General features: G+C 40.8%; 3 protein-coding genes across 5 annotated transcripts; 1 reads left to right on the top strand and 2 right to left on the bottom strand.

Annotated features, from left to right (window-relative positions):
- The first annotated feature begins 35750 nt into the window (after positions 1-35750).
- Positions 35751-36623, top strand: LOC109755948 (probable calcium-binding protein CML32). Its single transcript, XM_020314825.3, has one exon. It carries the CDS (start codon positions 35751-35753, stop codon positions 36339-36341), a length of 591 nt encoding a protein of 196 aa, XP_020170414.1. The 3' UTR covers positions 36342-36623.
- An 11171-nt stretch (positions 36624-47794) lies between these two features.
- LOC109755944 (uncharacterized) lies at positions 47795-51745 on the bottom strand. 3 transcript variants are annotated; one of them, XR_012188984.1, is made up of 7 exons: positions 51258-51702; positions 50745-50915; positions 50378-50542; positions 50138-50302; positions 49714-49848; positions 48374-48701; positions 47795-48266 (listed from the first exon to the last, which is right to left on the bottom strand). XR_012188984.1 is itself a non-coding variant. In XM_020314821.4 (7 exons), the coding sequence occupies exons 1-7, from the start codon at positions 51492-51494 to the stop codon at positions 48037-48039; spliced, it is 1164 nt and encodes a 387-aa protein (XP_020170410.1). In that variant the 5' UTR covers positions 51495-51745; the 3' UTR covers positions 47795-48036. The 3 variants fall into 3 exon arrangements, 2 of the variants coding, with proteins under 2 accessions (XP_020170410.1, XP_020170411.1); XM_020314821.4 differs by having other exon boundaries at positions 47795-48229; positions 48604-48701; positions 51258-51745; XM_020314822.4 differs by having other exon boundaries at positions 47795-48229; positions 48604-48701; positions 50745-50905; positions 51258-51696.
- Positions 51746-55396: 3651 nt separating this feature from the next.
- LOC109755949 (uncharacterized) lies at positions 55397-60871 on the bottom strand. The gene is made up of 7 exons (XM_020314826.4): positions 60510-60871; positions 60371-60427; positions 59958-60050; positions 58971-59049; positions 57395-57519; positions 56294-56437; positions 55397-55905 (listed from the first exon to the last, which is right to left on the bottom strand). The coding sequence occupies exons 1-7, from the start codon at positions 60633-60635 to the stop codon at positions 55669-55671; spliced, it is 861 nt and encodes a 286-aa protein (XP_020170415.1). The 5' UTR covers positions 60636-60871; the 3' UTR covers positions 55397-55668.
- Positions 60872-72089: the final 11218 nt, after the last annotated feature.

Here is a 72089-nt window from a genome sequence, read left to right as displayed (position 1 = left end):
TATGACTATTTACGGAATACATGCCTACATTATATCGATGAACTGGAGCTAGTGCCGTATCGCCCTAGGTTATAACTGTTTCATGATGAATATCATCCAAGAAGTCACCGATCCAATGCCTACAAATTTAACTTATATTGTTTCTGCTGCGTTACTACTGCTATCATCACTGTTACACTTGCTACAAAATTACTCCTATCACTGTTACTGTTACTATTGTTGCTGTCACTACTATCAAAACTATCAAACTACTTTGCTACTGATCACTTTGCTGCAGATAATTAATCTCCAGGTGTGGTTGAATTGACAACTCAGCTGCTAATACCTTCAAATATTCTTTGGCTCCCCTTATGTCGAATCTATAAATTTGGGTTAAATACTTACCCTCAAAAACTGTTGTGATCCCCTATACTTGTGGGTTATCAAGACCTTTTTCTGGCGCCGTTGCTGGGGAGCATAGCTATATTTGTTGAGTCACTTGGGATTATTATCATATTATCACTATGAATAATCTGAAGGATCCAAAGACTAAGATATTTCCCTCAAGCACGATGGGAGGTAAGAAACTGCCATCCAGTTCTGCTTTAGATTCACCTTCTGTTATGAGTAAATTTGCAACATCACCACATGTTATCTCTGATATGTCGCAAATTATTGATGATGCTACTTCTACTATGAATGATGCTTATGATGATGCTAGTACCTTGCTTGATAATGATGATGTGCCACTTGGTGATTTTCTTGATAAACAAATTGCTAGAGTTATACAACATGATGTTGTTGAATCTGATGATGAGCTTGAAACTGAAACTCCTGAAACACCTGCTAGAACTAGCCTTCCTAGATATGAATTGCCTAAGGTACCGGAAGGTTATGTTATGAGTGAAGAAGCAACTAGAGATATTCTTGCTTGCAATGATAGAGATGATCTAGAGAAATTACTATGCAAGTATAAAGAAAAATCTCTGAATGCTAGAATGAAATGTGATCCTAAGTTTGCTACTTCACATATCTATATTGCTGATAAGGATTATGTATTCTCTGTTGACCCAGAGTTAATTACTCTGGTTGAATCTGATCCTTTCCATGGTTATGAAACTGAAACTGTTGTGGTACATCTTACTAAGTTGAATGATATAGTCACCCTTTTCACTCATGATGAGAAAACTCGCTATTACGTTATTCTAAAATTATTCCCTTTCTCATTAAAGGGTGATGCTAAAACTTGGTACAATACTCTTGCTCCTGGTTGTGTGCGTAGTCCCCAGGATATGATTTATTACTTCTCTCAAAAATATTTTCCTGCTCATATGAAATAAGCTGCCTTACAGGAAATATTTAACTTTGTGCAAACCAAAGAAGAGAGTCTCCCACAAGCTTGGGGGAGGCTTTGCCAGTTACTTAATGCTTTTCCTGATCATCCTCTTAAGAAAAAATGAAATACTTGATACCTTCTATAATGGACTAACCGATGCTTCTAGGGACTTCCTAGATAGTTGTGCTGGTTGTGTTTTCAGGGAACGAACTATTGCTCAAGCTGAAGAATTATTGAACAACATATTGAAAAATTATGATGATTGGACTATTCCTGAACCACCGCCTAAACCCACTCCGAAGAAGAGGGGTATAATATATCTCAGTCCTGAAGATATGCAAGAGGCAAAGAAATCTACGAAGGAAAAGGTATTAAAGCTGAGGATGTTAAAATTTTACCTCCTATTGAAGAAATACATGGGCTTAATACACCACCACTGCCTAAGGTGGTAGAGGTAAATTCTCTTATGAAGTTCAATGAAAATGATAATCCTCAAAATATGCATCCTAGTCAATTCTTTTATGAGTTTGAAAACTACATTAGAAAACAAGATCGCTTCAATGCAAATGTTCTGAAACAGTTGAAATATAATTCTGATATGATTGCTCGCTTGAGTGACTTGCTATTTAGAATTTCAAATGATGTTAGAGGTGTGGGAAAACATGCTTCTATGTTTCAAACTCAGTTAGAACAAGTTGCTAAATCACAAAGAGAATTACTTGATGAAATGAATCATAATATGCATGACTTTGATGTTAGAGTTGCAACTAGAGGAGGTAAAATGACTCAGGAACCACTTTATCCCGAGGGACACCCAAAAAGAATTGAACAAGATTCATAAAGAGCTAACACTAGTGCACCTAGTCCTTCTAAAAAGAAAAAGAAGAAGAAAAATGATAGGACTTTGCACACTTCTAGTGAACCTGAAATAGAAAAACCTCATGATAATGAAAATGAAACTTCTATCTCTGATGTTGAAACTCAACCTGGTAATGAACACTCACCTACTGATAATGAAAAAGATAATGATGAGGTTCATGAAGACTCTCAACCCAATGAAAAAGAACCAGATAATGATGTTGAGATAGAACCACCAGTTGATCTTGATAACCCTCAACCTAAAAATAAAAGATATGATAAAAGAGACTTTCTGGCTAGAAAACACGGTAAAGAAAGAGAACTGTGGGTTCAAAAACCTATGCATTTTCCACCCAAGTCAACTAAAAAGAAATATGATGAAGAATTTGAACGCTTTGTTGAGATGCTGAGGCCAGTCTTTTTGCGTACTCGCTTGACTGATATCTTGAAAATGCCTCCTTATGCAAAGTATATGAAAGACATCATCACTAATAAGAGAAAAATACCGGAAGCTGAAATCTCCACTATGCTTGCTAATTATACTTTTAAAGATGGAGTGCCTAGAAAACTTGGAGATGCGGGAGTACCAACTATACCTTGCCCCATCAAAAAGAATTATGTGAAAACTGCTTTGTGTGATTTAGGAGCTGGTGTTAGTGTTATGCCTTTCTCTTTATATAAAAGACTTGAATTGAATAAACTCACACCTACTGAAATATCTTTGCAAATGGCTGACAAGTCAACTGCCATACCTATCGGTATCTGCGAGGATGTGCCCGTTGTTGTTGCTAATGTTACTATTTTGACTGACTTTGTTATACTTGAGATGCCCGAGGATGACAACATGTCGATTATCCTTGCTAGACCCTTCTTGAATACTGCAGGGGCTGTTGTTGATTGCAATAAAAGCAAGGTCACTTTTCATATCAATGGTAATGAGCATACGGTGCACTTTCCAAAGAAACAATTCCAAGTGAATGGTATTAATGTTATTGAAAAATCGCCGACAATCACTATTGAAAGTTTTCAAATACCTCTACCTACTGTCAAAAAGAAGTATGAAACACTTGTTGTTGGGGAAATGTATATCCCCATTGAGGTAACTTAGTGATTTACGAAAGTTCTTTGGTTTCATGCTAATCGAAAGTGGTTGTTAATAAGACTTGATCAACCTTATTAATGCATCATTTTTGAACGGTATGAAGTTGATGAATTTATTAAGCACTACTTTATGTCCCTACTCTTTATTTTCTGTTTTTATTAGTTAAATAAAATAAAATGCCATGTTTTGTCTGTTTTCTGAATTTCCAGTGCAATAAAAAATGACCCAAAAATAAAAGTTCTCACACTGCCCTGAAAATTTTATATGAATTTTTCCTGAATATTTAAGAATTTTTGATGCAAAAAATACCAGAGGGAGGTTCACCAGGTGGGCACAACCCACCTGGGCACGCCATCACCCCCTGGCGCGCCCTGGGGGTTGTGGTCCCCACGTGGCCCCCCTCACTTATCTCTTCGTCCCACTTTGTCACCTACCTCCAGAAAAAATTCACCCTTGCTCTCTCTCCCGAGTTCTTGCTCATTTTGCTGCCATTTTCAATCTCTTTACTCGAAGCTCCATTTCCGAAACTGTTTCGGGGGATTGCTGCTTGGTATGTGACTCCATCATTTGTCCAATTAGTTTTTGCTCTAGTGGTTTATACTTTGAATAAATAGCTACTCTTGGTGCTGCTGTAGATGTGCTTGCATGTTCAATTCTTAGTGTTCTAAGTAGTTTGAATGCTTGCTATGGCCTCGTTGCTATTAGTTTTGTGAAGTCTTGTTGGAAAAAAATTATGTACTAAAAATTCAGATTTTTGTTCATAGGAAAAATTGTACTCAGACATGATGAGCTTATTTGGAAGGAGTTCCTTGAGGAGACGATCCTCGGGGGCATCTTCTAGTGACAGTTCCGCTCATCGGTCCTATGTTGAACCAAGTGAAAGTTCCATGCGAGATGCCACCACCAAAACATGCTTATGGCCTTCTGATGAATATATGGTGCAGGTGGGCATCAAGGAGGAATTTGAGCAACATGTTCACAATGTCGGTCTCGGTCCCGACCTCTCAGATAAGTGTGAACAACGCCATCTTCTCACTGAATCATTTGTCAAAGGATTTAAATATTTTCCACGTGAGTCTAGGGTGTCGTTTATGCTTTATGATGAACCATTTACTATCTCACTAGAGAATTTTGCTCACCACTGCAAACTTCCATTCTGTGGTTAGCTCGAGGAGCCAGCAAAAGCTGAGTATGAGAACTTTCTGACTATTCTTTGTTACGGTGGAGGTAGGGGAGTGAGACAAGGAAGAATAAAGAGCGTTCACTTTCCTGCAATTCAGTATCTTGCATTATTTAACAGGAAATGTATAGTAGGCAAGCAAGATTGCAGCATACTTTGTTCGCCAGACTTGAGCCCATTCACACCGCTCTCACTGGTGAAAGGAATTATAACCTTGGAACAATTGTTGCACATAGACTTCAGCACAATGCCAAAAGTGGCTGGTTCTATGGTGGAATTTATGCAACACGTTTAGCACGAGGACCGGGTGTTTCACCTTTGCCCTTTGACCCTATCCTACCCACTCGTAATTTAGATTTTGATGTCTTAAAGGAGCATAAGATTCTCAAGGGAAGGGCTGATAACTTCACTTATAATTTGTTGTTTAACCAGTCACATGTTGTGTACACATATTTTCCTGCACCTGCTCTCTTTGATTGTCACAGCAAGGGAAGATATTTTGTTCTTGAGAGCAAGGTCCGAGCTCACAACGCAGCAGTGGTGGCAGTGCAGCAAGCCGAGGCATCCGCACCAAGAGCCTCCATGAGCTACCACGCCGACTACTATCCAGGCTACTGATCGACTGCCAACTTAGGCCAAAAGCCTAAGCTTGGGGGAGTACGGTTTCTCACCGACATGATATTCATGTTCACATATCATTCTAGTTGTCGGTGTTATCACTTTTCATTGTATCATCCATGCTTAGATTTATTTTCTTGCTTTCTTCTTGTGTGTTTGAAAAACCTTAGAGAAACCAAAAAAAATTAGTTGTAGTAATTTACTTTCTATGCATGCTTTGTAGTAGTATTAAAAAGAAAATGTAAAAAGACTTCCTTGTTCTTCTTTTGCTTGTTGGGATCTTTCCCGTGTACATAGTTTTTCTCGCTTTTGCTTTTTATTTGCTTGTTGAAGAAAACTAAAAACTCCAAAAATATTTCAGTGTGTTTCTCTGAATTTCTTTTCTTTTTATTTGAGTTGTACCGAGGAGAAGAACACGATGAAAATGTTGAGTGGCTCTCATATGAATAATTGCTGAACTAATAAAGAGCCCATTTTACCTTGTCTTATCCTATTGAATAAAATGTTTGCAGATTCCAGCTTAGTCCATGGCACTCTTGCACTATTATTATTTTCATATCATTCGGTCGTGCAAGTGAAAGGCAATAATGACGACATCCGATGAGTTGGTCGTGGCAAAGAGAAACTGGTATGAACTCGACTTGTTCTGTCTGTGTAAATATGTTTAACCTAGTATCCATGCTTCAGCCCATTATGATTAAACATGTTTGCAATGACAATTAGAGATTATAGTTTCTCATGCCATGCATAAGTAGCTGGGAGGTGATAATGATTTATCTTGGATATCAACATAGTGTTATAATGATTGTGATGTAGTATGATGATATGGTATCCTCCTCTGAATGTTCGAGTGGCTTGACTTGGTACATGTTCATGCATGTAGTTGAATCAAGACCAACATAGCCTCTATAATGTTTATGTTCATGGTGTTCATATCCTATGCATGCTAGTGTCCAATGTTACTTATGCATAATGCCTGGTCATGATTTGCTCTAGCTAGCCGCTTCCCAATCTTAATTGCTAGCCTTCGCCTGTACTAAGTGGGAATTCTGCTTGTACATCAAAACCTTGAACCCAAAGTTATTCCAGACGAGTCCACCATACCTACCTATATGCGGTATTACCCTTCCGTCCTAAGTAAATTTGAATGTGCCACCTCTAAAAACTTCTAAAAAATTATCCGTTTTGTGTGCCTGGATAGTTCATGGAACGACAGGAGGTGGTCGATATCTTCCGTGCTAAGCAAGTTATCCTCAGGTCGAGTGTTTATTCACTCGCCATCGCACGAGGAAATGGGCGGTAATAGGGATTCCCAATCCTGAACTCAAAAATGCAAATAATTAAACAAAACTCCCCCAGGACTGATGTTGGTATGGACGGCACCCGTTGTTTCGGACAAGCCGTGGAGTGTGATTGATGGTGGAGGGGAGTAAACTTTTACTTTTATCGCTTGGGAACCGCCACTAGCGTTCTTAGCAAGGAAGATGTTGATAACCTCTACAAGTCAATGCTTCCCTCTGCGAAGGGGCTTTCTATTTACTTTTATGTTGTGTCACCATCTTCTAAACACAAGCGCCAGAAACTGAGTAGAGCACAGCTGTCATGATTTATGCATTGTGTGTAGCTAATGTTGGGTGCATCATGACTGGATCTTTTCTACCATGAATTACAATGTTTAGTCGCTTCTTGAACTTTGGAGGTGCTCTGCATTTATGTTTTGTGGTCTCAGAAAGGGCTAGCGAGATACCATTATTGTCATATTATATCATGGTTGTTTTGACAACGTGTTGCTGTTTGAGATATTTTAGTATTGCTCGCTAGCTGATTATGTCATTGATATGAGTCATTATAATTTTTAAGAGTTATTGTTGACATGGTTAGTTATAATGTTGGCTGAAAAGTTGGGTGCTGTTTAAGCTTATTATGCAAACAAGAGCAAGAGAGTTCGTAAAAGTTTTTCTTTCTCACTTTCAGTGTATCAACTGAATTGCTTGAGGACAAGCAAAGGTTTAAGCTTGGGGAGTTGATACGTCTCCAATGTATCTACTTTTTCTCACGCTTTTCCTCTTGTTCTGGACTCTAATTTGCATGATTTGAATGAAACTAACCCCGGACTAACGCTGTTTTCAGCAGAACTACCATGGTGTTGTTTTTGTGCAAAAATAAAAGTTCTCGGAATGGAACAAAACTTTGCAAGGATTTTTTATGGGACAAATAAGGATTTTTGGATCCAACAACCACTAGAGAGGGGCCCCTGGTTGGGTACAACCCACCAGGGCGCCCCCCCCCCCTCTCCTGGCGCGCCCAGGTGGGTTGTGCCAACCTGGTGGCCTCGCTGATGACCCCCATGATACTATAAATTCACATATTTCTAGAAAAAATTCAGGGAGAAAGAATTATTGCGATCCATGAGACAGAGCCACCGCCAAGCCCTGTTCTTCCTTGGCAGGGCAGATCTGGAGTCCGTTTGGGGCTCCGGAGAGGGGGATCTTCGTTCTTCGTCATCACCAACCCTTCTCCATCGCCAATTCCATGATGCTCCCCACCGGGAGTGAGTAATTCCTTCGTAGGCTCGTTAGTCGGTGAGGAGTTGGATGATATTCATCATGTAATCGAGTTAGTTTTGTTAGGGCTTGATCCCTAGTATCCACTATGTTCTTAGATTGATGTTGCTATGACTTTGCTATGCTTAATGCTTGTCACTTTGGGCCCGGGTGCCATGAACTCAGATCTGAACCGTTTATGAGTTCATTATTATATCCATGTCTTAGATCCGATCTTGCAAGTTATAGTCACCTACTACGTGTTATGATCCGGCAACCCCGGAGTGACAATAACCGGGCCCACTTCCGATGATGACCGTAGTTTGAGGAGTTCATGTATTCACTATGTGTTAATGCTTTGTTCCGGTTCTCTATTAAAAGGAGGCCTTAATATCCCTTAGTTTCCAATATGGACCCCGCTGCCATGGGATGGTAGGACAAAAGATGTCATGCAAGTTCTTTTAATAAAGCACGTATGACTATTTACGGAATACATGCCTACATTATATCGATGAACTGGAGCTAGTGCCATATCGCCCTAGGTTATAACTGTCTCATGATGAATATCATCCAAAAAGTCACTGATCCAATGCCTATGAATTTATCTTATATTGTTTCTGTTGCGTTACTACTGCTATCATCACTGTTACACTTGCTACAAAATTACTACTATCACTGTTACTGTTACTATTGCTGCTGTCACTACTATCAAAACTATCAAACTACTTTGCTACTGATCACTTTGCTGCGGATAATTAATCTCCAGGTGTGGTTGAATTGAAAACTCAGCTGCTAATACCTTCAAATATTCTTTGGCTCCCCTTGTGTCGGATCTATAAATTTGGGTTAAATACTTACCCTCGAAAACTATTGCGATCCCCTATACTTGTGGGTTATCAGCATATTGAATGTCTTGTTGATCATACACATATATGTTTTGATATGAAGCACCCTGATAATGAACGACATTTGTGTCATAGTGTCGCATCCCTTGTGAAGGTGTTTCATCGATTCTTCGTTTAGCTACTTAAAAATGTCCAACCCAGAAGATGCATCTTCTTTATTTCCAGTTGTTCTGCCCATGTCATCCACTAGAGCTCCTAGCATATCAAACACAAATTCTTGGTATAGCTTAAAATCATCAGAGTCGTCGTCAGATTCATAACCATCATCATTGGCAGTGCAATTGGTTCCACCAATGCCCCCTGATTCCCCATGATAGATCCACCTCGTACAGGTCTTGAGCATACCAGTGACATTTATGTGACATCTGACAACATCAATAGTCTCGCGGATCCCATTATGGAAATTTTCGCATGGGCAAAAACATATCTCTGGCCCCGTTATTGTGAGCAAGCGTGGATTCCATAAACTGATTCATGCCAACCATATATGGTGGCATCAGCACTGTTCCACTAATCCAACTATGGTCCATTGCCTGTACAACATGAAAAGTAAATAGAATGCACCTGCTATTTGCTATGGTGTTTTTCAGTAAGATCTCACCTGAAATCGCCCCAGTTTCACACTACCGCGGTCACACATGACTTCACCTTTCAACTGTGGTGCGTGGTCTCGTTGTACCATTGCAGCCGAGTTCACCTCGCCGTAGCATCATAGCCGTGTTCCCCTTGCCATGCCGGCCTCTCGACTCGCCAGGGGTGTGGTATGAGTTGAGGGACCTAAGCCGACAATCCAATTTCCCTTTGTTAGGAGGGAATTGGACTATCCCAATTCCAAGTTCCCGCTATTATCATATTATGTGATGTGTTCCCACTAAATGAGTTAGCAGAAAACAATTACTTATTTTCTTTATTTCCATTTACAAAAAATGACCCACCAACATTAACTGTGACACTGAGACTCGTCACACAAAATGGACATGCCTAATTATGGCCAATTACGTCGCCAAAAATTAGCCGGAACGTTGCCAAAGTTGCCAAGGGCGTTGCCCGAGGGGAGGGGACCTCGTGATGATGGACCATCACAAAAAATTATCTTTGGCGACATTTCATGTTTCGTTGCCAAGGTTTTTGTCACTGAATAGAGAAAAAATTGTAGTGCCATAGGAATTTTATCAAATTAGATGTCATCCTGAAGAACATACTAGAGTACATTTGCATGTGTGATTTTTGTCAATTCACAACTATGCACATGGGGAGGAGGTTAAATACGTTAATGTACAAATTTTACTTCAGTTATTAGAATGTTAGGCTTTGTCAAATATGAAATGTGAGACTAACAATGCTAAGGTGATATATACAACATATGTGATGCTTGCAGAGTCAACCGACCAAAGCAAATCGCAAGTAAATGAGCTAGGGTTATGGATAACCGAAAGCACACAAATACGAAGATGTATCTGATGTTCACTCCCTTGGAGGGGTGTTGATCACCATTTTAGAGGTGGGAATTCTACAAAGGAAAACCTACACCAGAAAAGTTCACATTCTTCTCCTTGAGATACCACCACAAAGGCGATTCCCAACCACTAGTGGTAGACCTTGAGGCGGAATCCAAACTTTTACAAACTTTTGGGAAAATCACAACATAATTTATCACCAAGTGCTCTGACCACCTAGGAGTATCCAACCTCTAAGAGTAACAAAAGCTAAGGCAAAGCTTAGAACTTGCTCAAATCATGAAACTAGTTGGTTGAAAGAGAGAGGAGTAGTAGCCCATGCTTGGGGTAAAATTTTGTCTTGCATCCCTCTAAGGTCAGCCACCTACGAGAGTGGTAGGTGGCTTATATAGTGAAGCTAGGAAAAGAGTTGTTTTGCTACAGAAAATGAAGTCTAGGATACTGTGGATCCCAAGTTCGATGCATGCTAAGACAACAACAGAGGAGGAACTAGTTGTACCCAGGTCAAGGGGCCAAAGGCTCCAGTGAAAAATGCCTAGGGACTCTGCTCGAGAGCACCCAAACAAAGACTTGATGGAAATCCCGAACACTCTGCCTCAGACCCAAGAGCACTAAGATGAAGATCCGAAGGAAAACCCAGACACTATGGTTCACACCCAAAACCACTCAGATAACCATCCAGATACTCATGTTGGGCATCACCCCCTTGTCGAAGCGCAGGTGGCCACATGGGTGCTTGTAGACACCTACGTGCCACTAGAAGCTAGATCATGGATGTCTAGTAAGAGTATGACTTCTAGCCCGTCATCAACCCAGGCTAGTGGGATAGTCGGTAACAGGGGAGGCCAAACACTCCAAGTAAGGAAAGTTGGAGACTCCTTTCCTTATATACATCATACTTTGCAGTATACAACATAGGTAGCATTGCGGCCTTCTAGTTTATGGACTTAGGAGGAATACATAGGAGTGGAGTGTGTGATTTGAGATTTTTCTTCGCTTCCCGATGTTCCCCTCTTAATAATGGTGTATCCCTAATACTCAAGAAAACAAAGAAAAGCTAAATAAAAGCATCCACGAAGAGCATCTTGAGCACTTGAATTTTCAATGGTCGTCGATCAACCTTACTAGTAGTCATGGGAAAAAACCTAAGTAAACACTTAGTAGCCAATATTAGTGCCACTAATTTGTCATCATCAATACTAAAACAACAATTAGAGGACACTTTGCACTTTTAATCTCTTTGGCAATTGATGACAACAAATTTAGTACTCGCGAAAGATATAACAATTTAGATCAACAAGCACGGGCTCACTACAAACTTTGCTCTATTTTGCGACGGTTCAACTGTGTCACATATAACCCTTTTTCGTCACAGAAAATACAGTGGCGACGTTTTCTGACCGTCACCCCCACCGTCACCGAAGCGCCGTGATAAAAAATAAAATCTCGACAGTACCACTTCCTTTGTCACGCAAGATCGTATCTTAGGTGACGGACACAAAACCGTTGACTAAACAATCTTATGCGGCGGCCAAAAAATGACACTAGAACTGCCACCGTATATACTAACAACCGACCCAACATGTTTGACCAGTCAATGAATCTGACGTATGGGCCCATAATATGCTGACGTGGCACCTTAAAGCTAGGCCCGGCTAAGGTTTTATCACTGATGGTGCCCGTCAGTGATAAGCAGGTTTGACCGGTCAAAGATACTGACATGTGGGCCCATGGGATGCTGATGTGGCTGATTACATGTGGGTCCAGAAGCTGGTGACGACGCGCATTTCCGTCACTATTACTGTCGTAGTTTATTCATTGTTACAACTGCCAACCAAATTTAAATTTGAATTTGAATTTTAAAATTTGTAAAATATCAAATATGAGAATGACTTTCATTAAAACTGAACACAGACATGCTTAACACAATTTAGATAATGTTCAGCCAACTAAGAAAGTATCATACATTATATAAAAGGAAACCTATAGTTTACCACACATTACAAAATATAATAAGGGACGACCATAAGTTTTCGGACGAAGAAGACCACCATCAGGGTAGCAACATGGTGTTATCAAAGCCCCCCAAAATAGGCTGAGACATGCTTTTGTCAGAGCCACCCTACATCCTTAAGAGAAAACCTAAAGTCCCTTCTAGTTGTGATTTCTTCTGTTCCATAGAAGAAGTTTTCTCCTCATGTGCCTTCTTGAGAGCTGCAATTTCATCTAGCTGCTTTGCTTTCATCTCTTCGATTTCTTGTTGTTGCGCTGCCATTCTTGCATTCAACTATTCTTGATACCTATAAGATGTTGATCTCGCAGCTACCTCCAGAGTTACATGCCTCTCTTCAAGCTCTCTAATGTGTTCAAGAGAGGTTGACTTCTGCCTGGAGGCAGATGACTCTCCCATGCTTGCGAGGAACGTGCTATGCTTGGAAATGCCCTTGAGAACCTCTGCAACATTCTTCACATTTGTTTTTTGTCTTTTCACCTACTGCTGGAGTTGCGTGTTGCTTGTCCTTCATTTTCTTCTGCAATATGGTTGAAGCGTTGTTGGTACGGTCTTACAAACATAATATTTTGGCTGGCACATTACATGCGAAATCAAGAAATTGCAGAATGTTTACGATTGCTATTGCTGCAGTCTCACTCATCACCCATCCTTCTTTCTAGTGTGGGTTGCTTAAAATTAAACAAGTGTAGGTCTGTGGTTTTGCTCATTACACTAGTACATCAAACATGATATGGTGAACTTTATTGCCATAGGTTATTTACTTATGAAAAAATATGATAATTTGCAAGTATGAAGCTGGGGTGCTTACAAAACTGTGATAAGCTGCAATGTAACTTATAGAGCCAGTTTTATGGGGGACCTTGATAGCACTTTGGTTTTCTTTATTCTCGGCACATATCTCCTATGGATTGAAGCATAAATTTAGTTTTGACCACATGGTATAGTAAAAGTAGAATCTATCAGATTAAGCACGAATTACCTGGTAGTGCTCATCTTTCCACTGTTTTACAAGATCTATCCGGTCTTTATCTGTAATAGTCATTGGCTCCAACTACAACGCTTGCTTGTCAGTAATATTTTTAACCTTATTGTAAAAGTTTGCCTTGAGTCGGTGCCTGTCTGACCATCTGAATGGTACCATCAGTCACTGCTCTGGCCAATTTAGCGTTGTCTGGAAACTCAAACATTTCCTACAGACATCATACACACATGCATGTTAGAATATTTAGAGTGGGAAGATAAAAAGATGCGGTATGGCACAATTGCAAAACAAATTCATTTCATGGCCGACCTTCAGTGTGTCATAAATTCATGAAGCATATGTTGGTTCCCCGGTACATTGTACTCCTTCCACTTTGTTTTTATGGGCATATTATGTCTGACTTGATAGCCAACCTCAGAACTAAATTTTGCTGCTTGCATAGGGTCAATAGGCATGTTTGCTCCCTCCATGAAGTTGTAGCGACCCGACCTCAAACGGTCAAGTTTCTGTGCTTCAGTGTCATCCCTGGATCGGTAATGCTGACACACACAGTACTCGAAGGATTTATAACAGAGTAGCAATCACACACTTATTACATCGAATGTCTCAAAAGAGAACTTATTACGATAAATATGGCTTAAGGCCATCTAACACGATAACAGCGAAAGGCTTGGAAGATAAAGTGAGTCCATCAACTCCAACGGCATAGCTGAGTGCACGACAACGACCTATCGCACCTTTACTCGTCGTCTGAAAAGTATGCAACATAATACGTTGCAGCCCGAAAACGGGTCAGCACATGGAATATGCTGGCAATATAACACAGTAGAACAATGAACAGATAATGCTATCACTATATGCATATTTGGCTGGTGGAGGCTCTACGGTTATATGATTTTTGCGAAAAGCCATTTTTCCCTACAACAAAGGAATAAATTTTATTTAACTATCATGGTAGTTGAAACATCATTGAGAAGGTTCCTCCAACTCAATCCCCAATTAAAGGTAATTATCAACCCAACAAATTAAATTAGAGTGATGAGATGCAATAGGATAATCCAAGTACTAGATACTCAAGATGTCCATAACCGGGGACACGGCTAACCATGATTAGTTTGTACACTCTGCAGAGGTTTGCGCACTTTTTGCCATAAGACTCGATCTCCTCCGTTGGATTTCTCGCACTACATGGTGTTTGAGAAACGGATGACCGAGACACAGTCTTTCAGAAGCATTAACTCTTTACCCTGGATGGACAGTTACACCTACTTTCCCTCTACATCTGCTAGCCCACCACTGAAAGAGGTCATGCAACATACTCAACTATGCCAGAGCCCATAATGGCTTGTGGCTGCACACGGAAGTTTCTAGCATGAATGATCTTATGATCCCTTTGAGCCTGGGTGGCGGACCGTAGGATGATCACATAGGTACTCCGGGATATCCTAGGACAACACTGGATTCTCCAGGTGCCCAAACAAGCAATCCACCCAGAAGTGTATTAAAGTTGCCACCTTAAGTTGAACCATTAATTAACAATCTCACATCTGTCATGGATACACTCAAACCCAATCCACGTCTAAGAGCATAGCATAGCAATATAAGCATAACGTAGAAGTAACTCCCAAGGGTTTGAAAATAAACAGGTAATAGGTTCTACCTCAGGAACTACTTCCCGAACCCACAAGTTAAGAGATCCTACCCATGCAATGTGTGGGGGTTGTAGCTAATGCATAAAAACTGGGTAATGAAGGGGTATGATCAATGTGTTACTTGCCTTGCTGACGATCCGCAAAACCTAGTGACTCGTAGTAGCACGCTTCGCACTCCGGGAATTCTATCGCAAACAAACAATAACATACATAAGCAATCAAGCAAAGATGCACGGGTAAAACTCAAATAAGAAGATCTAACCAGAAAGTTCAACTTAAGAACTCCAGTTTGCAAAAAGAATCAAATCAAACGGTGCAACGAAACTCAAACGGTGAAAGAAACAAGATCCGATTACTAATCTGGACTAAAGTCAAATTTTACAATTTCAAAATCCTGTTCAAGTTGGTTAAACAGAAAGAGGGTTTCGAGACGAAGATCTAGGCGCTTGAATCGCCTGATTCCGATAAACGAGCGAAAAGATATACTAGAACGAAAATCGGATCAGAAATCGCGATCGAAAATAATCGCGAAAAACCCGAGAAAAAGAAAAATCTGACGAACAGGCTAACGAACGAACGTTCGCTGTCTGTTACTAACGGGTGAACGGTGTTCGTTTAAACGAACGAACGGACAAACGTCCGCAAAATAAATAAACCGACAGAAAAACCGATCTAAGAAATAAACCGGAAGAATAAAAAACCGGGGTTAACCGTGGATAACCGACCGGTCAACGGCAGTCAATGGTGACGAGATCCAACGCGGCGGCGGCAGCTCCGGCGACGGCGGGCGACAGCGCGGCGACGGGAGACGGCTGCGGCGGCTCGGCGGTGGCTAGGGTTTGGGCGGCGGGCGTGGCTGGCGGTGGCGGTGGGCTGGCAGGGCGTGGCTGCGGTGGGCTGGCGGGTGGGTTGGGGGCAGGGGGCCGGCTTATAAAGCCCCCCGGGCGGAGTCCCGGTCGGGTATGGCCCGGAGTCGGTTTTCTTTTTAAAAAAAATTCCGACGTGCAGAAAAAGAAAGAAAAGAAATACTAAACGGACTCCAAAAATCCCGAAATAAAATTTCCCCATCGTCTGCAAATATGCCGGACAAGGTGAACATTTATTTGGGCCTATAATGCAAATTTGAAAAACGCGTATTTTTCCTAATTCAAATAAAATAGCAATAAAATCCGAATAACATCAAATATTTGATTTTAATATTTTTCCTCCAATATTTCATTTATTTTGGAGAAGTCATATTATCTCCTCTCATATATTTTAATATGAAATATTTTCGGAGAGAAAAATAATAAAACAAATGATCCTCGTTTCGATATTTGATAAAATTCAAATATGAAAACGGTGAAATCCCCAACTCTCTCCGAGGGTCCTTGAGTTGTTTAGAATTTCAAGGATCGCGAAACGAAATGCAATAAAATATGATATGCATGAATGACCTATGTATAACATTCCAAATTGATAATTTGGGATGTTACAAGCCTACCCCCCTTAAGATGAATCTCGCCCTCGAGATTCGGGTTGGCTAGAAAATAGGTGCGGGTGGTCTTTGCGTAGATCATCCTCTCGTTCCCAGGTGGCTTCGTCCTCCGTATGGTGCCTCCACTGGACTTTGCAAAACTTGATAACCTTGCTGCGAGTAACTCGACTGGCAAACTTAAGAATCTTGACAGGTTTCTCCTCATATGTCAAATCACTGTCCAACTGAATCGCTTCCAAGGGCACTGTATCTCTCAAAGGAATATCGGCCATCTCTGCTTGGCACTTCTTCAACTAGGAAACGTGAAACACATCATGTACTCCCGACAGTCCTTCGGGTAACTCCAACTTGTAGGCAACCTCTCCCATGCGTTCCAAAACACGGTACGGTCCCACAAATCTCGGGGCTAACTTTCCTTTAACTCCAAAACGTTTAACTCCTCGAAGACGTGACACTCGCAGATACGCTCTGTCTCCGATTTCATAGACTACCTCCTTGCGTTTCGAATCTGCATAACTCTTCTGTCGGGACTGAGCTACCTTCAGTCTATCTCGAATCAGCTTAACCTTCTCTTTAGATTCCTTAATCAAATCCGGTCCAAACAACTGGCGATCTCCAACTTCATCCCACATCAACGGTGGTCAGCATCTTCTTCCATACAGGGCTTCAAAAGGTGCCATCTTCAAACTGGCCTGGTAGCTGTTGTTCTACAAGAACTCCACGTAGGACAAGTTGTCATCCCAACTAGATCCGTAATCTAGCGCACAAGCTCTCAACATGTCCTCCAGAATCTGACTAACTCTCTCGGTCTGTCCATCTGTCTGCGGGTGAAATGTTGTACTGAACTCTAGCCTGGTTCCCAAAGTCTGGTGCGGCTGGTGCCAAAACTTTGAGGTAAACTGTGTTCCTCTGTCTGATACGATGGTCCTCGGAACTCCATGTAGACATACGATCCTGGTCATGTATATCTTGGCCAACTTCGCACATGTATAGGTGGTTTTCACTGGGATAAAGTGGGCTACTTTGGTCAAGTGATCCACTACTACCCAGATAGAATCATATCCCGATCGGGTCCTGGGCAATCCGGTGATAAAATCTATGCCCAGCTTATCCCACTTCCATTCGGGTATCGGCATAGGCTGCAGTAATCCTGCTGACTTCTAATGTTCTGCCTTCACTCTCTGACATACATCACATATGGCTACATACTCGGCAATATCCTTCTTCATACCAGTCCACCAGAAACGCTCCTTCAAATCCAAATACATCTTAGTGTTTCCGGGCTGTATCGAGTATGGCGAGTCATGAGCTTCCTGAAGTATCAGCTTCCTGATCTCTGTATTATTGGGCACATATATACGGTCCTCAAACCATAAGGTGTCGTGCTCATCCTCACGAAAACCTTTGGCTTTCCCTTCACTCATCTTCTCCTTTATCTTGGCAATCTCCTTGTCATCCTTCTGAGCTTCTCGAATTTTTTCCAACAATGTAGACTGAACTTCCATTGCTGCAACATAACCTCTAGGAACAATCTCCAAACGTAGCTCCCTGAGATCCTCGGCTAACTCCTTTGGCATTCCTCCGCTTATGAGGGTGTTAACATAACTCTTACGGCTCAAAGTGTCTGCTACGACATTGGCCTTGCCGGGATGATAGTGCAGCTTCATGTCATAATCCTTTATGAGCTCCAACCATCTCCTCTGCCTAAGGTTAAGCTCCTTCTGTGTGAAGATGTACTTCAAACTCTTGTGATCTGTGTAAACATCGCAACGGTTTCCAATAAGAAAATGTCTCCAGGTCTTGAGCGCATGCACCACAGCTGCTAACTCCAAATCATGCGTGGAATAATTCAACTCGTGCGGTTTCAATTGTCGTGAGGCATACAAAACAACTCTCCCGTCTTGCATAAGTACTCCTCCAAGTCCTAAGCAAGAGGCGTCGCAATACACTTGGAAATCCTTGCGTATATCCGGCAGAATCAGCACTGGGGCTGTAGTCAAATGTTTCTTCAACTCCTGGAAACTTGCTTCACATTCATCAGTCCAATGGAACTTAGTGTCCTTCTTCAACAATGCCGTCATAGACTTTGCAATCTTAGAGAAATTTTCAATAAATCTCCGATAGTATCCCGCGAGTCCAAGAAAACTGCGGATCTCTCCGCCTGAGGTGGGTGCCAACCACTCAATGACTGACTGAACGTTGGTGGGATCCACTGCTATACCTTCTCCTGATATAACATGTCCAAGAAATCCAACTTCCTTCAACCAAAACTCACATTTGCTGAACTTGGCATATAACTGATGCTCCCTGAGCTTCTCGAGAACTAAACGCAAATGCTCCTTGTGCTCCTCTTCATTCTTCGAGTATACCAAGATATCATCTATAAACACCACGACAAACTTATCCAATAACTCCATGAACACTTTGTTCATCATACTCATAAAATAGGCAGGGGCGTTAGTCAATCCAAATGACATAACCGTATACTCATACAGCCCGTACCTTGTGGTGAAGGCTGTCTTAGGTATATCCTTCTCCCGAATCTTCAACTGGTGGTATCCCGATTGCAGATCAATCTTCGAAAACACTTTAGCTCCTTGCAATTGGTTAAACAAATCATTGATCATCGGCAGTGGATACTTATTCTTGACTGTTTCTTCATTCAAAGCACGATAATCTACAACCATCCTTAAGGATCCATCCTTCTTCTCAACCAAGAGCACTGGGGCTCCCCATGGTGATGAACTTCTTCGAATGTAACCTTTCTCCAATAACTCCTCAATCTGCTTCTTAATCTCCTCCAGATCATTTGCGGGCATCCGGTATGGTCTCTTTGATATAGGCCCGGTGCCTGGCAACGGCTCTATCAAAAACTCGATATCTCGATCTGGTGGCATGCCTGGTAACTCCTCCGGAAATACATCCGGGTAATCCTTTACTACCGGCACTTCCTCCTGAACAACTCCCGTGAGGGAATTTACTTGGGTCCTCCTTGGCGCATGCCTAGATACATACTTGATCCTTTTTCCCTCAGGGGTGGTGAGCAAAATTGACTTACTCGCGCAATCGATGTTTCCTCCATACATTGACAGCCAATCCATTCCTAGTATCACATCCAAACCTTGTGACTCCAAAACTCCAAAATTATCAAGTCTGAGGGGAAAACATGGCTTCCAATGGTCAATGGCATCTGAAAACATCCTTGACTTGCCATATATTCTGCTCCTGGCGAACTTACTAACATAGGTGTCCTAAGTACCTTAGTGGGAAACTTATACTTATCCATGAATCCCCTTGATATGTATGAATGCGATGCACCAGTATTAAAAAGAACAATTGCAGTAAAAGACTTAACCAAAAACTTACCAATAACTGCATCAGGCTGCTCCTCAACTTCCTCCATGTTCACGTGGTTCACTTGTCCCCTATTAAAAGGGTTGGGCTTCTTCCCATCGCTTCCATTGCCATTGCTATTCTTTGCTTCATGGCACTCAGTGGCATAGTGTCCAGTCTTCCCGCACTTGAAACAAGTAATGTGACTTAGGTCCTTCTTGGCGGGTGTGGCTAGGTTAGAGCGGTTCTGATTGCTGCCTACTCCATTCCCGTTTCCATTCTTGGAGCCATTGTGGTTATGAGAACTCCCTCCATTGTGGTTGTGGTTTCCATGGTTATGGACAAGTCCTCCTGAGTTCGGGGTGAAACGAGGCTTCTGCTGAGCTCCAGAATTGTACTTTCCTTGTCCATACTTCCTCTTGCGGCTCTCAATTTGCTGCTGCTTCCCTTCAATCATAAGGGCCTTGTCTACCAACTCCTGGTAGTTGTTGAATGTTGCCACCATCAACTGCATGCTCATCTCATCATTTAGCCCTTCCATAAACTTCTCCTGCTTCGCGGCATCCGTGGCCACATCATCAGGGGCATAACGAGATAGCTTACTAAACTCATCTACATACTGAGCCACAGTATGATTTCCCTGGCGTAAGTTGCGAAACTCACGCTTCTTCATGCTCATAGCTCCAGTTGAGACATGGGCTATGCGGAATGCTTGCTGAAACTGATCCCAAGTAACATTGGCTATGGGAAAAGTGGCTGTGTAATTCTCCCACCATGAGGCTGCGGGTCCATCCAACTGATGTGCGGCAAAACGCACCTTCTCTGCATCCGTGCAACCTGCGGTGGTCAACTCCCTTCCAATCATGCGTAGCCAGTCATCTGCAACTATTGGCTCGGTGCTATTGGAAAACACCGGCGGCTGTAACCTTAGAAAACGGACTAAGTTGTCAACTGGAGGAGGGTTGTTTTTGTTGTTGTGTTGTTGTTGCCTTGGTTCTGGACTAATATCTACATCAAGGCATTCTGCTGCTGGATCAACTGGGTGATTTCCGGTGGGAAAACAAATCCGGTGGCACGTCTCGGAGGCATCTGATGGGTTTAGAGGGAAGAGAGTAGAATAGAAATTAGGTCTAGTGAGAAAACACTACCCATATGTACATGAGACAAACAAAATCATAACACTCAATCAATCAAGCAAGGGCATACAATCGATCTAACTATCGTTACAGTGCTCGGACTATACTATTTACATGGGGAAAATACTACTAATCATATGGTGGTCTACTAGAAATTTTGATCGGTGGAAGACTCCATGATGTCCGCTCCAGCTTCGTCTTCAAAGTCATCATCACAATCGTCGGGGTCGGGGTCGGTGTCGTCGATGATGATGTAGTTCTCCGGGCAGGTGGGATCGTCGTCCTCTCCTCCTGGCGCAGGATCTCCCATGAATACTCCGATCTTCTTTATCAGGTCGTTGTTCTTCTCCAATAGTGTCGCGATTTCCTCCTCATATCCATCGCGTGTAGACTTGAGTTCCTCCTCTAACTCGGTGATCCTTGTCATTGCCTTCTTCAAATCTATCATGCCTGCGCACATCTGGTTCTCCTGGCGTCGAATGTGTTGGTTTAACTCCTGGATGAATGCTGCAATGGACATGTCCTTCCTGGTGCTGACTATCTCCCATTGCTCATCTCGGCGCCCACATATCTGGTAGATAGTGTCCTTGAGATCCTTGTGGTAAACTTCTCCAATGCGTCCCATGGTGATGTGGGCTGCCATGCTCTTGCCTAGACTCCAGGTGGGTGCATCAAAGGAAAACTCTATGGGCTCCGTGACTGGCGTGAATGTCCTTCCTGGAACTTGAACTTGAATCATCCATCATTCCTCTTCTGGTAAAGTGGCGTTGTAGGTCTCGGTGAAGCTTGGTATTCCAATGTTCAGGTATCTAGTGACTTCCTTCAAGTGTCGTCCAAAGGGGGTGTCTTCATCCGGTTGTGCAAACTTGTTCCTCGAGTCCGCCATCCTAAAGAGTAGAAAATGGAGAGGAGTCAGGAATGAGTAGAGAAGAGTGACCTATGGCTTTTCTTAGGGTCGTGTCCTACATTCAGCGTGTGCTCTGATACCGTCTTGTAGCGACCGGACCTCAAACGGTCAAGTCTTTGTGCTTCAGTGTCATCCCTGGATCGGTAATGCTGACACACACAGTACTCGAAGGATTTATAACAGAGTAGCAATCACACACTTATTACATCGAATGTCTCAAAAGAGAACTTATTACAATAAATATGGCTTAAGGCCATCTAACACGATAACAGCGGAAGGCTTGGAAGATAAAGTGAGTCCATCAACTCCAACGGCATAGCTGAGTGCACAACAACGACCTATCGCACCTTTACTCGTCGTCTGAAAAGTCTGCAACATAATACGTTGCAGCCCGAAAACGGGTCAGCACATGGAATATGCTGGCAATATAACACAGTAGAACAATGAACAGATAATGCTACCACTATATGCATATTTGGCTGGTGGAGGCTCTATGGTTATATGATTTTTGCGAAAAGCCAATTTTTCCCTACAACAAAGGAATAAATTTTATTTAACCATCATGGTAGTTGAACCATCATTGAGAAGGTTCCTCCAACTCAATCCCCAATTAAAGTTAATTACCAACCCAACAAATTAAATTAGAGTGATGAGAAGCAATAGGATAATCCAAGTACTAGATACTCAAGATGTCCATAACCGGGGACACGGCTAACCATGATTAGTTTGTACACTCTGCAGAGGTTTGCGCACTTTTCCCCACAATACTCGATCTCCTCCGTTGGATTTCTCGCACTACATGGTGTTTGAGAAACGGATGACCAAGACACAGTCTTTCAGAAGCATTAACTCTTTACCCTGGATGGACAGTTACACCTACTTTCCCTCTACATCTGCTAGCCCACCACTGAAAGAGGTCATGCAACATACTCAACTATGCCAGAGCCCATAATGGCTTGTGGCTGCACACGGAAGTTTCTAGCATGAATGGTCTTATGATCCCTTTGAGCCTGGGTGGAGGACCGTAGGATGATCACACGGGTACTTCGGGATATCCTAGGACAATACTGGATTCTCCAGGTGCCCAAACAAGCAATCCACCCAGATGTGTATTAAAGTTGCCAGCTTAAGTTGAACCATTAATTAACAATCTCGCATTTGTCATGGATACACTCAAACCCAATCCACGTCTACGAGCATAGCATAGCAATATAAGCATAACGTAGAAGTAACTCCCAAGGGTTTGAAAATAAACAGGTAATAGGTTCTACCTCAGCAACTACTTCCCAAACCCACAAGTTAAGAGATCCTACTCATGCAATGTGTGGGGGTTGTAGCTAATGCATAAAAACTGGGTAATAAAGGGGTATGATCAATGTGTTACTTGCTTTGCTGATGATCCGCAAAACCTAGTGACTCGTAGTAGCACGCTTCGCACTCCGGGAATTCTATCGCAAACAAACAATAACATACATAAGCAATCAAGAAAAGATGCACGAGTAAAACTCAAATAAGAAGATCTAACCAGAAAGTTCAACTTAAGAACTCCGGTTTGCAAAAAGAATCAAATCAAACGGAGCAACGAAACTCAAACGGCGAAAGAAACAAGATCCGATTACTAATCTGGACCAAAGTCAAATTTTACAATTTCAAAATCCTGTTCAAGTTGGTTAAACAGAAAGAGGGCTTCGAGACGAAGATCTAGGCGCTTGAATTGCCTGATTCCGATAAACGAGCAAAAAGATATACTAGAACAAAAGTCGGATCAGAAATCGCGATCAAAAATAATCGCGAAAAACCTGAGAAAAAGAAAAATCTGACGAACAGGCTAACGAACGAACGTTCGCTGTCTGCAACTAACGGGTGAACGGTGTTCGTTTAAACGAACGAACGGACGAACGTCCATAAAATAAATAAACCGACGGAAAAACCGATCTAAGAAATAAACCAGAAGGATAAAAAACCGGGGTTAACCGTGGATAACCAATCGGTCAACGGCGGTCAACGGCGACGAGATCCGACGCGGCGGCGGCGGCGGCGGGCGGCGGCGGCTAGGGTTTGGGCGGCGGGCGCGGCTGGCGGCGGCGGTGGGCTGGCGGGTGGGCTGGGGGCAGGGGGCCCGGCTTATAAAGCCCCCCGGGAGGAGTCCCGGTTGGGTACGGCCCGGAGTCGGTTTCCTTTTTATTTTAATATTTCGACGTGCAGAAAAATAAAGAAAAGAAATACTAAACGGACTCAAAAAATCCCGAAATAAATTTTCCCCGTCCGCTATAAATATGCCGGACAAGGTGAACATTTATTTGGGCCTATAATGCAATTTTGAAAACGCGTATTTTTCCTAATTCAAATAAAATAGCAATAAAATCCGAATAACTTCAAATATTTGATTTTAATATTTTTCCTCCAATATTTCATTTATTTTGGAGAAGTCATATTATCTCCTCTCATATATTTTAATATGAAATATTTTCGAAGAGAAAAATAATAAAACAAATGATCCTCGTTTTGATATTTGATAAAATTCAAATATGAAAACGGTGAAATCCCCAACTCTCTCCGAGGGTCCTTGAGTTGCTTAGAATTTCGAGGATCGCGAAACGAAATGCAATAAAATATGATATGCATGAATGACCTATGTATAACATTCTAAATTGAAAATTTGGGATGTTACAGAAGTTAACCTTCATCTTACTTCCTCTCCTTCCAATATATTTTCTAAACCATGCAAATAAGTAAGTCCATGCTCACCTTGACTCTTTTCTCCTTGGAACGGTTTGTCCTTTCTACTAGATGTTGTTGTATGCACATGCATGTATCCTGGTTTCTGCCCCAGGATCAACTGCTTCATGATTTTTCATCTAAATTGTCTATATGGGAGTTGCTACCACGAGAGGCCAGAATTTCTGCTAGCATGAGCCCCAAATCTTGTGTCATGTCCTCGTCATCATGACATTCAGGCATCTGGGAATCATATAGGGCATCATCTATGGCTTGTCTAGATCTTGTGCGTACTGGAGTTGGACGAACAGTAGCATCAGTTGCTTCTCATGTGTTTTTTGAAAGACATGAGTGTAGTTAAACACCAACGTGATGTAGCTACAAGATGTTGTAAAATTAAAATGTGCTAGAAATGTATATTTTGGTACCTCAACTGCTTGGGGAAACTGTGGGGCATCATCACCTCCCTCAGGATTATTGTCACCTTCGCCATCGCCATCTTCCTCTTGTGAACCCTCTGCTTCATATACAGGGTCGTTCGCTAGCTCTTTCTCCTCCTGCAAATCACATTTTTTTCTGCCTGCTTTGCCCTTTTTCTGTTTCTTTCCAGCAACATTAGAAGCACCATATACAAATTTGTATGCAAGTTCAGATATATCCCCTACAACTGGGTTTGAATCCATTCCATTCTCCTTAAATTTTGCCGACAAACGGATATCATTCTCCCTTATGTTTTCTTGCCTCCTTTTCTCGTACTCATCTGTTGTGTCGGGTGTAGCAGCTGCAGAACAAAGACAAAACAATGTGATCTATAAAAGAATCCACAAACATACAGTCTGAATATGCAATCACTACAATAGGGAATACAGATGTGGAATGACGTTCTTCCAAACCTAGAAATACATTTAATCATGTTTTGAATTGACTAGACAAAGTACACTAAATTGTAAACACTTGTACGGTGCCCAAATCATAATAATTCGGAGGAACGCAACATGAATAACAACATGCGAACAAATCTAGAACACGCATGCAGGAAACACCCCGATACAAAATGTATGGTTGAACTCGTGCGGGGTTAACCATGGAGTTCCTGAATACTAGCAGATAAATCGAACATGTCTACATATACATACGCCCGGAAGGATCTTCAATAGATGGGGGGTATTGAGGGAGGGGGCGATTGTTACCTGTCCGTTTATGATTAGTTCTTGTCTTCAGCGTGACATGATCCTTGCAGACCTTGCCGCTATGAAGGTTGCTGCCACATGTTGGTCGACAGTGATGGTGAGGGAAACCAGCATCGTCGGGAGGGTTCGGGATCTGGAGAAGAAGTGCGGGAGGAGGGGGAGGGAAATTATGAGTGAGGTTTATTGATGGCAACAAACGAGGTATTTATTGGCGATGGGGAAAATTTAGCGTGACCCCTTTCAGAATTGTAGGCGGGAAGGTAAAATAGTCAGGAAGCAAAAAACAGAGGGAACCAAAATAATTTCAGTGTACAAACTATTTTTTGTAACAGAGATAGGACAACTTTCAGAAAGAACGTGACCACTTTCAGAAATAACGTGAACACTTTCAGAATTACGATTCGGGCACTTTGTACATGCATATGTTTTATGTTCTGATCTTCTTTGTGCACGCACTTGTGGGTTTGATGAGTCGTATTCTTTTCATGAATAAGCCTCAAATTAATCGGGCATTGTATGGTTGTACTCAGATTTGAATTTGGGCATGTTGATCGATGAATACATACATGCGTGCATTTAATTTGCACAAGCCAACCCTCTTTTTTTTGTCAAGGAGTCACTTGCATTGACCATGTCACTTCAAGAATGGTTGAGTCTAGACATGTACATTGTGTTCTGCATACGACATGCATCTTCTTCTGATGAAGAAGCCTCTAATGAATGGCATCCTTTGGTTGTACTTCAATTTGAATCCGAACATGTTGATCGATGCATACATGCATGTGTGCATTTAATTTGCACAAGTCAACCCTCAAATTTGTTTTGTAGTGAGCACTCAATTGCCTTGACCATGTCACTTCAAGAATGGTTGAGTCTAGACATGTCTTGTGTTATGTGTATGACATGTTCTGTTGGTGAAGAAGCCTCAAGTGGATTGGGCATCCTTTGGTTGTACTTTGATTTGAATCTAGACATGTTGATCGATGCATGCATGTATGTGTGTATTTAATTTGCACAAGCCAACCCTCAAATTTGTTTTGTAGTGAGCAGTCAGTCGCCTTGACCATGTCACTTCAAGAATGGTTGAGTCTAGACATGTCGTGTGTGCTGCGTACGATATATTCTGTTGGTGAAGAAGCCTCAAGTGAATTGGGCATCCTTTGGTTGTACTTTGATTTGAATCCGGACATGTTGGTCGATGCATATACATGCATGTGTGCATTTAATTTGCACAAGCCAACTCTCAAATTTGTTTTGTAGTGAGCAGTCCGTTGCCTTGACCCTGTCACTTCAAGAATGGTTGAGTCTAGACATGTCTTGTATTCTGTGTACGACATGTTTTGTTGGTGAAGAAGCCTCAAGTGAATTGGGCATCCTTTGGCTGTACTTCGATTTGAATCCGGACATGTTGATCAATGCATATATGCATATGTGCATTTAATTTGCACAAGCCAACACTCAATTTTTTTTGTAGTGAGCAGGTAGTTGCCTTGACCATGTCACTTCAAGAATGGTTGAGTCTAGACATGTCTTGTGTTCTGCGTACGACATGTTCTGTTGGTGAGAAGCCTCAAGTGAACTGGGCATCCTTTGGTTGTACTTCGATTTGAATCCGGACATGTTGATCGATGCATACATGCATGTGTGCATTTAATTTGCACACGCCAACCCTCAGTTCTTTTTTGTACTGACCAGTTAGTTGCCTTGACCATGTCACTTGAAGAATGATTGAGTCTAGACATGTCTTTTGGTGAAGAACCTTTAGTGAATTGGGCATTGTTTGGTTGTACTTTGGTTTGAATCCGGACAAGTTGATCAATCCATACATATGACATTGTGCACGTCAATTGAAATAATGGTGTTCATATGTATATATTATACTATAGATTTTACACATTACAAAATTTACACTATTCATACAAAAACTTATGAAAAGTGAACTAGTGAAAATAAATTATGGCCCTATGAATTCAAATCCAGGATCATTTCTGGACTGTAAAGTAATTAGAGGAAAAAAGCTAATTCAATACACACTACTGCAGGATGGTCCAAATGCAACAGTCCAGTCTGAGACCCTTCGACGAAACTGTGTGTGATGCATTAATCACAAATGGTGATGTAATAAAACCGTCAAAAAATATACAAAACATTTGCGATGGCGGAGACATCAAACACGATTCAGATTAGAGTTGCATGTGCGATGCGTGGCATATGGTTCACTCCAATGAACTGTTTGCGATGAGGCAGAACAACAGAAACAGGCAGGCAGATGAAGGTGTGTGCGATATACGGCATACAGTTCGCTTGGATGAACTGTTTGTGATTAGGCAACAAAAACTGTCAGCCAGATTAAAGGTGTGTGCGATATACAGCATATAGTTCACTCGGATGAACTGTTTGCATTGAGCCAAGAGAACAGAAATGGTTCAGCTTAACAAGATGTGTGTGGTACGCGGCAAAGAGGTCTGTAATCAGAAATGTGTGCGAAGACCGATAATAACACAGATGATTGCTGCTAATAAGCCGTGTGTTTTGTGGGCAAACGCGTCCTAGTATACAATTGTCAGCGATTGATGAATTCATCACCGACGGTTTCCCTAGTATGTTCCGTGTGCGATGTGATTGCATACAGAACAACAACATATATACTACATGATTGCATGACCAAATTAAACATCCAATTACATAGGTGGCTAGTACACACTTGACATTTCCACACACCAAAGTAAACTATTACATGTATAATTAACTAGGATAAACGATCATCCGATCATCATCTAGCTCTTCTTGTGACACTTGCCGCCACTGCTCTGCTGGTGGCTCAATCCGACCTCGTCGATTACGGGAAGGAGTCACTCCCTCATGTCAATGATCCACCTATGCATCTCGTAGCATGTGTACACGTTCTTGGCCACGAACCTGAGGTGAGGTTCATCCAGTTGTCGCATTCAGGCCCCGTTCAAGGATACGGGACGTATTCTGTTGGCATCCTGCTTCATCTTTTGGTAGTAGGGGTCGATGATGGCCGAGGCGAGTTCAACCTGGGAGTCCTTCTTCGTGTTGCCTGCTACTTCTTGAGCTTGTGTTGGTTTTTTCCTTTAAGAGGAAAGGGTGATGCAGCAAAGTAGAGATAAGTATTTCCCTCAGTTAAGAACCAAGGTATCAAATCCAGTAGGAGATACAAGCAAGTTCCCAATCTATGCACCTGCACAAACAATTAAACACTTGCACCCAACGCGATAAAGGGGTTGTCAATCCCTTCACGGCCACTTGCAAAGGTGAGATCTGATAGAGATAGATATAAAAGATTACTAAAACGTAAAACAACGTAAAAGTAAATAAAACGCGGCGAGGTATCTTTGGGTTTTTTGGTTTATAGATCTGAAAATATATAATGGAAAATAGACCCGGGGGCCATAGGTTTCACTGGAGGCTTCTTTCTTGAAGGCAAATAATATGGTGGGTGAACAAATTACTGCCGAGCAATTGATACGCAAAGTTATAACGATATCCAAGGCAATGATTATGCATATAGGCATCAGGTCCGTGTCAAGTAGACCGGAATGATTGTGCATCTACTACTATTACTCCACACATCGACCGCTATCCAGCATGCATCTAGAGTATTAAGTTCATAAAGAACGGAGTAACACCTTAAGTAAGATGACATGATGTAGAGGGATAAACTCAAGCAATATGATGAAAACCCCATCTTTCTACCCTTGATGGCAACAATAAAATACATGCCTCGCTACCCTACTTTGTCACTGGGTGAGGACACCGCAAGATTGAACCCAAAACTAAGCACCTCTCCCATTGCAAGAAGAACCAATCTAGTTGGCCAAACCAAACTGATAATTCGAAGAGAAATACAAAGATATCAAATCATGCATATAAGAATCCAGAGAAGATTCAAATAATATTCATAGATAATCTGATCATAAATCCACAATTCATCGGATCTCAACAAACACACCACAAAAGAATATTACATCGGATAGATCTCCAAGAACATCGAGGAGAACATGGTATTGAGAATCAAAGAGGGAAAAGAAGATATCTAGCTACTAGCTATGGACCCGTAGGTCTGTGGTAAACTACTCACGCTTCATCGGAAGGGCAATAGAGTTGATGTACAAGCCCTCCATGATCGAATCCCCCTCCGACAGGATGTTGGAAAGGCCCCAAGATGGGATCTCACGGCTACAAAAGGTTATGGCGGCGGAAAAGTATTTTGGTGGACGCTTCTGTTGGTTTGGGAATATTTCTGAATTTATAGGCCAAAGATTAGGGTTGGAGGACTCCCATGGGGCCCACAAGCCAGCCCCCCCCCAGGGCGCGCCCTGAGATCTTGTGGAGCCCTCGGTACTCTTCTGCCTTCCTCTCCAAGTTCTACGTGTGTCTTCTGGTCCAAGAAAAGTCACCGTAAAGTTTTATTCCGTTTGGACTCCGTTTGATATTCCTTTTCTGTAAAACTCAAAAACAAGGAAAAAACAGAAACTGGCACTGGCTCTGGGTTAATAAGTTAGTCCCAAAAAATAATATATAGAATATTAATGCATATAAAACATCGAAAACAGATAATATAATAGCATGGAACAATCAAAAATTATAGATATGTTGGAGACGTATCAAGCATCCCCAAGCTTAATTCCTGCTCGTCCTCGAGTAGGTAAATGATAAAAACAGAATTTTTGATGTGGAATGCTACCTAACATATTTATCCATGTAATTTTCTTTATTGTGTCATGAATATTCATATCCATAAGATTCAAAACAAAAGTTTAATATTGACATAAAAACAATAATACTTGAAGCATACTAATAAAGCAATCATGTCTTCTCAAAATAACATGGCCAAAGAAAGTTATCCCTATAAAATCATATAGTCTGGCTATGCTCCATCTTCATCACACAAAGTATTAAATCATGCACAACCCCGATGACAAGCCAAGCAATTGTTTCAAACTTTTGATGTTCTCAAACTTTTTCAACTTTCACGCAATACATGAGCGTGAGCCATGGATATAGCACTATGGGTGGAACAGAATATGGTGGTTGTGGAGAAGACAAAAAGAAGGAGATAGTCTCACATCAACTAGGCGTATTAACGGGCTATGGAGATGCCCATCAATAGATATCAATGTGAGTGAGTAGGGATTGCCATGCAACGGATGCACTAGAGCTATAAGTTTATGAAAGCTCAAAAAGTAACTAAGTGGGCGTGCATCCAGCTCGCTTGCTCACGAAGACCTAGGGCAATTTGAGGAAGCCCATCATTGGAATATACAAGCCGAGTTCTATAATGAAAAGTTCCCACTAGTATATGATGACAACATAGGAGACTCTCTATCATGAAGATCATGGTGCTACTTTGAAGCACAAGTGTGGTAAAAGGATAGTAGCATTGCCTCTTCTCTCTTTTCTCTCATTTTTTTACCTTTTTATTTGGGCTTCTTTGGCCTGTTTTATTTTTTTTAAGTCCAGAGACTCATCCCAACTTGTGAGGGAATCATAGCTTCCATCATCCTTTCCTCACATGGGACAATGCTCTAATAATGATGATAATCACACTTTTATTTACTTAAAACTCAAGAATTGCAACTTGATACTTAGAAAAAAAATATGACTATATATGAATGCCTCCAGCGGTGTACCGGGATGTGCAATGATCAAGAGTGGCATGTATAAAACACAAATACTATATCAACTACATGATCATGCAAAGCAATATGACAATGATGGAGCGTGTCATAATAAACGAAACGGTGGAAGTTGCATGGCAATATATCTCGGAATGGCTATGGAAATGCCATAATAGGTAGGTATGGTGGCTGTTTTGAGGAAGGATATATGGTGGGTGTAGTGCACCGGCGAAAGTTACGCGGTACTAGAGAGGCTAGCAATGATGGAAGGGTGAGAGTGCGTATAATCCATGGACTCAACATTAGTCATAAAGAACTCATATACTTATTGCAAAAGTCTATTAGCTATCAAAACAAAGTACTATGCGTGTGCTCCTAGGGGGATAGATTGGTAGGAAAAGACCATCGCTCGTTCCCGACCGCCACTCATAAGGAAGACAATCAATAAATAGATCATGCTCCGACTTCATCACATAAAGGTTCATCATACATTCATGCTATGTGAATCACAAATTTAACACAAGTATTTCTACCAATTCACAATTACTCACTAGCATGACTCTAATATCACCATCTTTATATCTCAAAACAATCATAAGGAATCAAACTTCTCATAGTATTCAATGCTCTTTATATGAAAGTTTTTATTATATCCCTCTTGGATGCCCATCATATTAGGACTAAATTCATAACCTATGCAAATTACCATGCTGTTTAGAGAGAATCTCAAAATAATATAAGTGAAGCAAGATAGTTCAACAATTTCTATAAAATAAAGCCACCGCCGTGCTCTAAAAAGATATAAGTGAAGCACTAGAGCAAAATTGCCTAGCTCAAAAGATATAAGTGAAGCACAAAGAGTATTCTAATAAATCACGATTCATGTGTGTCCCTCTCAAAAGGTGTGTACAACAAGAATGATTGTGATAAACTATAAAGCAAAGACTCATATCATACAAGACGCTCCAAGCAAAACACATAGCATGTGGTGAATAAAAATATAGCCTCAAGTAAATTTACCGATAGACAAAGATGAAAGAGGGAATACCATCCGGGGCATCCCCAAGCTTAGATGCTTGGTTGTCCTTGAATATTACCTTGGGGTGCCTTGGGCATCCCGAAGCTTAGGCTCTTGCCACTCCTTATTCCATAGTCCATCAAATCTTTACCCAAAACTTGAAAACTTCACAACACAAAACTCAACAGAAAACTCATGAGATCCGTTAGTATAAGAAAATAAATCACCACTTTTTGGTACTGTTGTGAACTCATTGTTTATTTATGTTGGTGTAATATCTACTGTATTCCAACTTCTTCATGGTTCATACCCCCCGATACTACCCATAGATTCATTAAAATAAGCAAACAACACATAGAAAATAGAATCTGTCAAAAGTAGATCAGTCTGTAGTAATATGTAAACTTCGTATACTTCTGTAACTCCAAAAATTCTAAAAAATTAGGAAAACAGAGGAAATTCATATATCAATCTTGTGTAAAAAAATTCAGGATTTTATTGCGCTTCTGTGAATTATGAATATTATTTTACTGGGCACGGAAGTTTCTGTTTTTCAGCAAGATCAAATCAACGATATACCAAAGTATCCCAAAGGCTTTACTTGGCACAAACACTAATTAAAAACACCAAAACACAATTACTACAGAGGTAATAATGTGTATTTATTCAAGAACAGTAGCAAAAACAAAAAAAATATAAAAATAAAATTGGGTTGCCTCCCAATAAGCGCTATTGTTTAACGCCCCTAGCTAGGCATAAAACATAGATCTAGGTATTGTCATCTTTCGTATGCAATCCATAAGTAGCTCCCATAATAGATTCATATGGCAACTTAATTTCCTTTCTTGGAAATTGTTCCATGCCCTTCCTTAACGGAAATTTAAATATAATGTTTCCTTCTTTCATATCAATAATTGCACCAATCGTTCTAAGAAAAGGTCTACCAAGAATAATAGGACATGTAGGATTGCAATCTATATCAAGCACAATGAAATCTACAGGCACATAATTCCTATTTTCAACAATAAGAACATCATTGATTCTTCCCATAGGTTTCTTAATAGTGGAATCCGCGAGATGCAAATTTAAAGAACAATTATCAAATTCAACAAAACCTAGCACATCACATAAAGTTTTGGGAATCGTGAAAACGCTAGCACCCAAATCACACAAAGCATGGCACTCCTAATCTTTAATTTTAATCTTAATAGTAGGTTCCCACTCATCATAAAGCTTTCTAGGGATAGAAACTTCCAACTCAAGTTTTTCTTCAAAATATTTCATCATAGCATCAACGATATGTTTAGTAAAAGTTTTATTTTGATTATACGCATGAGGAGAATTCAACATGGATTTCAACAAGGAAATACAATCTATCAAAGAACAATTATCATAATTGAAATCCTTGAAATCCAAAAGAGTGGGTTCATTGCTACTTACAGTTTTGACCTCTCCACTCCCACTTTTATCAATTTTTGCATTGAGATCTATAAACTCCGAATCATTGGGACGCCTTCTAGCTAAAGTAGACTCATCTCCAGTCCCATCTTTATCAAGATTTATATTAGAAAACAAAGATTAAATAGGGGTCACACCAATCACTTTAAGATCTTCATCATTATTTTCACAAGAAATCAAAGAACACACTTTAACAAACCATTCTCGCTTAGCACGCATCCTAACGGTTCTTTCTTTACATTCATCAATAGAAATTCTCATAGCTTTTAGAGACTCATTAATATCATGCTTGGGTGGAATAGATCTAATTTTCAAAGAATCAATCTCAAGAGAAATTCTATCCATGTTCCTAGCCAAATCATCAATCTTAAGCAATTTTTCTTCAACCATAGCATTAAAATTGTTTTGAGAACTAATAGATTCTTTGCTTTAATTTGGATTTCTGCTTGCTGTCTTCAAGTGCTCTTGTAAATAAAATTAATTCTCCAACTCTTATGCTTCCTTCTCTTGCTCTAAAACTTTGCCCAATGATCATGCCATGTGTACAGGACAGAAAAGTATTTTCATCTACAAATAATTTGGCCAAACATTATTTTCTGAATTAGATTTTCCAAAAAACCCCTTACTTTAGGCATGAACTACAAGTACCTAAGTTGGGATGTGAAAAAACTTTGAAAAATAATACTTGAATCCTATCAGCTATAGGACTCCCCAAACCCACAAAAATATTATTTTAAAAGTTATTTTGCTATTTTATTTAAGGGCTTTTTTCCTAAGGCCGGAAATGGTCTTTAATAGGATAAAATTATTTTAATGTTTAAAAAACATTTGAGAAAATTTAGGGAGACTCAATGGAAATATATTTCCATATAAAGAGTTTCAACACATGGTCATGTTCAAAATATTGGACAAATACCTCAAAAATCCTTTCTGGATATTTCAAGCTTTTGAAATATTTACAAAGGAAATTTTCTCAATAAATTCCAAGAAACTTCTGTCATGTCACAACTGCCCTATTTGATGATCTTGCCAAGTTTCATGTGAAGCAAAGCAATAGCTCCATCAAAGCATCTCAAAACCCTTTTTGTTCATTTCCAAGTTTAAATAACTTTGCACTGTCAAGTTTCACCAAATATGCTCCAATTTGGTACACTTGCTCATTTCACCTAGTGATTCATCTAGGCCAAGTGGTTCAAGAAGGAGAACAGTGCAACTTGGTCAAAGCTTGCCAAAACCCCTTCTGACGAAATCTATGGATGAAATAGTTTATGTTGTGAACTTTCCCCAAATGAGCTATAAATTTGTCCACTAGCTCAAATTGACCCCAAACCAATTCCTGTTAATTTTCAAAGCCATTGGATTCCTCTAGCTACCCCAAGTCATCACCAAACACCTTCTGCCACAATTCTGTGATCAATGATTGAAGCATCAAATGAGTTCTCCTTGAGTTCAAATTTTTACGAGAGCTCTCCCTAGTCACCCTCTACCTCTGGTAAAAGTTGCAATGCCACGGCTCAATAATTGGTGGGTGGAACCCATCCATCTCTCCTCTGGACAGTCCCTCTCTCTCTCTCTCTCTCTCTCTCTCTCTCTCTCTCTCTCTCTCTCTCTCTCTCTCTCTCCCTTGCTCGTTCACATGTTAGTCGCGACTTATTTTCCAAATTGAAAGATGTCCGCAAAAATAAAAAAGCAACATTAGTTGTGAGACTAAACAATTAGTACAAACTTAATTGGTCTCAATACTAAAGCTAACTTCCAAAAATATTTTGTCAAAATGTAATACAAATGAGATGTTTTTTTGAAGAGCTCGTTGCGAGGAACCTAAAAGTAAAAAAAAAACTCCTACACCTGGTTTAGTAGTTATTGCATTTTGAATTTACAAAAATGGAATTCAAATGCACGAGTTGCTTCACTACTAACATTTGCGTACCGTACCAAGATTGAAAGTTGTTTGCATGGGACAAGTGTGGGAACCATGCCATGCATGAATGTATAGAATGTTAGGTTGGTGGCATTTTCCTAAAAAGGGTGCGTGCTAGTTTAGTAAATTTAAATGGAAAGCTTTTGCTTGCTGTAAGCAGGTCCGTAGACAAATTAGACAAGAAATATTTTAGGCCACGTGTTGTTTCCATGGCAAAACCACCCAATGCGCTCGACCCATCAAACAAGTTGGTTATGATGACCAACATATATAAGAAAAACGTTGTCGCCAAAAATTGGTAGCAGGAAGCTCTAACATACAATGGATACGAAGCAGAGCGTCGCGGCGGTGGTGAAGCCGTCGTTGGATGGCGGTGCCCCGGCCACGGCGTCGTTCCGTCTCCGCAACGGCAGCCTCAACTCGGTTCGCCTCCGCCGGGTATTCGACCTGTTCGACAAGAACGGCGACGGTCAGATCACGGTCGACGAGCTGGCGCAGGCGCTGGATTCACTGGGGCTCGTCGCCGACCGCGAGGGCCTGGCCTCCACCGTGGGCGCATACGTCCCCGAGGGCGCGGCGGGGCTTCGTTTCCAGGACTTCGAGTGCCTCCACCGTGAGCTGGGTGACGCGCTCTTCGGCGCGCTGGACGACGTGCCTGAGGATGGCGAGGCCGGCGCGGGCGGGGACGAGGAGGAGATGAAGGAAGCGTTCAAGGTGTTCGACGTGGACGGCGACGGCTTCATCTCGGCAACCGAGCTGCAGGAGGTGCTCAAGAAGCTGGGCCTCCCCGAGGGCGGCAGCCTCGCCACCGTGCGCCAGATGATTTGCAACGTCGACCGTAACAGCGACGGCCGCGTCGACTTTGGGGAGTTCAAGTGCATGATGAAGGGGATCACGGTGTGGGGCGCGTGACCATCGAAACCAATCCGATCGCACGCTGCAACAAATCGCGCATCGTCTCGTTCATGGGTGGTGATCAGAATCGGTTTCCGTCGATCAAAAATTGGTTGCTATGTACATGTGCTTATATCTTTTATTCATGCGTCCTTCACTAATTAGTCAGTTTAGTGGTGCTCGCCAGGATAATCATTCCCATCTTCCAATTATGGGCAATTTATATTTCTAATACTAAATTGTACCATGAGATGGGACCAAGGAAAACATTTTCGCCTAAATTGCGACGAAATTTGAGAATACTGATTCTTCGCTTAAGGCCCACAAAGGGAAAATGTAATTATGTGTACATGCATATATAAAACCTTCTCCGAAAATTACCAAAATTCATACTTGTAAGTTTTAGAAAATACACAAGAAAATTAACGCATGTAGTTATAAATGTTTGTAAGAAATTATGATCATTTATGACCCACGAGGAAATCACAAACAAGTCATTTTATGATTTCCCCGGAGGATGCAAATGCTCATATTATTATTTTTCAGTAATTTAAGAGTGAATTTCTATTTGTCCTCTACATGCATGATATTTTTCATAATTTTGCAAGACTTGCGGATCTACAGTTCTACACTAAGTTTCTAAAGTTTGGTCAACATATCAAGACTTTAAAAACCTACTATTAGCTAAAAAGAGCTATTTTCAACAATGTTTGAGTAATTTCAAAAACCTCGTCATCGTAAATACCAGACATCCGTCATAGATACAGATATTTTTTGAACCATGAATGTAAGATAATTACATCTAGAATACCATCATGGTAGATATAGGTTCAGGAGAGAGGAGGATAGGAGATGCGAGGAGAGGGACAATAGGTGTCAGGAGGATTGGCGTAGCAATGAGGAGCAGCGTAGGCGTGAGGAGGAGGCATGGCGCGAGGAGGAGCGCCGCCAACAGGAGGCTAGGGAGGCTGAGAATGAACAGGAAGTTGGCGCTGCTTCGGTAGGAAGAGGAGCTTGATGCACTGGAGCGTGCTTTGACTGAACACCAGCGCAAGGAGGAGGTTAGTGCTAGCCAGGACAGACGGAGACACCGGCCTGAGTTGCGGGCTGCTGCACCTACTACCAGGAGTACTGCCTCTGTAACTAGGTCAGTTTCTGTAGCGGTTGACAAGGGAACTAGAGGGAGTAAAGGGATTGAATCTAGTGTAGCACCAAGCTATAATTATGTCACTTTGGATGCCAATGTTGATTCTCATAAACGTGGCCACGAGGGCTTGCATGTGTCTAATAATGTTGTCATGCTAGTAGTTAAATTGACAAGGACTTGGCTCTGAAAAAATGGAGCTCCAGTCATGACATCCACCCCTTTGCCGTGTGATGGTTGTGGGCTAGGTCATGAGGTTGCAAAATGTCCGAAGAAAAATGTTGGAATTTGCGCAACTGGTATTTAAATTCTACTCAATTCTAGAAGTGATTTATGAAACCATCAATTACATAAAGCATTTGTCAAGATTCTACAAGGTAAAGTCTTTGGAAAGTAAGCTGAGCATGAATTTGATGTGTGGGCCCACTCAGTGGGGAATGGGGATCAAGTGGAGTTCTATGATAAACCCGTTTCTGAAACTTCAATTCATTGTCAGGATCCCCAATGCTCACGCCCTAGAAGGTCTAGACACTTTGGGAACCTGCCAATGAAAACAATAAAGGTATGTGGGGGGGTCATGGAGATCTCAAAGGGGATTGTAGATTTAGAACCAATAGGTTTCCTAGAAGAATCATGGTTTAGGATCAAACGGACTCCCATGAAATTCAGGAACAAGAAAACAGTGTTCAGAGTACTATGGTGGGCAAGCCTTTGGCTCTGTACGCAAACACTCTAAAGACTTTTACATATGTTAGAGTCAAGTTTGGATGCTTAGATGCAGGACTGGTGCCAACTGCTAAGGTTGGGAAAATTGGGTGGAGCCGTATATGAATTTCAATATACTAGAAAAGTGCTTGGAAGTAACTATGCAGTGGCAATGCTCATGACATTAAAAACAGTGATGACGAGTCTACCCAAGGGCAAAAAACAAAAGGAAAAAAATCAATGAGAAAGCTACACATGGAAAATGATGCTAATCTTAAGTCAAGTAGTGAAACTGATGTTGGCAGAACAGGTTTCATGCAAGATGCAAGGACATCAAACAGGCAAAGTTATGGAGGGCTGACAGTGATTGATGAGGGGGTTGTTGGGGAAGAGAAAGCCTCTGAAGAAGAGATCTCCTTTGGGGTTAGAGTGCAACCTTCTTTCAAGGGGGAGTGTGGGCCCATCCAACAGCAGTAAAAAATAATCGGTATTAATTTCTAAAGGATCCATGGGACATAATATTAAGGTGTTGCTGAACTCCAACATGTTCATTTGGATGTGGTTAGAGCTTTGGCACCACCTAGCCTTGCTCTGGGTGGTGTTGTCAATCTTGGTGATGGGCCCTCCTTCCAAAATTAACTTGTGAAGATATGTTGATGACACCCTTGTAATAGCCCGCGCCTCCCCTAAAACTGCTTTAAATCTGAAGGACATCCTTACTGGCGTTGCCTCTGCCACCATCCTAAACCTTAACTTCTTTAAAAAAACACCTTTTGTGCCATGAACACCTTGCTAGGTGTTGCACATGAAATTGCTAACACTCTAGACTGGCTCATTGTAGCCTTCCCTCAAATATACTTGGGACTTCTACTATGTCCCACTGGGCTGCCTGCCGCCCAATGCTTTTCTCCCCATTATAGAATGATGCCAAAAAATTCTCCCTGTCTCGTGCATAGACTTATTTCAAAGGGCGACCATCTAATTTTAAGAGTATTAAAGTGGCTAAGCAGGGGCGTCTCTAGTGCCTTTGTAGTTCTAGCTGCCAGCTCTTCAGTCAGCGACACGTGTCTGGTTTTTTCTCCGGTTAATTCTGGTTTTTTAACACAGTTCACTTTTGGTTTTATACTTCGCTTAGACCACTGAAAAAGTAGTACCCTATAGCACCGCTAATAGCATGCTCTGGCGTTCTGAGCTTTTTCTCCGGTTAACTTTGGTTTTTTTAACACAGTTCACTCCCGGTTTTGTATTTTTTAGAACACTGAAAAAACCTAGAACCGCTAATAGTACGCTCTAGCATTCTCAGCAATGCCTCTCTATATAATTCCATGTACATAAGCGACATGTGTCTGGATTTTTCTCTGGCCCACTCTGAATTTTTTTACACAATCACTCTTAGTTTTGTAGTGTGTTTAGACCACTGAACCGGTTTTGTACTTTTTAGACAACTAAAAAATAGCATGTACTAGCATTCTGAGCAATGCCTCGCTACATAATTCCATGTACATAGTGTGTCCGGTTTTTCCTCTGGCCCACCCCCAGTTTTGTAGTGTGTTCAGACCACCGAAAAAATTACACTATAGCACCGCTAATAGCACGCTCTAACGTTTTTCCTTCAGTTCACAATTGTTTTCGAACATAGTTCACTCCCGGTTTATATTGTGTTTAGACCAAGTTAAAAAAATAGCATGCTCTGGCGTTCTGATCAATACCTTATTAGATAATTCTGTGTACATAATCGATGTGTGTCTGGTTTTTCCTTTGGCTCACCGTGGTTTTTTTACATAGTTCACTCTCGCCTTTGTAGTGTGTTTAGACCACTGAAAAATAGCACACTACAACATCGCTAATAGCACGCTCTAGCGTTCTAAGAAATGCCTTGCTAAATAAATCAATGTACAATTTCTCACTAATTGTGCATTTTAAATATAACACTATTTTACTATATCGCGCTAAATTTTTCATTGGTTTAGACTAGACTAGATGTTTCTCATGGACTCCAGAAACTCCGCAGGTCCCATCCTATCACTTTATCCCCTCGCATCGATCTGGCGCAACCGCGTCTTCTTCTCTTCTTCATCCTCCTAGTTTAGATCCATCCCTCCCTATGCATCAGAAGTGGCGACTCTCCCGCGGCCGTCCAACGACACCCCGCCTCTTCCCATAAAAGCAAAGCACCGCGTGCCCCCGACCTTGCCCACACCACCACACCTACCCTAGCTGGCTATGGGAGCCAGCGACCACCGACATGGATTTCTTGGCATGGGTTGCATAGCATGGCCTCACATCCGACCTCACCATCACACTCTCTGTGCCAATGCTCTCCCCGCTGGCCGCAAGAGATCAATGAACGTCAAAGAGAACAAAATAAATTCAGAGCATGTTTGCGTTTTCGCTTGCACACTAGCTGCTTGCACTTTAGAAGGAAAAAATTGTGCCAACTCAAACAGGCCCAACAAACCGGATTGAACAACTCACGCTGACTCAAATAATATATAACAACAAGCTAAGTCATTAATATTTCTAAAAAAACTAAGTCATTAGTTGATGTTAGATAAACCCCTAAAAAAGTTGATTTTAAAAATTACAGATCGTTCAAACATACACACACATAGTTGGCCGAAGGCCACAGGCTCACATGCACACACATCCGACACAACCACACGCAAGCCCCACTCGCATCCATTCCAGACAACTAGGGATGTAAACGGCGATTTCTGTGCAACCAGCTCGACCTAAACACCGTTGTTGATGAGAATATGACTACCTTGGATATGACCAAAAATATTGCATACATGTATATTTGTGAGGTGATTTCTAATGCAAATTATGCAATAATTTATTTATGTCATCCAGGACAAAAATACTTCACAAACTTTTGTCTCATGTCTAATTGTAGGTGTATGGGACATTTATACAATCCACATATGAAGATAAGGGGAAAAGAGAAATTTATGTGATGTTCAAAAAGTCCTCTCACGTCACTTTTGGGCCAAGAGAAGATAGAGTCCAAGTCTCTCACGTTCTGGATTCAGATTCAGACTGCACAGACATACCTGACTCAAAACGCCAAGAACTCTTTCATACAGACTCCAAATTGGGTGATTCTTTTTTTGTTGGAAAGTAGATTTCGTGCTCTTCCAATCCAATTGGATTCACCTTCAAATTCATCCGGAGCGTTGAGATATCGATGAAACAATCTGACGCTGCAACAGAATCCGAGTCAAACTACAAGTCCAAAGGTGTTGCATCACCTCCACTTGGGCCCATGAGCCTTGTATGACCTACGGTTAGTTTTAGGCTGCCTTGGGACGTCCTCCCACCTCCTTGGTCGTCACCCCTTGCTCCTATATAAGTAGATCCATCTAGTAGCTTTTTCCTCGGGTTTTATTTAGTTAAAAGTTAGCCATCGCTGCAACTTCGTATACTTTGTTTGTGTCCAACGAGCAGACCAAGACCGCTTATGAAACCCCACTTTTATCAATACTTCATCCATATTCGCAATATTCAGATTTCTTATTCATATTGTTGCTTGTTCTTCGATTGCTTGCAGGAATAGACCTTCGTGGTCAGGTTGATCGTGCTCCGGCGTGGTCAATAACCTCTCGGAGTTGGTTTAGCGGTTGCTAAGGTGTCGGATCATCAAAGTCTACTCCATCAAAAATGATAGCCACCATCTCATCGAAAGACGGGACGCCTTTGCCTCTATCTAGTGGTATCAGAGCGTTTATTCAACATTGCATCTCTGAATTGATTATTGCTAATCTTTTGCTACCAAATATTTAAGCCTTCCAAGCTCCACATATTTCTACACTATGTATACGTACGTTCCCCTGGCAGTCATTTTACTCAATCTTCCGAGTTATTTGACACCGCTGGTTGCCTGTCACCACCTGCTGCATGGTAAGAACTTGTAAGATATTGATATTTGCTATACTATGAGCGTTTTACCACCGCATCCTAGTAGTTCATAGGAACATTATTCTCGGATTTTGTTTCTTGTTTTCTACTAACTATGGCAGTTCCTGGAGTTGTTAGTTCTTGGGCTTCGTCGATCGTGGGAGATTTGCCATCACCTAAGAAAATACAACAACCTCACAAGAGGAGCAACAACATCAGAATGCACATAATCAGGTTAATGTTTCATGCCACCATTTACTGGTCGTTTTAGGCCTGATTTATATATTGAATGGGAGTACACAATAAATGCTATATTTGTTTCCCATAATTTTGATGAGTGTGGAAAATTTCAAGCTGCGGTTAGTACTTTCGGTAGCTTTGCTTTAGTTTGGTGGAGTGAATATTGTCGGTTAAACCCTGATTTTATACCTACTACTTGGGATGATTTAAAACTTGTCATGAAGATAGATTCGTTGATGTTTATTATACTCATGGCATGATTAAAAAATTACAACACTTAAAACAAGGCACTGACACAGTAACAAAATATTATGATGATTTACAAACTACTCCCTCCGTCCCATAATATAAGAACGTTTTTGACACTACATTAGTGTAAAAAACGTTCTTATATTATGGGACGGAGGGAGTACATTGTTACACTCATTTTTATAAGAAAGTGAAGAAGATTTTATAGATAGATTTTGGGGAGGATTAAACCGTGATATTCAAGACATACTAATTCATGAAGAGTGTTATCCTATGGACCATTTGTTTCTTGCTTGCAAAGCTGAACAAGAAATAAAACGACGTGTTGCCCACAAGGAGAACAAGCACACGGTGCACATTCCAAGTGTTGATACAGATGTTTCTTGAACTAATAGGCGTACTATGACAACCACATCCGTTGCTGCGAGGACTACATCATCTCTACCATGTGACACATCACCACCAAGAGTGCCTACATCGTCTGAGTTGATCATAAGAGGTAGTGACAAAGGTACAGATTTTCCACTTTCACATGAGAATGATGCATGCCTAGTTAACTTGAATACATCATGGGTTGAGTTACCTATTGATTTGAGCACACTAGCTATTTTAGAGAATCGTGTTACTGTCATGAATGTGTCATGTGATCAAACAGTTGAAGTACCAACAATTTTGAGTGCACCCGATGAATTAACTGTTGATGTAAAAGAACCAATGTTAAATCATTTTGATATGACCTCTAATCTTGGTGTCAAATGTTTGCTTATTTAAGCATGTTGTAGCATGTAATTTGATGCCAGTAAGGTTTATTCACCAATGTTGGGATGGTTTAATGATGAACATTGTCAATCCTTTTATATGAATAAGAGCTTCACTTATATGTGCAAATTGAGTTGCAATATTTTCATGCCTTCTACTACTTGTGATAATATTTTGGCTTTAAATTTTATAAACTATGAAAGTTACTCATGTATACATGTGTCATATATGCAAAAATCAAGGGAAGTAAAAAATGGATGACATATACATATACAACATGTACACCTTGTCTCTTTTGTTAGCCACATTTCAGATTAAGCAACGCCGAGGACGGCTTTGTTTTTAAAAAGGGGAGGATGATGAGAACATGACTACCTTGGATATGACCAAAAATATTGCATATATATTTGTGAGGTGATTTCTAATGCAAACTATGCAATAATTTATTTATGTCATCCAGGACAAAAATACTTCACAAACTTTTGTCTCATGTCTAATTGTAGGTGTATGGGACATTTGTACAATCCACATATGAAGATAAGGGGAAAAGAGAAGTTTATGTGTTGTTCAAAAAGTCCTCTCACGTCACTTTTGGGTCAAGAGAAGATAGAGTCCAAGTCTCTCACGTTCTGGATTCAGATTCGGACTGCACAGACATACCTAACTTAAAACGCCAAGAACTCTTTCATACAAACTCCAAATTGGGTGATTCTTTTTTGTTGGAAAGTAGATTTCGTGCTCTTCCAACCCAATTGGATTCACCTTCAAATTCATCCGGAGCGTTGAGATATCGACGAAACAATCTGACGCTGCAACAGAATCCGAGTCAAACTACAAGTCCAAAGGTGTTGCATCACCTCCACTTGGGCCCATGAGCCTTGTACGACCTACGGTTAGTTTTAGGCTGCCTTGGGACGTCATCCCACCTCCTTGGCCGTCACCCCTTGCTCCTATATAAGTAGATCCATCTAGTAGCTTTTTCCTCGGGTTTTATTTAGTTAAAAGTTAGCCATCGCTGCAACTTCGTGTACTTTGTTTGTGTCCAACGAGCAGACCAAGACCGCTTATGAAACCCCACTTTTATCAATACTTCATCCATATTCGCAATATTCAGATTTCTTATTCATATTGTTGCTTGTTCTTCGATTGCTTGCAGGAATAGACCTTCGTGGTCAGGTTGATCGTGCTCCGGCGTGGTCAATAACCTCTCGGAGTTGGTTTAGCAATTGCTAAGGTGCAACGTCGTGCACGTTTGTAGTTGGATCGTCAAAGTCTACTCCATGAAAAACGATAGCCACCATCTCATCGAAAGACGGGACACCTTTGCCTCTATCAGTTGTCGTCCCTTCTCTCATTGTAAAATAAAAACACTGTGCATGCACACACATGCTCCAACACGAGCATGGCTTGCCGCCGCGCCTCTGCCTGCTAGTTTTACTTTCTATTGTACTCCCTCCATTCCCTTATACAAGGCCACTATGAAAAATACATTTTGCATCAATACAAGGCCACTAACAGTAACCGAGACAAAATTTAATGACGTTTTCTCGTACTAGCAACTTGTTTAATACTTGCATGCATGTAGTCATAATGGCACTGCGCTATTTCCTTCTCATTCCTTCTTTGCATGCATGCGGACGTATTAATGATCCCAGTTAACAAGAAGAAAAGTTGGCTTGTAAAGTAGTCATTAAATTTTACCTAGGTACCTGTAATTTGAGTTTGTGGCCTTGTATAAGGGAATGGAGGGAGTAATAGATTCTTCAACTATTTCTTTTTATATCTGTTTTCCAAATACCTTAAAATGTGCTAAGAACTATCGATGCCTTCTGTCACGATTTGTTTTGGGCCGTTGAGGAAATGTGTACACGTCTCAATACTTAACTGCTTGGAAGAATGTTTGTAAACTGAAAAATATTGGTGGCTTGGGCCTCAAAAGAATCACCTTCTTAAGAAACTTGCAGTCAAGTCACTCTCCCATGAATCCCCATCTTGGTTTGAATGGATTGACCTACAACACCCCCAATACCTTTGTTGCCTCTCACAACAACACCTCATTCCTCTGCAAAACCATTAACACACATATTCCCTCACTCCTTCAACTCCCCTCTGTCCTAACAGCTTCGGGCACTCATACCTACTTTTGGCTAGACACTCGTCAAACACATTTAGCCATCACCTTTCCCATCCTCTTTACCCACACTACAAATTGTTTCGCCAGAGTGGCAACCATAATTAACTATGGTTTAGAGAAATGCATGCAGAACCGTCTATGTAATGTTGCATTAGTAGAACTGGCTTCTCTCTCATCTTTGTTCCAGGATTTTCAGCTATCCTCGGATCATGATGTGTGCTTCCTCCAAGGCGGCCAAGCCTTCTCCACCTGGTCGGCATACGGTCTCGTTATGAGAGAGGAGGATATCAACACGCATGCTATTTGGTCCACCTAGATCCCCAACCGAGTCAAGATTTTTGCATAGCTTATATTTAGAGACAAGCTCAACTCCAAGGCTAACCTTCACCACAAGCACATTGTGGGTGATGCCCTATGCCCAAGATGCGGGCATACTCATGATGCTTCCATATCTTCATCATATTCCCACATGTAGACAGCATGTGGCAACGGATTGGCATCACTCCCCCTCATTGCATCGACAACCTATGGGCATGTCAGATGCCCATCGGACTAGACCTCTCCATTTTGTTCTTCAGCAAGATCGATCTCCATAGCTCCACCCACTCCATGACTTATTATTGAGGATTTGGTCATGCGGTCGCCCCCGGCTAAAGAAGGCGGCTCAAAGGGGGGTTGCCTTCTCGTGGCGGCCATACCTAGATGCACGATCCCTTCTGCTACTGTAATCGTTTGTATATATTCAATTGGGGGACTCCCCCGCGTGATTTCTAAAAAGAATAGCCTCCACTGGCTTCAGCTTCTACATGCCCGTCGATCTCAGAACAAGTTGTGGTGAAGCAAATTTGCTACATCACATGTTGCTCGACTGTGCGCGACTGTCAGTCTCCCTGGCACTAGAGAGATTTCCACCCATTGATGCTTGATGTTGAACTTAGCTTCCTGTTGCCTCGCACACGTAAACCATCTCGCTCTCAAATGTGCAGGTGGTATTTAGTACTATGACACTTGCTTCCTTCTCAAACTCGGTGACTCTGTGAGGAGCTTATAACCACACACTGTCTCACCTACCATCGGCATCTAGTGCGCAAGCATGGTTGAGTATCTCATTTCTTTTTTCGGAAGTACCCCCAGGCGTACCATAGCTTTATAGAAGGCAGATTTGAATTACAGGAGCACTACCACTCGCTGCGAACAACGAGTGTAGCAAGAACACCACACCACACCCGAGCAAGTCTACAGACAGCTAGCAACAACCAAACAAAACTACAAGCAAAGAGCATGTCCTAACTGAGAACAACACTGCGTCACGACCAACGCCGGGCACCTCCGAAGACCACCAACAACCCCTGGACTTCGCTCGTCAACGCACCATACACCCTTGTATGCCTAAAGGAGGTGGCAAGTGGATCGCAGGACTTGCTCAGAATCGAGGAGGACACCGTCTTGGAAACACCGTCGATGGTCGTATATAGCATCGCCGGAGATCAATATAGGACCACGGCGAACACCAGAGGAGAGCCAAAAGGGACCAAGCCGTGCCTCCAACCACAATGCTCCCAACACCGATCCAACACTGAATCAAGGCTTTCGCCAGGAGACAACACCAACTCCAAACGAGCGAGAAAAAATGCGAGCGCATCTCTCCAAGGGAGGGAACAACACCCACGGGCGCCATCATCGCCGACCCGGCAAAAGCCCTGCAAATTTTCATCCGATCGTCGCACCTCACCACACCTCGAAGGATTTGGTCAGCACCGCCCATGTAGACTCGCACCGCCGCCACCGCAACACCTTGCCAGCACCGCCCATGTAGACTCGCACTGCCGCCACCGCAATGCCGAAGACCGCCGAAAGATCACACGGCCGAGAGAAACGCAGCCCACCCAACACCTCCGACCTGGCCGAAGAACATGCAGCCACTCCACACCTCTGGCAAGGGCCGCCACCGCAACACCTTGCCAGCACCGCCCATGTAGACTCGCACCGCTGCCACCGCAACGCCGAAGACCGCCGAAAGATCACACGGCCGAGAGAAACGCAGCCCACCCAACACCTCCGACCTGGCCGAAGAACAGCAGCCACTCCACACCTCTGGCAAGGGCCAGGACCATCCGTGACGGCCGTCACCCACTCCAAGGGACGGCCTTGCAACGACCCCAGCACCTAGGGCCCCAGTATCTCATTTCTACGAATCAGTTTCGAATACTTGGGAAAAATGAATTGGAAGCTACAGGTTAGGTATATTTTCTTAAAATTGATACGGTCAAGGACAGCTTGGCATGAGCGGTTCGCTATGTCACAAAACAAAACAATGATACGGCCAAGGGAATCAAAGGCAGATAGCTGAAATCATTTGATGCCTGGAATATACATACATACATACATACATGATCATCGTTGCCGAGTTTGTGGATCACTTGCTCTTAGAAAGAACAAAAAAGGGAACATGAACATTCCTTAACAGCTTACTGCGCAAGACAGGCAATTACCCAATGCATGCAAGTTGAAGAAAATCAGCTTATGCTATTACAGATGTATACAACTGATACGAAATCTGTAGTACATCGATAAATCGCTCATTATCAGCTTGATAGCACCTCCTCAATGGTGACGAAACGGCCTTTCTCGATCGACAATTGGCCAGCCACACCAATTGCAACAGATAGTAAGCCGTCATCCAAGCTGATAGCTGGGCTACATGCACCTTGTGCCCTGATGGCAGACAGGAAATTCAGGTGCTCCAAGTAGCTAGATCCATGGTGAAGCCCCTGGTACCTAAGCAATGTATGTACAGCTCGTTAGATACTACTCCCTCCGTTCGGAATTACTTGTCACAAAAATGGATGTATCTACAACTAAAATACATCTAGATACATTCATTTCTTGGACGAGTAATTCCGAACGGAGGGAGTACTCTACATGGTAATTTCATGGTAAACCACTCGCCCTAAAGTACAGGAAGGAGTTTTTATTAAAAGCTAGTAGAATGTCTGAAGTCTCAAACCTAAACCAGTTCTATTTCTTGAAAAATCACTATTACAATAGGAGTTGTATCTCCCATCAGAAGAATCTAATATTTTCTTAATATTTTGCTATTGAAATGTTAAGATCCGGAAAACATTGATATATTGTGACAAAGTAGTACATACTTGATTCGTTCATCTTCGGCCTTTACCGTTACAACTCCATCTCTGCCTCCTGCTCGCTTTCCAACCCTCACAACGCCCTCTGGAACAAAAGCCTCGCCCTGTTTGAAAATTCATATTACAAACAGATACTCCATAAATTGAATTGATATACAAGCCTTACATGTCTAGACTCAGGAGTGCCTAAAGTATGACCTTTTAATCCTACACATGCAATTAACATTCTAAGAGGCTATAGCTAGCACATGGGTTGGGAAGACACGCAGGTCCATTGTCCTGAAGAAAAGAAACACCCACAGCACTTGCCCCTCACTCCGATGCAACAATTTGAAGCAAGTTTCGTGAAATCCTAGTGATGGGAGAAACGGAGCATCGGTTTCACGAACAGCTTGAACTTCGCTTCACGACGCCTCCCTTTCTTAGTTGATCCCACCATGTGATAACTGTGTCATGGCTCGTGACATTTGTCTCCTTTCAAGTTCTTAGTTTTGCACAAAGCTAACCCTTTTTTGAGGTGCTACAGTTATCTCCAAGGATTGCGGTAAATATTGATGATTCATTCATAGTAGATTCACCAGTGAACTACAGCCTCTCTGAAGACCAGGCATGCAAAAGGACTAAGCCTAGAGGATGCAATATTACGCAGACAGGTCCCACATTTGATACGGTTCGTACTACATCTGATACGCATCAAATGTAGAGATGCATGTGATATATCACCAAGGACCATTGACGATTCATTCATAATAGATCCACCAGTGAGCTGAGGTGGGGGTAAAGGTCCAAGGACCTGTACTACCTTATAACTCTTTGAGCTAAGAGATGACATTAATATTAAAACTAAGCCTCAGAGCCTGTCTTACTAGTCAGGGACGAGCCCTCTCGCACCGTCCTTGGACCTTTACCCCTACCTCTATCACCAAAGACCATTACTGAGTTGTGAATTGGCAAAGCCTATGTACAGCCAGTGTATATAACGGCATACTCGTATTTGGCTATAACTTTGTGAAAATCAACACCATTTCATGACTGGGAAACGTATTATGTGTCTCCAACAACCATAGAACAAATAATCCCTGTTTCACTTAAATGTGAACATATCTGGGGTTGTACCTTTCCAGTGTCACCAACAACAGAAATTTCCTGCTCATTTTTACTGCCTTCAGCAAACATGCAGAGATCAAGCATGCCACGACAGCCATTATCGAATTCTACGATCACATATGCATTATCAATTATATCTGGTACCTGCATCCAGAGAGAATTTTTAGGAATCAAGCGCCACTGTTTTAACTGAAACATGTCTACTAATATTATAATCAGAAGAGCTCAAAAATTGTATGATAGCTTGAAATAAATATATTGTAGTCACTTGGCGAGTTCTAATTCCATCCAGTATTCCATAAATCCCAGAATAGAACATATTAATAAGGAATCCTTATCATGCACTACTACTTCAGCATGCATATTTTTTAACTCGCAAGACCATAATGAGTAGCACAGTGAAAGGAGAGAGCTTGTAGTCAATGAACCTGACCTTTCCATCATAAACCTCATCCTTATGGTTAACATCAATAGCTCCAGAGGCCATCACACGAACAGGGTTCGCATCTGCAAACAATCTTATCAAATCAAAAAAGTGGCAGCACTTCTCAACCAGAGTTCCCCCACTGTTGTAATTAAACCTATTCCAGTTTTTCACCTGCAAGGGTTTTAGCAGTTACACACACAAGGAAATTATTAATTATTACAAGTATCATAGATTGGGTTCCCGTACCTTAACAAGGAAAGGAAACCGGTGTTCACGGATAGCCACCATTCTGACCTGCCCTAGTGTGCCACTTTTAACAATATCTATCAGCTTAGCCACCGGCGGCATATACCGGTATTCTAATCCGACTTGCACAAGTATGTCTGGCCTATGTTTGGCAGCCTCTATGACCTATACCAAAACTTCAGATATCAAAATGAATAAGCTTGCAGAGATTCGGTGGACTGACGAACCGTAATCGTTGATTTTAATAGATCCCTTAAATGGTTAATTATACAGTAGTTTCTCCTCGTATATCAGAAAGGTATATTTTACTTTACAGCAGTTAACAAGCACATTGCATAGCACATCCCTGACCAGAATATGACCTCACCTTCTCGCAGTCCTGTACAGTGGTGCACAGAGGCTTCTCAACAAGAACATGGTGCGGCTTGGCATAACCAATGATGTCCATGAGTATCTCAGAGTGTGTCATGTTTGGCGACGACACAACAACGGCGTCACAGAGCCCGCTGTCCAGCAACTCGCGGTGACCTGAAAATGTCTTGAAACCTTCTAGTTTTCAGGATTTGGTAACCAACCAGAAACACGCACAATTGCACGGTACATACAGTCTATAATCTGCAGTCTAAGTATTTGCGGAACAGCTAGTATTTTGAACATTGTTGCCATGCACCTAATATTTCCAACCAAATATAGTTGGGATAGAATCAAAGTACTAAACCACGGTAGACTACAGAACACTACTCCCTCCCTCCCATAATGTAATACCTTTTTTGACACTAGTGTAGCTGATTATGTATGACTGGCTCTACATTCTACAACCAGCAAGGCGGCGGCGATATGTACTATCATATTCAGGGTGACTGGAGGCTGTGGCAGGTACCTGGGGAGGTGGCAGGCCAAGCTCCGCAGCGAGGCGGAGGCCAAGGAGGAGGGACTCCGGGTGGGGGTCGGCGAGGCAGGTGACGCAGACGCGGACGGACTGCTCCCGCTCGACTTCTCCGGCGAGGTGGGCGAGGTTGTGGAGGTGCTCCCTCCCCATCATCCCGACCCCAACTATCCCGTACCTCACTTCCGCCGCTGCGGGCGCCATGGCTGCCCCTACTCCCTCTCGCGCCATCTCCTAACGAATCTGTACGGGATTTCGAGCGAGGAGTGGGCGGGGGATTGGATCTTTTGCCCCACTTTACATAGATTTGATGATTTACCTCATGCTTATCTCAATGGCAAGTGCCTCGGTCTCACTCGTCATTCTCAGGGGGCAAAAGATCCAATTTCTCGGAGTGGGCGTGTCACTGACCATAAGAACTGGTTCTGCTACCAGCCATTGGATCGTGGATGGTGGGTAGATGAGCTATCGACTCTCTGCGCCGCGGGCAAAGGCCGAGTCACAAGGGCAACTTCGACGCAGAGACCCGATTAGTCCGTGGATGTCCGCCAGGTCATGTACTCCAAAATAATCGTGTGCTTTTATATATTTTTTATATATATGTCCACGAGGCTCAATCAATATATCATATATTTCACCAATATCCCTCTGTATCCTCTCTATAAAAACCGCGATGCCTTGCATGCCGGAGTGGGTGTCGGCCCCCACCAGTTGGCTGGTCGTGGGGTCGTGGTCACCTCGGCAGCAGCCTCAGCCGGAGCCGCAGCAGGTTCCACGAGTTGCACGGTAGTGCCACTTGTCCTTTCGTTGTTTTGATGGCAGCCTCCGCCCTTCGGCAACCTTAGAGCGGACGATAGTTGGAAGGACTGGACCTGTGCCATGAATTGCGATGACCAGGAGCCATCATCGACATCATTCTATTTAGTTTAAGTTAATGTACGGACGAAACATTTGATGACAATGTAAACTATTTAAATTAAAAAAATGAAATGTGTCAGCCGCGTTGGGCGCACCTATGGGCCAGCAGACAAGAACGGGCGCTGGTGTCGATCTGATCGACCCAAACGGATGAAAAGTGTGTCCGTTTGCGTCTCTGTGTTGGACTTGCCCTAAGGGCAACTCCAACGGGAGACCCATTTCGTCCGGATGTGTCTGTTTGTGTCTGCATGGGCAAAAACCACAGCGCAATGTGGCGACCCATTTCATGAATCTATCTATTTTGTGTAGGTGGGACGCAAACCCATAAGACGGTGTGGGATCGAAAGTATGCCTGGAGGACGGGTGATTAGACTACTTACTAAATTTAATGGATTATTTTCCTAAATTTAGTTCTTGGCAGATTTTAGCATTAACTAGCAAGTCAAATAGCACCCTAAGTGTGCAATTCTAGAGTGTATAGAGCGGAAAGTAAAGACATTATAAGTGAATATAGAGAGATGGATTTAGAGAATCGCAAAAGCAATGATGACATGGTGACACGGAAGATTTTTTTTACCCATGGTTTTGATAGGTGATACTATCGTACGTCCATATTGATTGAGGTTTCGATCTCAAAAGATCACGGTTGCGCCTAGAGGTCTAGGCGTCTCTCAAAAGATCACGATTAAATTTTCATGATTCTTTGAAGGCTTGATCTTGTTTTTTAAGATCACCCGCTCACATACGATAACAGAAGGAGTGGCAGGGCAGATGTTCAGGTCCGGCTGGACAAAGTTGTTGCATCGAATGAATGGAAGAACATGTTCATGCACGCCTCAGTGACACACCTAACCTCGCTGGCGCCTGACCACTGTCCTCTCCTGCTCAGATGCTCGCTGGATAAGGATAGGAGACCAAAGAGCAGCCGGAGATACAAGCTAATGTGGGAAAGGTTACAGGCATTAAAAGCCATCATTGTCAATTACTAGACGAGTAGAGGTACGAAACGGAAACTGAGTGATGTTCGAGAGGCCCTTTCTTCGGTCATGAATGATTTGCATGCTTGGAGTAACAAGACATTTAGCAATGTTATAAGAGAACTCGAAAAATCACGATCACGATTGAATGAACTCCCAACATGAAGGTAGATTGGCGGGAAATAAAAGCCAAAATCCAAGCTCCTCCCAAAGACTCCTTTATCTTCATTTCTTCATTCATACATCGTGGGTGTCAAAAACAAACTCTTTTTGACCGAAATTGATCTTGACAAATATTTTAAATAGGGTATGTTTGTAACTTCACTCATACGTGACACAAATGCCTCTCAGCCTCGTTCATACACCATGAGCGGCAAACGTGGACGCCAAAATAATCTCTCATCCTCCATTTCCTCATTCATACACCGTCGTCGCCAAAACACCCTCTCCACCCGGCCAGCCTCCTTCGTCCACCACCCCATCCTCCGCGGCCCTCCTCCACCATGTCGGAGCCACTACCTAGACCGCGTCGTCCACTACAAGAGATCGATGTCTCTCATACACGGCGCTAGACCAAGATCCTTGCATCGCATCCTCTCGCTTGATCCGCGTCGTCGTCCACATTGTCGAGGCCGCTCCTACGACCGTCTCGTCCACCGCAACGGGACTTACCCCCCAATGCCACCGTTTGCCGTCCCAGATCTGCTTCCACGCCGCCGACAACCATCGCATCTGCAACACCCTCCACATATCAGCATATGCTTACACGGCGCCGCAAAGAGAGGTGGTATTCATATATGCTTAAGTTATTGATCTCACCCGAAAAATAGATCGTCGCTTGTTACTGTATTTTCTTGTCCATACCAAATCTTAGTTGTTAGTTGGAAACAAGTATCGGTTGCTAAGTAGCCTTTGTGCGGTTTGTAGCTTACGATCAGTTTACATGCTTTGTGTTCTAATAGCACTGCTCCACCTATCAAGCTGAGAATGTATCTTGTGCACCCGCGCTTGGTGCTCCCGGTGCACCGGATGCCATAGAATATTTGAAAAAAAAATCTGAAAACAAATCTAGCATATTAACGCAACATCAATGTATGATGTCATAAAAATTTGTATAAAAATTTGAAATATTTTTTGAGATATAAAAATGACAAATTTGACATCAGTATGATAATGAGCCAAATCTAAAGTCCAAGTTACGTTTACGTACTATTCAATGTTGAATTTGTCATTTTTGTTTTTCAAGTTATGTTTTGAATTTTGACTTAAAATTTTGTGACAACCTACATTAATATTGTGTAAGCGTGCTAATTTTTTCAGAATTTTTTTGAACATTTTAAAAGCACAATGTAAGTTCGGTGCACCGGTAGCACCACAAGCTCCGGTGCACCAGACATTTCCCCCCTATCAAGCTAAATAACATGCCACTCATTAGTTCAAAACTTAGTTGTTCAAAGACTAATCATACATGTGTATGTTTATTCATAATATTTTTTTATAATTCTTTGTGAGGTAGAAATACCGTATTTAATACCATGGAGCCCGGCCTCCATTATCATTTTTCGTTTGGCTGTTTATTCATAATATATTTTTTCTAATTCTTTGTGAGGTAGAAATACCGTATTTCAATACCGTGGAGCCCGGCCTCCATTGCCATTTTTCGTTTTGCCTTAGCACTATGACCCAGTCTTACGACTAAGGATTTTCTCCCAGATCACTTCTTACAATGCTTTAGGGCGGCAGACGTGGTGGAGTTTCTACATTCAGGAGCAAATACTTCTGGTGTGAACAGTACAATCAAATAAATTCAAAAATAATTTAAAAAATTCTGAAATTTTTGTGTGGCATACTTTTACAAATGTTTGTTGTGCCTGCAAAATTCCATCGCAAAATCACATTGGTGGAAGGTGTGGTAAAAAATCAAAGTTGATGCACTGAAAATGTTACTTACAAAAGCATTTTGGAACTCTGATTTTGTTTCTTTTGGCATGCCTTCCACCAATGTGATTTCACGATGAAATTTTGCGTGCACAACAAACATTTGTGACAGTATGTCAAAAAATAAAATTATATGAATACTTTTTCTTTTTTTTACTGTTCATGCCAGGAGCATTTGCTTCCCGGGTTGTAAGCGTTTTTTCTCTCTCAAAAACCCATGTTTTTGCCCTAACAGTTTATCACGTGGCAACACTAAAATGAAAATTGACACACAAATCATGCATGATTGGACAACTTGCATGCCTTAACTCACACTGCTGAAACAGTTGAACTACTAGTAACCATCAGAGTTTCATGCTTAAATCTAATCCAACCTCCGAACAGCTACAACAAAATAATTATACATCAAAACATTTCACCAACGTATGGCACTCGACACAACATAACACCAAAACCAAAAGCTTGTGCAAAACATTGGCAATTGCGGCACCAAGATAGTACATTCTTCTGAGGCATTAGCAAGGTCAACTACGGGCGGTCAGCGTGATCACGGTATCTTCTATGCTTTTTCTCTACTCATCCGCTACTGCTTCAGCAGCTGCGAATGCTGATTCCAGTAGAGTATAGAACCGTTGGCTTACATTCTTGGCCACGGATATCATATCAAAAATGACGCTTGGATCCAACCCTGCGCCTCCCCTCTTGGTTAACCCACATATCTGGCCATGGCTGTTGACTGAAACGGAAACCGCAGAACTCATCTGCGATTCCTCCTCCGAGGTGGCATCAACAATGTAGTGCTTACCAACCTGGCTCAAGAACAAGTATATCACAAACCAGCAAATGTGATACATATATACACAGGAATGCATTTAGGAACACAACATAAGCAAACATCTAGTCATAAACACCAGAAAATAAAGAGGGCCTTTTTTCGACTAAACTAATTGTAGCACCAATGTTTACTAGAAACTGGTGCTGCACAACAGCTTGAAACATACTTTGCCGCTGGAACATCAAAATGGAGACAACTGAAAGTGAATTGAATAGTAAACTCAATTTGAATGACCATCATGTTCCTATCAAATACTGATTATTATGATGCTACAGGATTTCTAAACCATTCAATAATCAGGCAACTAATATAGCATACTTCTTGGCAACAACTCAAAGAAAAAGAAAAAGGAAATCATATACCTTGGTCAATGTAATTATGACAGGCACACCAGAAGTGTCGAATTGCAAAAATTCTTCATCACTGATATCAACCTCAGGCTCCCCATCCGTTTCATTATTAAGAGAAACATTAACTTTTGGTATACCTGTATCACTCAAAGCTACCTGCAAATAAGTACACAGAATATTAGTACTCCGCAAATGTACAAACCTCTTTTGTCTTAATCATGCCAACCAATGCAATATGCAGTAGACAGCACAGCACAATCATCAAGCATAACACAAATAGTTGATACTTGATAGCAACGCATGTAACAGAGAGTAGAAACTGCTGAAAATGACTCAAAGTCAAGCAATTCATCCAAGATTTACAAAAGTAACTAGAACTAATGCCTTGTTTGCTAATTCCAATATTGCTCCGTGTTCTACGTTCCGAAAATCACATTGTTTCAAACAGCACCCTTTAAAAGTCTACCAAGGAACTCAACTACCGATTAAACTGGGGGCTTTGCATCAAAACCTCATGCATGGAAGCCAGCAGAAATTGTGATAGCTGGCCTCCACGAACCATGATTTATATTTCACAAATTTGTTCTGCTTCGATGCCAGCAAATGGCACAAAACAAATTTATCTGGGATTGATAAGCTCTGAAGCTACCAGTACATAAACAGAGGAACAAAGAAGTTCCGTATAGTTTATATTTTTTAAGTTAAAGGACTGAGGAAGTATAATGGAAATCCTTATGCTTCCATTTGTTCCTTCTTTGTATCCCAACATAATGGCTAAGTCAGTCCTTTCATTCTCCATAGCCATTACTCCCTCCGTTCCTAAATATAAGTCTTTCTAGAGATTTCAATATGGACTACATACGGAGCAAAATGAGTGAACCTACACTCTAAACTACGTCTATATACATCCGTATGTAGTCCATAGTGAAATATCTAGAAAGACTTATATTTAGGAACGGAGGGAGTAGAATGGAGTACAAGAAAATGGATGACACTTATTAACCAAAAAATATACTGAATTAACGCTCCTGACTTTACTGACACTTTCAACAAAAGATATAACTTGACACTTCAAGGGATACATTGGCTGAAGCAATGGAAACCACATACTACCTTTATCGCAGCCGCCAGTGCATCAAGCAAATTACCATCAGAACTGACCACAAGTCCATCAATGTACAGATCCCAGCAGGCTTTTCCCTCAACAACAATCAGAGACGATAAATCGATTGCAGCCCCTGAAATGTGCATTGTTGCATGTGGGGTCAATTAGATGGAAACAGTTATTGATACCAAGTGATGGTCTATTTGCAGTCTTCTAGAAAGAAAACAATATAAAAACATAAAATAATGAAAATCCACTCTCGTTGAAGTTTTCTTGAGTACAAGAAAGAAGAGGACATCAGAAACAGAGCTGAATTTGGTTAAATCACTAAAATCCAAACAGGATCTTCTCTTAATGGTTAACCCAAGGAATTCACGAGCAGACACAACTTGGCAGATCGGAGAGGAACCTATAAGCTGGCAGTGTTTCACTTTTCTATTTTGGACAGGTTGATTACCACACCAGTTTCCATTGGTGGATAACCGCCCGATGTTTCTAAACCAAACTTAAATTCATGTTTGGCCAATAACCATCAATTGCCTAAAATATAGGCTTGTTCATTTGGAAATGACTTGCTATCCTCGCCTATTCCTACCAACTAAATTAATCACAACCCACTATTCAAACCTGGCAGAAAGTGCAAAACCACAACAGTAAAGAAAATACAAACATACACATCTTTCTGAAGAAGGAAATAATCTGACTAATTTGCTTGCTGTCCAGAAGGCTTTACTGCCTGATGTGCTTGCTAAGTTATAGCAGTTCTAAATGGAAAAGTGTTGTAGTGATGCATATCTCGATAGACTATCAGGAATAGGAAGTGTTTCACAGTTTCTTATAAAAACCTTTTTTAGGTTCAAATTTATACATATGAAATTGAACCAGTTTACGAAATCCTGCCCGGGAACACAAAATCCGTAACCACCAGTTAGCAGCACTTTTGGCTGAAAACCGGAACCCTGCCTACAATTATTCCATGAGATAATCCATCTCAGGTTAAATAAAGGCAATTACACCATGCGATAATCCATCGACGCATCGGCGACTGACTGATGGCAATAGTGAAATTGACATGCCTGAGCTATTAAAAACTAAGGAAAATAAATTGTAGTTGATGTATCTTAGTGAACTTTGCTTGCGGATTGGTGCATCCAAATATCGAACTGCAATTCACTTGATAACACAAGTTTGATGTAATAAAGTTAATATCTGTGTAGGGTTGTACTTCCAATAGTATGAAAAAATGGACTGAAAAAATTGCTTAAAGCAATGTTCAAAAAGGAGGCATAATTGAAATCAGGCAAGAGAAATGGTATCAGATTTTATATCAAGTTTCTATGGAAATATTCAAGTATAGTATAAGAAGTTAGGAGTGTAAAGCTGCATGAAATCAATGTGCACTGCAATTCCAATGAAGGCTTCAACAAAAACTGCGTGAGGGGCTTGCAGTACTTGTTTCTTTAGTCACAACTATAAGCAACCAAATAGGGTCCAGCAAGATCGAAACAAGATATGAGACTGAGACGTCTATTAAAAAAGATAAGAGAGACACAATTAATTGTGAACAATAAAACTGTAAGTTACCTGCACCACTTTTACCACCCAGTAAACATCTTTGCAGCCCAACAGAGAGCTCAGCAGACAATTCTTCCGAACCTCTACCCTAAATAAAATTAAATTTAGGGCAAATAAGTCAATTATGAGCCAAAAAAAACTTTCAAACGGAATGTGATCACAAAGCAAACAAAAACAATTTCTGATATAGCAGTGTTTCAAAGTCAAGGATGTTCAGTCTGCTTTTTCTCTCGCATAGCAATCTACTGCTCTGCTGTACAGCCCTGCCCCTTATGAGTTGTGCTTTTGTCTAACAAAATGGTAATTAGGCTTGTACTCCTAATTAGTTTAGATCTTTTAATAATTAGAACATGAATGCTTTAACTAATACTACCTCCTTTCTGCTTTGAAAGTCCCACGCGTATCCCTAGATCGCCAATTCGATGAATGTAATATAAATTGTATATCACATTGTATATTTGTTGTATATCATTAGAAAATATAGCATCTAAAGTTTTCAATGGTATATCTGTTGTGATACATAACTCGTGTTATGTTGGTTCAATTGTCGACCTAGGGATACGCGTGGGCCTTTTAAGCCGGATAGCAGCGTATACATTTTGTTACATGGTGCATAGCAGGAACATATTTTTGTACTTCAATGCTTATTTAGCTTTAATGCATACTATGATTACATAAGGAGTGCATCGTTGAAAGGAACCTATCTGCAAGGCCAAAAAATAATAATATACAATATCAAATAGCTTTTGATATTTCTGCACAGTATTACTAATGACCACACTACTCTTCACAGCCAACAATTCCATCATTACAATACGAGTATCCATTGTTCAGTGAAGAAAATCAGCAAACCGATTCATGTCTATGTCTATTACATAGAAGTGCCACATGAGATAACCTAAGTATAACACAGAAATAGATGCTTATTCATCAGATTATTAACATAAGAGACTATTCTGTTTTTTCAGTATGATCCAAGTACAATGCATTACCAACCTCAAACATAGGCGCAGCAGTTGGACTACAATCAACATAAATGGAAACTTTTCCTTTGTCGGGATGAAGAATGGTTGGTTTCCCCAACTCAGCCTGCAGATGAATATTGATAGTAAGAAAAGAAAAACGTAAAATTAGAACTAAAAGAGAGAAATAAGTAGAATAGAACATGCCAAGAGTTTTTTTTTATCATCTCAAAGCTTTCAACACCGACAAGTTATGAATGTGAACCACGTTATTAGAACAATAAATGCTGAATGATAGACAGTTACTTTTTGCTATGATTTTCAAAACAGAAACGTACTGTATAATGCAAGATATCTTCCATAGGGCAGAAATTATCATAAATTCACATATACAATATGCATAACTCTGAGGCTGATTCTTAGTCGGTCAGGTGCAAGGAAGCATACCTTGACGCTGGCGATGACTTCGGTCGCACCCATCCTAACACGCGCCGAGCCGTTGGCCTACAAGCACCACCACCCAATCCGAAAAAAGATTAAGCCACGGTAGCAGCCCCGAGGGTAGGCGTGCGGATTCTTCACATACCTGAGGGATGATTCCTGTCTCGACGGTGAGGGCCCGGAACTGCAGCCGCCTGCGGCCGTCGGCCCGGAGGTCCTGCGCGATGCCGCCGCGGATGAAGTGCTTCTCCCCCTCCGAGAGCCCCACCATCGTATCGTCCCGGGCACGGCGCGAGGCGGGAGAGCCTTGCGGTGGCGGCGCGGCGGAGGAACGAAAAACGGGAGGCGGAGGGAGCTTGGAGGGTAGGGTACTGTCGAGGTTTAGGTCCCCGGAGATTAGTGAGGAGGCGGCGGCGGCGGCGGCGGCGGGTGCGAACGCTTGGGACGAGCGATTGTGGGCCGAGAGAAACAGAGGCTTGCGTGTATATTAATTATCAGCAGCCCCCTGGGGAACTTGGGCCGGAGCGCGAGTTTTGGAACGCACTAATAGCCAGAAATATGCCCTCAAAAAACAAAAGTTGCCAGAAAACAACACAGAGCGCGGCGAGAGCCCCTAGCTGACGCTCGCGAGCGGTCAGGAAAAGGAGCCTTCGCGCAGGGAACGATCTCAATGGGCCGGCCCATTCCCTGGCAACACAGCGAGCCTGTACGGAAAATCCCAAAAAAATAACGTTCGACTGAGAAATCAAACCTGCAACACCACGATAGAGAGAAAGTCTCCCTTACCAATTGACCTACTGAGAGATAATGATTAATATGCTGTGTGAGTAATTAAGAACTAAATGCAGTGACAGATCCAAAAAATAAAACATTTCGACCATTGAACATTTTTTAATATGCATTTAACATTTTTGTAATATACGATGAACATTCCTTAAATAAACATTGAACATTTTCTTGATATACACTGAACAATCTTCAAATCCAAATGAACACTTTTGTGATATACGTTGAACAGTTTTCAAATACACATTGAACATTTTTGTAATATACACAAGATTTTTTTAAGTACACAATGAACATTTCCTAATATACGATGAACATTTTCATAAATATATGACGACATTGTTAAAATACACGACGAACTCTTGTACAATACACACAAAAAAGAAGAAAGTAAAAATCAGCAAAAGAAACGCAGATTGTTCATCGTATTAATATATTGATAAAAAATACATGATGAAATGTTTACATGTATTAATAATGAAAGAAAAAGGAAAAGAAATAAAATGAAAAAACATGAAAGAATCAGAAAGATAAAACTAAAAAGATAAAACAAAACAAAAAAGTGAAAGACAACGCTAACGCCCACACGTGTGGTGGGAGCCAAACCCGCGTCACCGCATGCATGCATGTGAGAATCTTTTCCAATTTTCAGTTTTTAAAATGTTTTATCTCTTAAATGAAAAATCCGATTGAAGATCCATTTTCCCCATTAAATCCCTCGCGACGAGATCTTCGAAACTAGATCTCATATCAATATATTTCGACGAAATTGTTTTTGGGTTAAAAGTTGTCATGTCTATTGCACATGAATTATCATGGTTTTTACACGGAAGTTGTCATGATATGTTTTAGCTATTTTCTTCTACATTTAAAAGTAGAATTTGACATATTATAAAACCAGGAATTAAGAAACTAGACTTGCCATGAACCATAAACTAAAATTGTCATGATACATGCACTTAAAATTGTCATGGTTCAGTCAAAAAATAATTTTCATAGTCAAAGTACTGGAATTGCCATCATCAAAATACTAAAATTGTCATACTCTACAAACTAAAATTGCCACATGGCAACTTTAGTTTAAGCACTATGGCAACTACAGTGTAAACATCATAGCAACTTTTCGGCAAACAAAATTCGTCGAAACATATCAACATGGGGTCTAGTTTTGAAGATCTTGTCGAGACGGATTTAATAGTGAAAATGGATTTTTAATTGGATTTTTTAAATTATGAGATAAAATATTTTTAAGCCGAAAACCAAAAAAATTTCTGTTGATGTCATCTATTTTGACATTGCAAAATGAGTGGTAATGAAGACGTGTGAGCGATATGCAAGATGCCACACGTATGAGCGTTAGTTTTTTTTCAAAGCGAAAGAAGAATCGAACGAAAAAACGAAGACGCAAACGAATAGCACTAGCTGCAGCGAACTGGGCCGGCCCACCCGCGGGCGCTGCGGGCGTAGCCACTGCTGTTTGCCGCGCGTGGGCGGCAAAAAGGATCTGCCGAGCGCGGCCTCGCCTGCGACTCCTGATAATATACATGTAAGCCTCTGTTTCTCTCGGCCCACAATCGCTCGTCAGTAACCGCGTCCCACAATCATGCTGACGTCATGTTATTTTTTGTTATTCTTCCTTTTTATTCACATTTTTGTGTTCCATTTTTTATATATTTAGAAATATAAAAAATGCATATATTACAAAAAAGTTACATACAGTTTTTAACAATGTCAATCTTGCATTTGAAAATGTTAAATGTGTACGAAAAATGTTCTAATATATACGAAAAATATACAATGTGAATCAAAAAGTAATCTCTCCAATCCGAATTAATTGACGCAGCTTCTATGCAACGCAATGTAAATACTTCTACAGAGTTTGTGTCTACTAGTTTGGATCGAAGGAGTAGAAAATATTAATCATGTCTATCAAATATTTTAATCGTGCGTACGAATAATTTTTGTGAAATTAAAAAAATCCCACACATTTCAAAAAATGTGTGTGGCATTTGAAACAATGTTTATACATTATAAAAAATATTTGGGTAATTCAAAAAAGATTCCTGCATTAAAAATATTCTTTTCATTAAAAAATGTTAACAAGTTTCAAAAATGTGTTCGTTGCATTTTCAGAAAAATGCTTATGTAATATAGAAAAGTTTTCAGAGTTAAAAAAATGTTTTAAACATTGAACTTTTTCCAACGTGTATCTAGAAAATGTTTAAATGTATTCAAAAAATGTTCACAACATTTTTTTGTAAAAAAATAAACATATACTACCTCCATCCCATATTAGTTGATGCTCCAACAGATGTATCTAGATGTTCTAGATACATCCGTTTGAGTGTCAACTAATATGGAACAGAGGGAGTATTTGATAAATGTGAAGCATTTATAAAAAAGAATTAGATGTATATGGAAATGGAAATTGTACAATGTGTATGAAAAAAAAGAAGACATCAAAACATATACTAAAAAAATCACATATTTGAAGAAAAGTGTTTCTACTGTATATGAAAAATGAACAGTGCATATGAAAAATATAGACATGTGTTGAGAAAAGGAAAAAAAGGAAAAGGGAAAAGGGGGGAAAGGAAAACCTGAGAAAATGGTGAAGACCGAAGAAAGAAAAATTACCAAGTTAGTAAAAAATAAAACCGAGGACAAGAGAAAGAAAAAAGAAAGGAAGAAAACCAAAGAAATGACTAAAAAACAGAAGAAGAATAGAAAAGAAAAATGAAAGGAAAAAAAATAGGGCGACAAACAGTGGAAAAAGCCTAAGGCCCCTCCCAATGGTCCCCCTTGTACAGGTGCTAAGGATGCCATGTAGGCAAAAAAGATGATGTGGCAAGGTAATTAAGAGGAGAGAGATGGGTGTGGTGATCCCAGGAAGAAACAATGCCAGACGCGGGAACCTAGAGAAAACACTTAAATGAAAGAAGTCCACCAATGCATGAATAACTTTAGTTGCTAAATCATTAAATGAATGATGCTTAGTTACAACAAGTTAAGCACCTTTGCATTGAAGATTTTAATTGCTCAGCTCTTTTATGTGCTTAGCACCTCATCTTAGCACTAGTGCATTGGAGGAGGTCTAAAGAAAAAAAACTCATGTCATGCTACAGTGTTGGTCTAGCCTGCCAGCGCCCGCACATAGTCAATTTCTGTTAGGAATCGGTATGGGCGAGAGCGACCTCCTATGTGACGCTCTCTGCGTCAGAGAGTCGAGGTTTCGCCAGTGCGCGGCTCACCTGGGCCGGCCCATATGAAAGTGGCACGCGGTGGCACTTCGCTTGGTGGAAAAAACGCAAGAAAAATGGATGGCTAAACCTGTGATTTGAAGCCTAGACTCTGCTCCGTCCACCAAACTTCTATGCTATAGATGCAACGCGGAGGTAAAGAAACAAACGATAGCGGAGAAATCTAAACATTCAGAATCAAGGCCTGTTGCCAGTGAACCAAAAGCGCGAGCCATTGTAACTCCTATAAATGTGTACCTAAAAATAGACACCAAGTGCTTATGAACTATATATCACAACAGACCTAATTTTTTTAGAAATTTGGAAAGTCCTTTTCTTTTTGAAAAATGTAAATAGTTTTTTAAACCCAAACATTTTCAAATTTATGAACAAAATTTTCAAAACACAATCATTTCATGAAAAAACATGAACATCTTTTGAGTTTCTCAACCATTTCTTGAAAAATTGAACAAAATTGAAAACGAGAACAATTTTTTAAATTACAAAAAATATTTTATAAAACAGAATTTTTTTCCAAAAAATAGGAACATCATTTGAAAATGCAAACATTTTTCGAAATTATGCACAACTTTTTCAAAATGCAAACATTTCCTAGAATTCACTGAATATTTTTTGTATTTATGATAAAAATATGAAAACATGAAGATTTTTTGAATATTCGAAGAAATTTGGAAAAGATGGGACTTTTTCGAAACTCTCGGACATATTTAAAAATTTGTGACTTTTTTCAAAAAACAGTTATTTTCCGGAATTATGAACAATTGTTTCAAAATGCAAACTTGTTTGGAAATTCGAACGTTTTTTTTTCAAAACTTTCAGAACATTCTCTGAATGTGCGAACAAAATGAACACGAACATTTTTCAGAATATGTGAACAAATTTGGAAATGCTGGAACAATTTTGGAAAAATTGCAGACACCAAGTGCTTATGAACTATAAGTCACAACAGACTTAAATATTTTCAGAAATATGGAAAGTTCTTTTCTTTTTGAAAATTTTAAATAGTTTTTCAAATCCGAACGTTTTCAAATTTATGAACAAAATTTTCCAAACACAAACATTTCATGAAAAAAAGTGAACATTTCTTGAAAAGGAACAATTTTTGAAATTACGAACAATATTTTATAAAACAGAAACATTTTCCGAAAAATATGAACATCATTTGAGAATGCAAACATTTTTCGAAATTATGGGCAACTTTTCAAAACGCACACATTTTCCAAAAATTCACTGAACATTTTTTGTATTTAGGATCAAAATTTGAATACATGAATATTTTTTGAATATCCGAACAAATTAAGAAAAGCTAGAACATTTTTTGAAACTCCCGAACATCTTTTGAAACTCCCGAACATTTTTTCAAATTTGTGATTTTTTTCAAAACACGAATATTTTCCGGAATTATGAACAATTGTTTCAAAATGCAAACTTGTTTGGAAATTCCAATGATTTTTTTCCAAAATCCCAGAACAATCTTTGAATGTGCAAACAAAATGAACACGGACATTTTCAGAATATGTGAACAAACTTGGAGATGCTGGAACTTTTTTGGGAATTGCAGAGCATTTTCACAATTAAAAAAATGGGAACATTTTTTGAAATTCTCTGAACATTTTTAAAATTTGCGAACAAATTTATAACAACATGAACAGTTAATGAAATTTTTGAACAAAATTGGAAAGTAGGAACATTTTTTGAAATGGCTGACATTTTCTGAACGTGTGAACAAAAATGCAAACATTCTTTAAATTGGAAATTACATTTTTTTCATTTTCGGTCTTTCGTAACAATATTTTAAATTCTAAACTTTTTGGAATTTCGGAACTAAATTTCAAATCAGGAACATTTCCGAAAAATGAACAATTTTTTTAAAATCAAACATTTTTTAAACTCCCAAATATTTGATGAAAAATAAAAAACTTTAAAAATACAAAAATAAAAGAAAAAATCAAAGAATTGAAGAAGAGAAACAGAAAAAAAGAAAAAAAAAGAAAAAGAAAGGGAAAAGGGGGAAAAAGAAACAGAAAAAAAAGAAAAGGAGAAAAAGGTTTCAGGAACGTTCCGTAACAACACAGGCGAAGGAGCTGTGGGGGAGTGTCGTCCAAACACACAAGGCATGCGGTTTTGCTTCTGTGTTCACATATATAAAAAGGTTCTCAAATTTGACTTGGATAATTTTTTATAGTGCTAAAGTTCTCACGTTTTAATAAATGTTCACATATATAAAAGGGTTCTCAAATTTAAAAATCATCAAAAATTAAAAAACTTATACTTACAAAGTGGTCTTGGATTACAATAATGTTCATAATTTGTTATTAAAATGTACTCACCATTTTTAAAAATGTTTTTTTACTCTAAGAATGTTCTCAAATTGAAAATGGTCTTGAATTTAAAAAGAAAGAAATGTTCCTAAAATGTAAAAAAATTCAATAACTGTTAAAATGTTGTCATACTTTAAAAATATTCATGAATTAAATTTTTTTCTCAAATTTTAAAATAGTCAAATTTCAAACATGATCATGATTTTTTGAAGTGATTGCTACTTCTAAAAATATTCGTGGATTGAAAATAAATCTAATTTAAATATGTTCATGAATTTTAAAAAGAAAACAAAAAATTAAAAAAAGGAAAACGCAATAAAAGAAAATATGATAGTAAAACCGGCTAGAAACCAAAAAGGAAAGAGAACCAAATAAAATCATCATGGACGAAAAAGCATGACAAAGTCACCCTAAAAAGGGAAGAAAATAGCAGAACACGCGAACGGTAATTCTCATTGTCTAGTGGGATGGTCCAAGGATCGATGTTTCATGTGCCAAGCCGACACTCTGATCCAAATGACGTCAAATAGGATCTGTGAGTTTTATCTAACGCGTCCAGACTCGCGTTCGTTCTATGCTTCGTGCTTCAACAATTCCTAGGCTTTCCACAAAAAACATCTATCAAAGGCAGCTAGCTACAAATATTTGCACGTGCCATTAAGTTAGTCATGGTACGAGTGGATGGAGTCTTCCAAGTTGTCAGTGGGAATGGGCAACCCATGTGATAAGGACGATCTCAACTTTTTATATGCCTCATCAGCATTACTGTGGATAATGGCGCAAAAACACCTTTTTAGAACTCTCTATGGCTTCTTTGTCTTCTTAGTCGCAAGGCTAAGGATATTGCTCCCCTCATTTGCAGGTGTCTTTAAGGAAACTTTGAAAGTTACAGGAAGCACTTGAATAAAATGCTTGGATCTTCGAGAGAAAACCATCTACCATTATCTTCGTTCACAACATTCGAGATTTCTTCTCCCACAAGTCCCAACATCACCTCGAAACTTCAAGCCGAAAGCCAGACCAGGAGGTCCATAAGAACCTCACACCAAAACTAAGAGCCGCTAGGATAGTGCTAATCCCAGGGCGTCTCTAATTGATCTCCTAAAAATAGAGGAGTAAACGGCCGACTAAATGTTAGTGGAGTAATTTTACTCCTCTAAAGTTTGGTCGTTTCTTGTTGATCTCGTAAATTTAATGGAGTAAATAAGGAATTTTGCGCAAATGAACACAAATTCGATTCAAACAAACATACTAACCGAAATTCGATGCCGATTCATAATATTTTAGAATGTCATCCACCGAAACATAGTCTAAACTTACTAAATTAACATAGTCTAAATTTACTAATTTTAGTCGCTATCTGTATCTTTAACAACCTCTTTCCACTCGTCTCTGGGCAGCCCGCCCATCATGGGGTCCGGGCTTGTGTCATCGTCTGGGTCGTCAAAGATGCTGGTGACTTCGTTCCTGCAGCCGTTATTGCTGCCGCTGTTGAGAAATTAAGCAATTGTTGGATTAATTTAATCCAATAATAAATCATGAACATGACATATGCAGTGCTAATGACATACTGAATTTTGATGATGTACGCACGTACTAGGCAGATAGTAGAAACATCTACGCAAACCACTAGTACTGCACACATGAAAATAAACAGGAGCGGGGTAAATGTGTTATACCTTCTAGTAGGCCAGTCGGCCGTAGCAGCAGCGGAGGCGTTGGCCTCGTCGGCGATCCTCTTGTCAGCAGCGGCCTTCTCGGCAGCCGTGCGATCGGCGTCAGTGCTCATGGTGAAGACGAAGGTGACGCGGAAGTAGTCGACGTAGAGGAAGTAGTTGAATAGAGGCGAGCAGTCGCGTAGGAGACGCACCTCAAAAACCTAATCGCCTCTCTCCCGTACAGGATCTGGAGAAGCGGGGTTTCGAAGGCCTGCTCTCCCGTCAGCCGTGTACGCGGTAGACGGGATGGGAGCGCCGAAGGCAGCAGCAGTGGAAGGAACGACCAGGGAGCAGTGGAGGTGTGAAGTGTTGTATTTGGCTGAGCTGCGATGCCTCATATATATAGCCAGTCGGGTAGAAGAACGGTCCAGCAATAAAACCGTTTAATTACAGACGTTTCATCTCCATAAAAACATGTTTAAATACAGACATTTCCATCTCCACAATAAAACATATTTATTACTTGACCGGCAAAACATTGCATCGGCTCGGTTCATTCCCGCAACCCGCGGCATGCGCGTGCGTCGTGACGAGGCGTGGCGTGGCGAGGCGGGCGACGGAGGAGGAGCGATTGTGTGGAACACCTCTCCTTCCTTCACACCAACTCATACTAGTGGGAGAAGAGCTCACATTATAAGTTGGTGTACGTCTCTCTCAACTAGCCATGTGGGACTAAATTTCCCACCACTCCCTTGACAGCATGGGCCCTTAGGGATTTTCTGAAATTGTTAAATGGGCCTATAGCCCAACTAATATTCATCAATCCCCCACCAGATCCCGAAGGCCCATGGTGTTGTCCTTGTTGGGGAATGCAGTAATTTCAAAACATTTCCTACGCACACGCAAGATCTATGATGGTGATGCATAGCAACAAGAGGGGAGAGTGTAGTCCACGTACCCTCGTGGACCGTAAGCAAAAGCGTTATGACAACGCGGTTGATGTAGTCGTACGTCTTCACGATCCGACTGATCCTAGTACCGAAAGTACGGCACCTTCGCGATCTGCACATGTTCAGCTCGGTGACGTCCCATGAATTCTCGATCCAGATGGTGCCCTATTTAACGTGAATGCAGCCGTCTCTAAAGCATAACCCCAAAATGATAGCGGTAAATCAGTGAGAGACATCATAGATCGCACCATATCTAGTAAAGTACGATTACGACGTTCGGACACACCATTACGCTTTGGTGTTCTAGGTGGCGTGAGTTGCGGAACTATTCCGCATTGTTTCAAATGAAGACCAAACTCGTAACTCAAATATTCCCCTCCACGATCAGATCGTAGAAACTTTATTTTCTTGTTACGATGATTTTCCATTTCACTCTGAAATTCTTTGAACTTTTCAAATGTTTCAGATTTATGTTTCATCAAGTAGATATACCCATATCTGCTCAAATCATCTGTGAAGGTAAGAAAATAACGATACCCGCCGCGAGCATCAACACTCATCGGACCGCATACATCAATATGTATTATTTCCACCAATTCTGTTGCTCGCTCCATTGTTCCGGAGAACGGAGTCTTAGTCATCTTGCCCATGAGGCATGGTTCGCAAGCATCAAGTGATTCATAATCAAGTGATTCCAAAAGCCCATCAGCATGGAGTTTCTTCATGCGCTTTACACCAATATGACCTAAACAGCAGTGCCACAAATAAGTTGCACTATCATTATTAAACTTATATCTTTTGGCTTCAATACTATGAACATGTTATCACTACTATCAAGATTTAGTAAAAATAGACCACTCATCAAGGGTGCATGACCATAAAAGATATTACTCATATAAATAGAACAACCATTATTCTCCAATTTAAATGAATAAAACCGTCTCGCATCAAACAAGATCCAGATATAATGTTCATGCTCAACGCTGGCACCAAATAACAATTATTTAGGTCTAAAACTAATCCCGAAGCTAGATGTAGAGGTAGCGTGCCGATGGCGATCACATCGACTTTGGAACCATTTCCCACGCGCATCGTCACCTCGTCCTTAGCCAATCTTTGCTTAATCCGTAGCCCCTGTTTCGAGTTGCAAATATTAGCAACAAAACCAGTATCAAATACCCAGGCGCTACTGCGAGCATTAGTAAGGTACACATCAATAACATGTATATCAAATATACCTTTCACTTTGCCATCCTTCTTCTCCGCCAAATACTTGGGGCAGTTCCGCTTCTAGTGACCAGTCCCTTTGCAGTAGAAGCACTCAGTCTCAGACTTAGGTCCAGACTTGGGCTTCTTCACTTGAGCAGCAACTTGCTTGCTGTTCTTCTTGAAGTTACCCTTCTTCCCTTTACCCTTTTTCTTGAAACTGGTGGTCTTGTTGACCATGAACACTTGATGCTCCTTCTTGATTTCTACCTCCGCAGCCTTAAGCATTGCGAAGAGCTCGGGAATTGTCTTATCCATCCCTTGCAGAGCCCATAGTGACTTGCGGTTGCACATGTAAGCTTCCGGGCATGAAGTATTCTTCCGTCTCTTTGAGTCTGGGTGAAGCTTTCCGCAAGATGTCATGGCACTTCTCCATGCATCCCGGCCATCCACTGGTTTCTCCAGGGTGCCCGTCAACCGTCCTTCATCTAGTAGTGTGTATTGAATTCTTGTCTCGAGTCTTGAAGTCTTGAGGCCTTGAAGATGCAGTCCTTGCAGATGCCATCATGGAGTTGTCGTCATTGACGTAGAGTCCTCCTTCTTCACACCACTCTCGTGCACTCATACCAAACCCCGTCTACTATAGCGTAGCATTAAAATAAATAACGTCTCGGGCTTGGTAACAGGGTGATGGGTTCCTACCTCATGCATACTACTCAACTACAAGAATTCAATATCACTACTGGAGGGTGGTTGCAAAGATGCCACTAAATGCAATAAAAACATAGGTATGAAAGCATGGTCAAGGTGAACTTGCCTGGTATTACTTGATGAAGAAAATAACGCTCTCAGAATAATGACTTGGTAGAACTATTCGTCACTCCGTTGAAAATCTATATAGTCAAACATAGCATTCATATAAGCAAACATACTAGCAAGCAATTCTAACACTCATAATAAAACCAACAAATAAAATGCAAATCAACAAGGGACACCAAATAAAAACAAAGGAAAACTACACAACAAAACTACTAAAGAAAACTCTAAAACATAACACAAAACAGTTTTGTCCTAAGTAAAAACTTAACAACAATTAAAACACTAAACTAATAAATTACCAGAAAATACAAAGTAAAACAACTAGGTTAACAGAAGGTATTTTTCATAAAATTTTATTTGCAAAAAGAAACAAATAAAAAGCTTTTATGAAACACTAACTATGACCTAAACAAGTGTTCCTACAAAACTAAGTAAAACAAATTTTTAAAACAAAAACAAAATTTTCTTTTGTTGATTAACAGAAACAAAACTATTTTTCTCAAGAGTGACAAAAAGAAATAATTTAAAAGTAATAAAAACAATAAAGAAAAGACTAAAACAAAACTATAACTAAAACAGTACGGTTTTGCTAAAAAATTCATTTAAAATAAACTAAAAATAAATCACTATATGCTACCGGATAGACAAAACTATAACAAAACAGTAGCAAAAAGAATCAATCAAAAATATTTTATAAAACTCAAGATACGACCAAATTGGTGATT

This window comes from Aegilops tauschii, chromosome 7, assembly GCF_002575655.3.
Source record: "Aegilops tauschii subsp. strangulata cultivar AL8/78 chromosome 7, Aet v6.0, whole genome shotgun sequence".
Taxonomy (NCBI): domain Eukaryota; kingdom Viridiplantae; phylum Streptophyta; class Magnoliopsida; order Poales; family Poaceae; genus Aegilops; species Aegilops tauschii.
Note: the sequence above shows the minus strand (reverse complement) of the source record. Positions and strands in the feature narration are given on the sequence as shown.

Excerpts from the sequence above, each read along its gene's own strand:
- LOC109755948 (XM_020314825.3), top strand. The coding sequence starts at position 35,751 with ATGGATACGAAGCAGAGCGTCGCGGCGGTGGTGAAGCCGTCGTTGGAT.
- LOC109755944 (XM_020314821.4), bottom strand. The coding sequence starts at position 51,494 with ATGGCGCGAGAGGGAGTAGGGGCAGCCATGGCGCCCGCAGCGGCGGAA. Across the intron at positions 50,916-51,257 it reads TTGGCCTGCCACCTCCCCAG|ACATTTTCAGGTCACCGCGA; the intron begins GTACCTGCCACA and ends GAAGGTTTCAAG. Across the intron at positions 50,303-50,377 it reads GGTTTCCTTTCCTTGTTAAG|GTGAAAAACTGGAATAGGTT; the intron begins GTACGGGAACCC and ends AAACCCTTGCAG.
- LOC109755949 (XM_020314826.4), bottom strand. The coding sequence starts at position 60,635 with ATGGTGGGGCTCTCGGAGGGGGAGAAGCACTTCATCCGCGGCGGCATC. Across the intron at positions 60,428-60,509 it reads AGACAGGAATCATCCCTCAG|GCCAACGGCTCGGCGCGTGT; the intron begins GTATGTGAAGAA and ends TGGTGCTTGTAG. Across the intron at positions 56,438-57,394 it reads CACTGGCGGCTGCGATAAAG|GTAGCTTTGAGTGATACAGG; the intron begins GTAGTATGTGGT and ends ACTTATTTGCAG.